Source organism: Vigna unguiculata, chromosome 5 (genome assembly GCF_037176805.1).
Source record: "Vigna unguiculata cultivar grain cowpea cultivar isolate G323 ecotype 2 chromosome 5, ASM3717680v1, whole genome shotgun sequence".
Taxonomy (NCBI): Eukaryota; Viridiplantae; Streptophyta; class Magnoliopsida; order Fabales; family Fabaceae; genus Vigna; species Vigna unguiculata.
In genome coordinates this window covers 40,616,703-40,683,510 of record NC_140796.1, presented here as the reverse complement: position 1 = coordinate 40,683,510, position 66,808 = coordinate 40,616,703, and the positions used below count along the sequence as shown (strand labels likewise).

General features: G+C 32.9%; 3 protein-coding genes, 2 long non-coding RNA genes and 1 pseudogene across 10 annotated transcripts; all 6 read right to left on the bottom strand.

Annotated features, from left to right (window-relative positions):
- Positions 1-25,490: 25,490 nt before the first annotated feature.
- LOC146886434 (uncharacterized) lies at positions 25,491-27,440 on the bottom strand. 6 transcript variants are annotated; one of them, XR_014995174.1, is made up of 5 exons: positions 26,978-27,440; positions 26,865-26,887; positions 26,545-26,728; positions 26,019-26,162; positions 25,491-25,704 (listed from the first exon to the last, which is right to left on the bottom strand). It is a non-coding gene; the product is annotated as an uncharacterized LOC146886434 (long non-coding RNA). The 6 variants fall into 6 exon arrangements; XR_014995175.1 differs by having other exon boundaries at positions 26,099-26,162; XR_014995172.1 differs by having other exon boundaries at positions 26,670-26,728.
- A 1,648-nt stretch (positions 27,441-29,088) lies between these two features.
- On the bottom strand, positions 29,089-29,676 carry LOC146886433 (uncharacterized). The gene is made up of 3 exons (XR_014995176.1): positions 29,476-29,676; positions 29,349-29,401; positions 29,089-29,153 (listed from the first exon to the last, which is right to left on the bottom strand). It is a non-coding gene; the product is annotated as an uncharacterized LOC146886433 (long non-coding RNA).
- Positions 29,677-44,624: 14,948 nt separating this feature from the next.
- On the bottom strand, positions 44,625-45,254 carry LOC146886432 (uncharacterized). The gene has a single exon (XM_085673445.1). The coding sequence runs from the start codon at positions 45,252-45,254 to the stop codon at positions 44,625-44,627; it is 630 nt and encodes a 209-aa protein (XP_085529571.1).
- Positions 45,255-45,330: 76 nt separating this feature from the next.
- Positions 45,331-46,425, bottom strand: LOC114184644 (uncharacterized; annotated as a pseudogene).
- Positions 46,426-47,340: 915 nt separating this feature from the next.
- On the bottom strand, positions 47,341-50,771 carry LOC114184643 (uncharacterized). The gene is made up of 3 exons (XM_028071959.2): positions 50,550-50,771; positions 48,469-50,438; positions 47,341-48,040 (listed from the first exon to the last, which is right to left on the bottom strand). Exons 1-3 carry the CDS (start codon positions 50,769-50,771, stop codon positions 47,341-47,343), a joined length of 2,892 nt encoding a protein of 963 aa, XP_027927760.2.
- A 2,115-nt stretch (positions 50,772-52,886) lies between these two features.
- Positions 52,887-53,842, bottom strand: LOC114184642 (uncharacterized). The gene is made up of 2 exons (XM_028071958.1): positions 53,590-53,842; positions 52,887-53,482 (listed from the first exon to the last, which is right to left on the bottom strand). Exons 1-2 carry the CDS (start codon positions 53,840-53,842, stop codon positions 52,887-52,889), a joined length of 849 nt encoding a protein of 282 aa, XP_027927759.1.
- Between the last annotated feature and the right edge of the window lie 12,966 nt (positions 53,843-66,808).

The window sequence follows — 66,808 nt, the reverse complement described above, 5'->3', positions numbered from 1 at the left end:
GTGCTATAATTCCTCATCTATTAAAGGAATGAGTGCACATATTTGCTCATAGAGATAATAATGCTTAAATTATAGCTAATACAATATTTGACATATCTTAACATATTTTACCTTCTAACTGTTGGATTCATTTCATTTTGTGTTTCATGTGTTTTCTTTTGTATTTATTATATTTTACTTTTAAAAAGTTAAATTACTGTGTTAATTCATTTGCATATGTTTTTTTTTGGTTTTTATTGTAGTGAACTAGAATACATGTGTTAGCATCTTTGTTCACTTTTACTTTATAGTAATAAATAAAAATTAATTTTTCTAATTATTATTAAAACAAAAAATAGTATTAAACTTGTTGGAAAAAACATATAATCAATCATAAATTAAAAACATTGTAATCTTTACTTCCACGAATCATTCTATTAACACGGGAATAAATAAAAACAAGGAATAGAAAAATATAACCGCAGAAAAATCACGATTGTTATATAAAGACAACTAGAAAATAACAATGGGCAAGAAACACCATGGACTTAGAACTCATTATATAGTCACCAACACTCATTCCTTAGATTATTCTAGGCGATGTGGGACTTTCAAAGACGTATTATTTTCGTCAACGCAATCATTTCCACCCTGATTAAAATAAACACATCTTCATTGCCTATACCGATAATCATACTCTACCATAAAGAGTATAATCACTTACAATTAAACTATCCCAAGAATTTCCATGCACATTACATCAATGCTAACTAATGCTTGTGTATAATCACCACATACCTTGCATCAATATTAGTCAATGCCCACACATAAGCACCATACACCCTGCATCAATGCTAACCAATGCTCGTGCATAATCCCCACATACCTTGCATCAATATTAGCCAATGTCCATGTATAAAATCACAGCTAGAAAAATTCATTCTAGCACTCACAGTCTGCTCAACCAAGAGCTGTCACGTGTCACATTCCTCCACTTTTAAATCTGACCAATAAGAGATGCCACATGTCACAATTCTCTACTATTAGATTTGTCCAACCAGAAGTTGTCACGTAATCTCCTTGTTGTCACGTAATCTCCTTCTTCCTCAAGTAGATCTACACTACAACCAACCTTCCTCACCGCACAACCACCATCGGTCCTTCACGTAGTCATCGCATCAACTAAACCAACACCCTTCGTTGGAAATCACGTCACTGTCGTACTATGACATAACACGTGTCATCGACAAAACATCGTGCGAGCCACACAAAACGCCACCATTGGAGATCTCAAGCTTCACCCTCACCATGCAAATCCAACGTTACCAAACATTGTAGTCCACCGCACGCAACAACCCAAATCCACGAGCTACACTACACAAACAACCAAAGTAGATATGTACATCACTCATTGGGCCACACGAGCATCAACTATGACCTCCTCCGCATATATAGGAGCATCTCACCACATGTGAACTCTACTACAGATCCAACACAACTTAGCGTCTTCGCACATCCAATAACCTGACTGCAAATTCACCATGTCAACACGTCTTTCAATAACTTCAACAAACAAGGATGATTCTCTAACAAGGAATTAATATTTTTTTATGTGGAAAATCAGACTAAGTTGCAACCACAAAGCATACTAAGAAAAAATCCTACCAAACCATAGCTTTTGATACCACTTGTTAGGGAAAACACATCATCAATTAAGAACATTACCATCTTTACCCCCAAGAATCACCCTATTAGCAAATGAATAAGATAGAAACAAGGAACAAAAGAATATAATGTGAAAATCCCAAAATTGGAGAAAAACCACGACCGTTGAATAAAGACAACTAGAGAGTAACACTATGTGAAAATTTGTACAATATAGACTACCCTCCCATGCCCTTTGACCTCAAGTATATCCACACTCTCCAAAGCAAAAATTTAACTCAAACCTCACAACACCCTACTACAAAAGTATAAGAAAGTCAAATACAAGTTTAGAGTGTGTTTGACTGGGTCAAGAAACTAGAATTCATTATATAATTACCAACATCCACTTCCTAGCTTATCCTAAGCGATATTGGACTTTCTTTCTAAAACATATTATTTTCATAACCCAACAAAATTTATAAAAATTATTTGTTTCAAAAAATAATTATAATTATAAAAAAATAGTTACAAAATTTAAAGAGTAAAATATTAATAAAATAGTTTATATTAAAAGGACAAAATAAATAACAAAATGTAAGCAACAACAAACAATTACTTAGCAGTTATAAAAAACAATTCTCTTTATTAATAATAATAGTTATAGATTCACGTCATATTACGCATACAAATAGTTATCTTTATAATATGTAGGAGTGGTAAAAAGAATTAATTTGATATTTTTATCTTAGTGTCTCAAAAATGTGTTATGAGATAGACTAAATCCAATATAGAAAAGTGAATTGAAAATTTTGGTTCACCCTACTAAATGGTAGACCGTAGACACCTTGCCCATTTGTTTCTTAAATTTTGTTTTTATTTTTAATTTTGTATTTTTAAATTGTTATATATATATATATATATATATATTAAAAACAAATTTGATTATATAAATATTTTTTACGTTTTTAGTTAATTAATTAATATTTTTACTAATATAAATTAGAATATGATTATGTTTATATATTAAAATATTTCATTATAATTAATAGACTAAATAGTTAATTCGGTAGATGAAGTATTCTTTAATTTCATTAATTTTGTTAATGATTGCAGTTATTGAACATTTATTTGTTCTTGTAGTAATTGTGTGTATTTATTAAAAGAAAAATTAAGATTAATATACAATTAACAATGAAGGACTCCTTGTTTTTTGCTTTATAAATTTTGAATCCTTACTGATTCCTGCAAAGTTAATTGTACGCTACCATTAATTTTTCCTTCTAAAAAACACATCTTATAATTACTTAAGAACAAACATATGTTTAGTCACCTCAATTATGAGTTGAAATCATTACATATGTCTAACCCTTTCCCACTTAAAAAAAAATGTGGGACTTATAAGATTGGAATGAATCACGCAACATTCCTTTGCTTGTTGCGGTGCACATTTGGCTTAAAAATGGGCCTATTGCATGTGATGTGAAACTCCGAGTTTCTATGATCTCTTCTTTATCTTCTTTATGTGTTGGATGAACTTGATCCTATTTTCTAGGATTCTTGGGTTGATTTTTCTAGTCTTATCCTATGTATAAACTGCAGAACTAGGGATGCATCTATTGTACAGCACAAGGCTTTCAGAGAACCCTTTCTAAAGAAGAAGCTTTTCAAGAGTGGAGTGAAAAGTTGTATAAAGACTCTAACATGGCTTTCTCCTCCAAGTCATCTAATACATGGAGATGCTACTATAGTTTGGATGATCTAATTTTCTTGTGTCCAACCAATATGTATTTTCCTAATGATGTGACCACCTTCTTTCTACAAGAACAAGAGTCAACTATCTAAAACTTGCTTATTCAAAATCCCAAAGGTTTCCTGGTTTTAAGTTACTAATATGAACAAAACTTCATTAGATGATATTGGACCAGAGCATGGATACAAGATACAAGATGTTGTTGTCAGTGGCAGATGCTAAAGGAACTTTAGGTAAATGTGTTGGTTTGTTGATAATTGACATTATCATGTATTTATTTTAGTTATTTTTATCTTTTATTTTTATTTTATAATTATTTTTTAAATATTTTAGGTTTTATTTAATAAAATTGAAAAATAAAGTATTTGGTTTATAATTTGCAAATTAGGAGAAAATCCCTGAAGATTTGAGATATTTCCAAGATTATTAAATAAAGGGAAATCTTTGAAGATTAAAGACTACTTTCAAGATTATTATTCAAGTGGAGTACTGAATATTCAAAGATTATTAATAACATCAGTTATACTCCAATTACTAGTCAGAATATTTGAAGAACATCTCAAAAATATTGAGTTTTAGAAGATTAAAAGATATATATCCAAGATATTCCAGTACTAGATCAAGTACAAGTTGCAGGCCCAATTGAAAGATCTATAAATATGGGGCTTTGTAGAGGTGAAAAATGACATTCCTTTTGAGAACCCCTTTGGGGGAGAGAGGAAAAAAATAAACACTCTTGGAGATAAAGACACTTGATCCCTCATTCACAGGAGTTGGGCATAATGTATTCTTAATTCTTTGTGAATTTCTCATTTAATATAATTCTTTTCCATAACCTCTTGTGTTTTATTCTTGTTTTAACTATATAGTCTAGACATGTTGCACATGCGGGAGTACCTATTGATCCAAAAAATAGTTTGAGAAACCTGATTATGATCTTTAATTGCATATTCTAGATATGGTGCATATGTGAAAGTACCTACTGATCCAAAAAATAGTTTGGTCTGATTAGGATAGAACAACTAATGGATTTCACATGCCAAACATAGATGTGGACATTGGTCATTCATAACATCAGAATATTGTTCATTAATGTGAACTTAATGATAAAAAATGTTAGACAAAGAATTTTCATTATTCAAGTTTAGGTTTGTGTACGAAAAAAATCAAGGTTTGTTACAAAAGGTGCGAATGTGAGAGAAGGAAGAAGAAATATATTGTTTGACGTCTTTTTCTTTCAATGGAACCATGAAACCCAATCCTAGTGAAGCCTTTACCATATAGTTTTTTAAATCAAATTAATTGTTTCCATTGTGTGAATTTTGTTTATTTCGTAATCTTGAATTTATTTTTATACATCAAAATGTTTTGTTACTTTTACCATTTATCAGTAAACAAACAATTATCTTAAATCAAATTAGTCTCTATGGGAAACGATATCTGGACTTTCCACTATATTATTTGTTTGATTTGGTACACTTGCTAATTTCGTAACACTTGTGATGTTGAAAATGTTAGACAAAAAGTCCAACACCCTATGATTTTGATTAAGTGCTGAATATAATTAAGTGTAAAAACATGATCATGCTTCATTTAATAGATGTTGAATATAACAAAAACTAGATATTGTAAGATGCTAGTGTTTGATGTGACAAATGATACAACATTATGAATTCCTAGTTTATTTCTATTGAACCAAGAAAATTCTTAGATGATAAAAACGCATAAATGTGAGCTAAACTCTAGAAGACTGTCAACTTCGTATGACACTACAAACATAATTTGATTTAAGGAAACACACATTGTGCAAGAACGAGATAAGCACATCCAACTAATGGGACTTTGACAAAATGAAGAAAGAGCATTTTTGTTGTATAAAGTGCATTGAGTGCATGGAACTTTATTTAGCCTATAATACAAAAGGGAAGGATGTTAAAAAGAGCTAAAGATGCTCAACAACCAAATACATTGATGAAGGCATGACCACCTCACCTAGCACCATGGAGTCCATCCCCAAAAGAATCACAAGAAGTATGTCAAAACGGGAGGTTTTTCCATCTCTTTCCTTATTTAGCATTTCCTTAATTTGAATTCCATTAAGTTGGCTTGGTTGACTATTTTAAGTTGAGTTGTTAACCTTGACTTTTGGTTGACTTGTTGACTCAAAGATTAGCTTAACCTAAAGCCAACATGCTAATCTTATTCATCTTTGTCTTGTAGGAATCAATGAGGTGGCGCATAAATAGGACATGTGGCGCATGAAGACAAGCCCATGTGGAGGAGAGAGAGATGGCAAGACTTTCTAGAACCATCTAGAAAGGAGGACCACATGCCTTGGCCACAAAGTTGGTCTAGAAACATCTAGAAGTGCCTTCCTCATGACTTGGCCGAGAAGAATCCTAAATCTCACCATGTGCTCCTATGTGACCTACCTTCTAGAATTTACATCTTTCATGTTTTGTTATGCAACCCTTTTGAATTGTATGTTTTTGCTAAGAGGCCCCTAAACACTTCTATTTAAGGGGATTTCTAACACTTGTACAAGCGTTGAACATTTTGAAAAAATTAAGCACCTTTGTGTATAAACCATTGTGAGAGTCTTCCTCCCTAGGGAGTGAATGCTTTTAAGCCTTATCTTGAATCTTGATTCAAGTGGCAGCACCATCACTTATCTTTAGAGGAGTCCATGGCTTTTCCTCTCTTCTAAAGTGGCGTGCTTCTCACATCTTTCCATTTCTTTTCTTGCCATTTCTATGCTTTCTTTCTCTTCATTTTGGTCTCGGGTTTTCATGTTATTATGCTCTCGGTTTTTCTATATTTATGCGCATTCCACTTTGGTTTTCCTTTGAATCAATCCATTCTTCCCTTCTCTTGAGCTTTATGAAAGGAACCTTCACATCTAGATAACATGTTATCTTAATGTTCAATGGAGATTTCATTTATAGCTTTCTTAATCAACTTACACCATATTCATGAATCTTAAAAAGGAACAAGATAATCCTACATCATTTAGTATATAGAGCTTAGGTTGTCTTTGAATATGGTGTTTTCTTGTGCTAACAATTGGTTTCTTTGTCTTGGCTCAATGAGAGGCTCTCCATTTTGATGTTCCTAATTGGTGGGCACATTTTATTTCCATTCCATTAAGAGGTTCAAGTATCTAAAAGGTCTCTCTTTAAATTCTTATTTGGATAAAGTGAAAACGTGCCTTATGATGTTTGGAAATATGTTGGCTGAGAGTTCTTTTTCCTTGTTACCATGCCAAAATTTTCTTAAGTTTTCCTTCTGGATCTTAAACTTTGCTTGAGTCTTATGTCATATGCTATTTGAAGTTTTGTTGCCTTTGTGATCAAGTACTTGAATATTACATTAGTATATGTCTTGTTGATGTATGCTCTTTGAAATTGATTTTTGGCCTACAAATTTGTGGAACTAAGTGTCCAAGCCACCTAAAATTTGTTTTCACTAATTTATGAAGCTAGTGGCCAAAGAAGAAAATGTTTACACCTATTTTTGCTTAGAAGCCTAGAGCAATCTTGCTCTTTAGTGAACTCAAAGTGTGTTTTTAACTAGGTGATATGCTACTAGTTTTCATATTATGTTTCCTACCACATGCAAAACCTGCATATAATTAAATAGAACAACCAAACAACAAATATTTTCATTTAATATAATGTTTACATGAAATATAATACAATCCTAACCAGATGAATATACATATAAGATTTACATGAAAACTCATAAAATACTTAACATCATCTTCTATAAACACTAAAAAGAAACAAAGACCACTGAAAAAATTTGCACAATGAATAGATTGAGTCAACAATCTTTTAGTGATAAATACTTAAGACGTGAGTTATAAATTGTACATATTACTATGTCTCATGAGTCAACAATGTTTATGTATATGATTTTATACATGTGTCTCATGGTATAATATCCATACTCATAGCTCCCTAGTTGATGTGAGCACTACAAGTTGAATTTATATAATATCATAAATTTGATAGTTGTATTGCAATAATGTTAAGATTAACTACTTACAGTTGCTGCAATGAACTACAACTTCTTCCTAGAAACGATCTATTGTCTGTGCAGCCTTGAATGAGCCTCAACTGCTCTGTAAAAGTTAATGTACATTGAAATTGTGCCTAGTATGGAAATTAGTAAAATTAAATTATATAACACAATAAATAAATTAATAAAAAAACTTACGCTTGTAGTGTACTTTTAATTGTCAAAGTGTTTGGTTTCTTGTGTAATGGACACAAAAGAACCAAAAGAGACTTCTAAGGAAGAATTACTAGCAACTACCAATGACCCCTTGATAATATTAATTTTTACCAATATCTTAGTTATCTTTTATTAACAAAATCAACTTTTCTCTAGCTTTTAAACCTTGTTATCTTTAATTTTAGCTTGCTTTTGCAAATAATTACATTTTGGGTTACAATAATATAATTTTACCATTAATCCTCATTTGTTTGTGTAAATTTTGTGTTAGGAAGCTTGTGTCTCAAACCGCAATCCTTGGAAGCAATCAAGAACCTGAATTAAAAGAAGTGTAGGGTGTTGTTCACCACAAATGCTAAGTCCAACGGTACAAAGTCAGAAACCAATTCTATTGCAGAGGTTTTGCAGAGGTGGCTAGCGTCGGGTTCTAACTGCACAAGGCCAGGCGCTAGCAAATCAGAGAGCCCAGGCCACTTCAAGGTTGGCCAACATCTAGCGTCACTTATGTTGATATGGAAATTTTGCCCTATTTCTACTTGGTTGCTTGAAGGAAAGCTATCTTTGGTGGTTAAAGATGCAAAAACACTCTTTGGGAGAGCTTGGAGATCTGTTAGGGTTTGTGGGAACCATCCATTTTTCCTCTTTGTATCTCCTTCTTCTTCCATTTCTCCATTTGTAAGCTTGGACTTTCCATGACAAAGAAGAGTTAAAATCATTTTGTTAAGGGTAGATGTAACCATTAAAATCTCTTGTATTTTGCAAATGCTTTATATATATATATATATATATATATATATATACATACATATATATATATATATATATATATATATATATATATATATATGTATGTATGTATATATATGCCTCTTCCATTAATTGCTAGTATTCTTGTTTTCTTACTTAATGCTTGCTTGGTTTGATCACCCATAGCATGATACTTGGTTCATTAGGTGTTGAAAAATATCTTTTGAAACTTAGAAATGAAATAAGATACCTAATGGAGCTTGTGTCTAGGAATTTAAATAAGTAAAAGGACACGCTGAGATCACAGAACAATTCCAATTCCAGTTTCTTTCTCTTGGCTTTGCTCTCTCCTTTCTTTTGGCTTGAAGTTGAAGAGCTCGGGTGAGATAGGTTCATGTTCTTTAAGAAATTGCATTCCATTTGGTACATTTTATGCAAATAATGTTTTTCTTTTAATTTCCATCATTTATCTCTACTATTTTCTCTTTTATTTCATTCATGATGTTGTTGTGGTGCTTCTATTATGTTTTCTACTATTTTTGTCTTGATTACACTTTGAATTTGAGTTAGATCCTGATTTCTTCCATAATGGGCTAGGTTTTAGTTATGGATTCATCCCAATAACCTAGTGTGTCCAAAAGACCTCAAATGCCAAGGTTTCGATGTTAAACCTAGTCATTGGGAGTAGATTTAGTGGAAAACTCAAAGTTCAAATTGTTCTTGAGTATTTTCATTTGTGATTTCCAATTTTTGTATATGAATTCTATACGTTTTGAGTAGTGAACAATTTGTGTAGCTAAGATTGATTATTCTTAATGTGTTGCATCGTTTAATTTCGTATTAACTCAAAAAATGGGAAAAATTGGCATTGATGGTTAAGTTTGTTAACTATGTTCTTTAGTATAATTTAGGGTTCGAATTTTAGGATTTTCGTTTCTATTGCATAATTTTCTTTCATTCTTGTTTCTATTTTCTATTCATCTCTTTGGGAATCATTCTTCACCATTATTTCGTTCATTGCATTGCACTACATCTATCACAATTCATATCCTGCATTTTCGAGACTTATGAACTCAAGTTTTGCGATGATTTTTGAGTTACTGGTTTTAATTGTGTTTTTATGTTTCCTTAGGTTTTGATAAGTAATAAACATGCATATTAGTTTCTATTATCCATTAGATTGCATTCCATTTCATTGCATTGTGAACAACTTGTCTCATGATCATATTGCATTTCATCAAACACCTTGAGTGCATAATGAGCCATTGTGAATTTACATCAAACAGTTGGCTGGTTTAGTATTTTTCATGAATATCTAGCATCTTTATGAGTTAGTATTCATAAACTAGTTTCAGTAGACCATTCTAATTATTCATCACAACATTCACATGAGCATATAGAGTAGCCTTTTCATGTTTCTAGTTTTAAGTAAGCATAACTTATAGTTAAGTGTTTTAGTAGTTAAATTTCTCTACCATAACTCTCATATGAATATGCATTTTAATTTAGTCTTGTCCATGAATTGACACTCAAGTTTTCCCTACTATTATATTTTAAAGAAAAGGGAAATTGGTTTTGACTGAACTTAATGTGGTTAAGATTTTTAGTTCATCACACTTATTTATGAAAATGCCACCGATTCACTTTCTATACCAATTTTGGAGATAAGCACTATAGAAAGTCTTCCACTTATTTACAAATCTGCCCTCGCATCACTTATTATGTCGGGTGGAATATAACCACTATAAAAGTCGTCATAAAAAGTGTTTTTGCACTAGTGTTAGCCAAGAGTGACATTTAACAAAAAGTACCCGATTATTGACTAGGAGTAACTATTGTTGAAATACTTTAATGCTAGAAGTGACTTGTGAAATAATGCTTGCTTAAGTCGAAAGTGATTTGTAGAAAGAATACTTGAACAAGGCCAATTAGAAGTGGTTGAGAACCAAAAGAATACTTGTGTTAAGCTACGAATGACTTAGGAAAGTATACTTGTTTAAGGCATGAATGGCTTGATAAAGAATATTTGGTTGAGCTATATGAATGGCCTAGTAAAAGAGTACTCAAGGGGTTAACCAAGAATGACTTGGTAAAATAGTACTTAACAGGTTAGCCAAGAGTGGCTACGAGTCCAAATAATACTCAAGGGGTTAGTCATAAGTGGTTACGAGCCAAAAAATACACGTATTGTATCTTGCAGTATTAGTTTGCTTAGTAAAATTCAATTAGTTGATTGATAATTAGATATAATTTGTTTGATCAGACAAACCAATATAAAAATACCATGTATATGTGTTTCTCTTTATGGCTTTACTTTGCATGTTATTATTTATGCTAACGTAGAACAAGAAACATTGAAAATAAACTCAAAGAAAATTTTTCATATAACAAATAAATTAATTAAAGCTTAAATATTTGTACGATACACTTCATTAAATGCAATTATGAATAATTGGTTGCTTAATATATAAAACTTCATTTGATTATTCTCTATGAGATGATATTTGCAAAAAAATTTTGCTTGTTGTATTTTTCCTTGTTTTTCTTAGTTGGTGTTAAAGCTCAACCTTTAAACGATTTAGTGCTCACAATGCCTAAAGGAAAAGATTCAACATTCAATGATGGCAGCATTCAATGATGGTAGAATAATTAGTTTTATTTAACCGTAAGAAATTTTTACATTATTTTAAATTATATAATTAAATTTTAAATTTTCTGTATTGAAATCTTAATCTATCAAAACTATTGGTTGAGAAATGTGGCTGAGGGTGCTATCTTCGAACTTGTTGGCTAATATGACCATCGAGTACCTCATTGGAGCTCCCCATCTTCTTGACAACAATGAGACTCGCATACAATGGAGCTTCCTATCTTCTCTATTTCTCTAACCCTAAACATGTCAATTACGTTATTAGTTTACTATGTTCGTGTTCATCCTTTTAGCATTAGAGTTTCTAGTTTTAACTGAAATTATTGTCATTGTTGAAGGAAAAGTTACAAAGAACCGATCTGGAATTGGAATTGGACTCGTACCAGGATAAGATCAAGGAGAATCAGGAGAAGATTATGCTCAAGAAGAAGTTGAGGTAGCTAACTATGTTCTTTATTTATTTAATTTGGATCTTGTACCGAGGATTTCTGGAGTTTGAATTCTGCTTGTAGAATCAAATGGAAGTGTTATTGATTTTTTCACATTCTTCTTGGGTTATTATGTTGTAATTCTAGGCAATTTTAGTTACCAGAGACACTAGACTCATAAGGGGTTTGTTCACTTCTATAACGTTTTCTACATCTTATTTTAATGGAATTTATCTGTTATTGTTAGCTCAATTTTTTATTCTGTTTGCAATTAGGTATGCAATACCAGAGGAATTAGCAGAATTTGGGGCATCTGCGCAGAATATAACATATATCATGACATTTATTCATTTGAGAAAGGTCTGACTACATAATTGATGGTAGCAAGAGAATGATATTTCTAATTATAAAACTTCGGTATAATAGCAACTACTGAGACTGTTAATGCACGTTTAAAGGGATGAAAATGATTTATACCAAGATCTCTTTCAATTTATTCAAGGCTCCACTATTAGTCTTCTAAATTTCATGTTATATGGTACCTCAATTCTATTTTTCTTTTTCTGGTTTCAATTTTCCCTTAGCTTGAATTACTAAATTTTATTTCATGTTGTACGATTTCAATTCTAAATTTCTATTTCATCCTTCTAAAGGTAATAACAAGTGGCACAACTGATAGGAATATTCTTCAGAGTAAATGTTAGTCAAGTTAGTTAAACTCCTTTATCATGCTCACATCTACCTATCCTCTATTGTAGTATATAAAATCATTCCATATACTAGTTTAATCAAACAAAATCTCCTTCATCTAAGATTGATGCTCTTATCGCTCATGGCTTTTCAAATAGGAGTGATTCTGACAACTTTCATAGTGGGTTCAATAAATTCAGTTACTGGATATGTTAGCAATTCTTGCATAACCTTTATGATGAACAATTTCACACCATGCACCAACATCATCACATGAAGCACTAATTGTAATGGTTCAAAGCCACCAAGTACGTGTTGTGATTCACTGAGGTCTTTGATGAGCACCAACATCAATTGTGCTTGCTTTCTACTCTATGCTAATGCTCCATTTTTCCAACCAACCCATCACCCTTTGATAGAGGACTATCCCAAGATTCCATATAAGAAGAACTTGAAGATGAACCTTTACAATTTAAAGGACCTATGACAAAGGCAACGAGCAAGAGATTGGAAGATCAAAATTATTCAAGGCCCCTGATGCTACAAGCAATCTGAAATTCAAAGAATATGAAGATTATGACTTGAAGCACATTTGAAGGATAGTTTTTAGGAAAATTAGTTTATGTTTTTATACTTTGGGTTTCCTCTTTGGAATTAGTTATGTTCTATGTTTTTGGTTTTTTTTTTTATAAATTAGTTTATGTTTTTATGTTTTGGGCTTGGGCCTTCTTGTAGGATTCTCAGGTTTTCTTAAACTTATGTACCTATATATAAAGGTACCAAAAACAATGTAGAGACTTTTAGTCATATATTGAATTTGATTTCATTAAATAGAGGATTCTCTTTGTTCTTGGCTTTGGCCTCCGGTTCTTATCAAAGATTAACATCTTTGTGGCGAATCTTCACTTGACTTATCAATTTGCTAGATTGTAGCGTCCTTCATCTCTGTCTTATTCCGCGTTCTTCTCTGATTTATTCGTGTCGTGCCTCTTGAGAATTCAAATTCAGAAACGATCATACTCTTTCCTGGATAGGATCGTATCACCCTTACCCTCTCATTTTCACAAGCATACAACATTAATGGACTTCCTTTGCAATGCAAAAGTTTGCATCTGTTACACTCACAAGCTTTAACATTCCCATTTTCATTTCTGATAATCAAATTAGATTTCTAATAGTGTTTTTTTGGAGGGTACATTGTATCTGTTAGTTCTCAGGTATTTTGCGTTTGGAAAACTAAATGATCAAATGTTTGGGCAAGGGGTTAGGAAAAGATAGTATGCATTATTTCAAGGTCATTTAGGACTTGTTTATGCAACCTCTTTTAGTCCCGTGGGAGATTTTATCCTTTCATCCTCAGCAAACTCAACAAGTACACTACCTAATCTCATTTTTGTGTCACATTCTATTTATTTTTTCTTTCATATTATATTTTTAATTCCAAACCTTATATATCTTAAATTTTTATGCAGTTTAGTTATGGAGCACCACACTTAATGCCAATCTTGTTTGTTATAAGGGTCATAATTACCATGTTTGGGATGTTCAGATAAAGTATTTTATTGTGAACTTTTATGTTCTTATAGTGAATGTATAACAAGATACCAGTTGCATGAATAAAAGTTTAAAATTTAAACATTAAAAAATGTCACTTCTTTAATTGCTTAAACAAATATAGAATATGCAAGTTAGACCACAATCGTCTCTATATATGCTCCAAATGTCTAGTAAATGTTATCCATTTTATTTAGTATAATAAATTCAACAAGACAAGAATGAAGAGCCCAAAGAGATGGCCTAACAAATAACAAATGACATCCATGTAGGAAAGCTTCCCCTATCCTTTTAGCATAATATTTGTGAGGAAAAGCCTTTATAATTCCACCCTGTTTATTTTCTTGCATTTTTAATGTGGTATAGTACGTAAATGATACAAACTAGTTCTTCCTTTTTTGTCTATGTGATAGGCTGTACGCCACCAAATTAAAACAGATTAAATGCAGTATATAAAAGTTGAACCAAGTCGTCTCCCAACGACCCATATTTTCGTCCAAAGCTTCAATTTCCAGATGAACACAACACTACAACACAAGGAAGGGGGGGTTTGGCAGATTTACGAATGTAACACACAATTGAAACTTAAATGCAGATGTGTAAAAAAGATGTAAAAACAACGTTGATTCCTTGCTTCAAATGAATATCCACCAATTACGGATTACAAATCAAAATGGTTATATTAACTCTCGTGAGACCGAATTAATTACTAAGCGCAAATTAACTCGAACTCAAGTGCAATTAAGCAATGCATACATTCATGAATCTGCTACAGTTCACTAAGCATGAAAACACAATGACTCCACTCTGCAAATTAAGCAAAAATAGGATGGTTTCTTCATTAAACCCAAACACAAATTCAGAATGGAGAGATTAACAAAACTCTACCGAACAAAACACTAATCTCAAGGTTTCAATTCATTATTTGCAAAGAACCAACACTTAAACTTAGCTCCTCATGAAATTCAAATTAGGGTTCAACATAAATTGTAATTCAACCATCCAAATGAGTGCAAATTGATGCAGAAAACCTAAGTTGGTGCATGAATCGAAAATGTGCAAGGAGAGAAAGGGGCAAGAACGAAAATAGCCAACAAAAACGAAAATGCTTCAATATAAATGTTACCCAAGGTGTAGAAAATGTGAATACAAACAATAGGTGTTGTCCATGACTCATAAAACGTGAAAAACGAGTGGAAAACGTGAAAAATCAGCTTGTACCTCCATGGGTCACCTTCCAAGGCTTGAAAAAAAATAAACAATGGAGGTTGGAGAAGAGTGGAGAAGATGATGTGCGGCTAGTGCATGTTGAATGACCTAAATCTCTTGGTTAAATCATATCTGCCACTCAGAATTACAAAAATGTCATTCTGCCACTTAAAATTACAAAAATGCCACTATGGGCTGAAAATGTTGGCCCAATGACGTGGATAGGCTGATTGACTTGGCGTAGACGTGGCAATGATGTGGAAATCATGTGGCAACTCTCTCTTGACCTTAAGATAAATGTCCAAGCTCCAAAATTGTTTCACCCAAATACCAAAAAATAATTAAAAAGCAAAAATTAGGCCAAATAATGTGAAATTAACCCAAATTCGGAATAATGGTCCAATAAAACCCAAATATAAATACACAAACTAAAAATAGTTTCTTAGGTTAGTTTAGTGTAATTGCAATTTTTTACCCATTTTAGTAGAGTTTGTGAGGTTTAAGTAGTGAATTTTAGAAGTCTTGTTAGAAGTTAATTTTTGAGTAAATTTTGTGTCATTCTTAGTCTATTAGAATTTGTGTAGACAATTTACAGTTTAAAAATATTTTAAACATTTGTTTTGTAATTTTTAATTAAAACAATATATTCTGTGGTAGATTTTAACTCTCAAAATATAATATCTTTGGTGGCGGTTTTTAACCACAAAAAATGATATATTTTGTGGCAATTTTTAACCGTAAAAAGGGATATATTTTGTGGCATTTTTTAACTGTAAAAAATAATATATTTTTATGGCGGTTTTTAACCGTAACAAATGATATATTTTGTGGCGATTTTTAACCGTAAAAAATGATATATTTTTATGGCGGTTTTTAAGTGTAAAAAATGATATATTTTTGTGGCGGTTTTTAAGCGTAAAAAATTATATATTTTGTGGAAGTTTTTAACAGTCAAAATATAATAAAATATCATAAATTAAAAGTAAATTTTGTAGTGGTTTTGAACCACTAGTAATTTTTTTTTCTTTTTTGACAGTAATGCCAGTAGTTAAAATTTTTCTATCACAAATTGTTTTTTACATGTGTAATTCTAACGGTTTTTAAAATCGTTCGAAATTTCATTTGTGATGGTTTTTAATCGTTAAAATTTGTAATTTTAACCATCACAAATATCATTTTTTTTGTAGTGATACAAATTCTATTTATATAATTTTTCAAGTTTCAAAAATAATTTCCTTACAATTTTGAGTGTAATTGTTTTAGTAGTACATTTGTTTCCATTAAAGTATACTTTTATTAAAAAAAAGTTGAATTACAAAAAGGAAGCTAACATATTCAAATAAAAATAAAGAAACCTTGTTAACATTGAAATAGAAACATTGTTAACATAGAAATAGAAACATGTAAAGAAAAAGAATCTAAAACACATGTGTGGATGTTGGATCGGGCCTAACGAATCACCCATTAATTTTTAGTCTCATGCACGAGATATATATACCTTGGAGTGAGGGGGGTGTGTTGGAAGTCTCACATCGACTAGAGATAAGGCAATTTCATAGTATATAAGTGAGATACAAACCTCACCTTACAAGCTGATTTTGTGGGGTTGAGTTAGGCTTAAAACTCACTTCTAACCGTGGACATCAAAACTCGACCATGTATATTGGTATACATTTGAGAAAAATACTTGCAACATCTATATTCAGAAAAATAACATTGTCTATTTTACCATTGTAGTGTTACTCGGACAACGAAATTAATAGGCTTTGCAGGTTGACTATTTACATAAGAGAACTAAAACATAAATTAACTAGCATTGTGACTACACCAAATTCTTGCCTTGAGAAGAGTTCGGCAAACACTGTAGGTTTGCATTGGTGCATTCAATTTTTTAATATTAGAAACAATTATATTAAAAAAAAAATTATATTAATGGTACAATTACATGGTCAAAATAACTGCATTGTAAATACAATTACATTAGAAATTGATAAATATTTTCTCCGCTTCATCACTTTTGTACAAATAGTATAAATAATTTTGTTGGAACCTACTTTGTTAGCTTCATGACTTTTTTTTTTCTTTCAATTGATTATTGATTTTGTTTACTAAATTGAACAATATATAGTTAGAATGTAGAAATTAAAATAGTGATGTAAATAAAACCTTCATGAAAAGGGTTTGTAGTAATTGAAAGAGTAGAGTTATAATTAGTATAATACTAAATAAAAAATCGCGTAAATTGATATCTTGGAACATAATAATTATTACAACGTCAGAAAACCCTTCGTTATATTGTAAAAAAATAAAACACAGTAGTTAAAAAATAGTAAATATGTAAAAAAATAATTTATTAATCCTTTAGTTATTCAAAATTCCGTTGATACATAATTATATGAATAATTTTTTTGCATTATAAGAGATATATAATAATTATATTGATGTTTGAGATCAACAATGTTCTAAATATAATAATTGAGCAGGTTTTTTATTTCATTATTACATCTTGAATTCTCTTAGAAATTTAGTTATTATAAATAAAATTACGTATAGTTTGTCTTGGAATATAAAGTATTATGAATGTTTTGGGATTTAGATTGAGTACTAAATGAAACTTACTGAAATAATAATCATATATATACAATTGATATTAAAAAGTTATTCTAAGTTTTGTTGTGATTGTTTGGACTCTTTAAAGAAATAATAACAGCTTTTCAATCAAACTATCCAGTTTTATATTTTGGATATAGTAGTTATACAAACTAAATATTTTGTAATTGAAGTGAATTCATTTATTCATATTAAAGGGTAGTGCATAAAAATTGGAGGGGTGAACTTATAAAAGTCCATGCGGTTGTATTGGATAGTAGGGGTGCACATTAATTGTTTAACTTAAATGCTTCTTGGTTTCTATACATTCACTCGTTTGAGACCCGTGCTTATGTTTATTTTTATTTTTTTTCTTAATTTTATTATAATATTTAATATAATAATTCTTATATTAGTTTGAAATATTTTTTTATATAGTAATATTTTGATTAAAATTTGAAATAAAATATTATAAGGAATTGATAATATCAAAATAAAGTTATGCACCAAGTAATGGGTGGAATGGGTGGAATATGAAGTTTTGTTTGATATATTAGGGGTGTTAAGAGTAATAACTGGGGTGCATACAGAAAAACCCATACATTTATAATTTTGGTTGTATGTAGTTAAAATTTATTGCAGAGAATCAAAATACCATTGTCTGGCAGTTATGGATGCTGGTAAAGGAAAGGATGCATGAAGAGAAGTTGCTACTGCATGGTATATTGAACACGAAAAGAGGTTAATTCTTGTTTTGAATGTTCTATCTCTCTGTTCCAGTTTAGCTATATGATAATTTTGTGGTGGAATTTGTTGGTATGGAGTCGTTGACTATATCAATATGTTAATTGTCGAAGTTGATCTACAACTGTATGTTAACCCATTCAACGTAGTAATAGAAGTAAATTAATAGAAGTAAGATATGTTTGATATAGTTTGCTGGAATTGAAAAATACATAACATTGGTTGGTACAGATTAACATATCTATTTGCATACTTGTAACAGATTCTGGAAAACTTCTTTGAACACCCCATTGGTTGTAGAAATCAAAGGTTTCATTTCACTATCATGAATTAGAATCTTTAATCCACCTTTGCTTTGAACTCTAGATATCGCAACATATAGCTGCCCGTGGTTGAAAACTGGTGTTGGCAGGTATAAACTTACTGATGCTAGGGATTGTCCTTGAGATTTGTTTATTGTCATTGCATAGGATAGCATAATTGGGAATTGCCTTCTAATAAGCTTAAAACGCCATGGTGTTTGTGAAGGTGACATAGACATTCGAGGAATGTATACTTCCTGGCCTTTTCTTGCCCCAATAATTATCTTTGCCCCAATAACATGATTTCTTAGTCTACTTATAACTAATCTACTCCCATTACATAGTCCCTCAATCTGGTCCAAGTTCCTTAAAAGCATAATTGGGGCACCAATCTTCAGTTTAATGTTATGATTTGGAAGTCCTGACATAGTGAGTGTGTTAAGAAATTCGAGGGTGATTTGATGATATGCATCAACAACCATATCTTCTGTGTCAGCAATGATATTAGAGCTGAGATATTCTTTGTGTTCACTTATAATAGTGGATTTAGTAGGTTTTATATAACATTGTTGAATGATTTAAACATAGTTGTTATTAAATATAGTAAAGAAGGATGTTTTTAACATCATGATGTACCTAGTGTTAAAGATAAAACATATTCATTAATCACATTGACAATGTCGATTTTGCTAGCCAATATAACTCTACTTTGCAAGTAGTTGTGATTGAAGCAGTTTGTTGTTAAATCTAGATATGTGCTATTGACAATAGCTTGAATAGGATCTTCAAATTCCATTATCAGAAATTCGGGTGGAATGTCAATTTCCATTAACCCATCATTTGGTTCAGCCAGTGTACCATCCCCAATCTTGATTATCGAATCAACAAATTGTTTAATTTATGCTATCTTTGTCGGGTTTAATCCAACTTGTGATAGACACATATTTTTTTGTCAAAGTTAAGATATGACAGTGATCCCAAAGATAAGATGAGTTGATAGTGGCATGAACAATATCTGATCTTGTTCCTCCTAGAATAACTGGTAGTATTTGCTTATAATCTCCACCAAAAGCAATAACTTTTCCACTAAAAACTGTCCCATTTTCATTTTCTGTGTTCATTATATCATTCAATGTTCTATCAAGAGTTTCAAAGCAATATTTGTGAGCCATAGGTGCTTCATCCCAAATAATTAGATCATATTGTTTTAATAATTGACATAACTCAGATCCCTGAAAATGTTACAAACTGCGTTATCTAGAGTAGGGACTAGGATTTTAAATTTTGAATGTGCTGTCCTTCCTTCTGGTAGTAACAAAGAAGCTATTCCACTTGAAGCAACATTCAAGACAATTTTTCTTTTGGATAGGGCAGATGTAAATGTTTTCCACATGAATGTTTTTCCTCTGCCTCCATATCCATATAAAAAGAACATTCCTCCTTTATTGTAGTTTACAATCTCTAATACTTTTTCCAAGATTTCCTTTTGTTCATCTGTAAAATTAAACAAATATAAGTGCTTAAAATATAGTTTGTATTGTTTTTTATATTAAATAACTTACTAGTCAAGGATTTGAAAATTGATTCAAAATTTATATGTTTTTAAGCTGTGTCGTAATCCAATTATGCATAAATCAGACTATTTCCAGTTTGAGAAGGTATGAAGTTGTCAGGATAAGGAATTCTTGGAAAGTCCCTCAAACTTCTTGTATATGATTGGAGTAACTTTTCTATCTCAACTAATGTGTCCAATTTTGTAATTGAGCATCATGTAGATGAAGATCTAGAAAAAAATCTTAGTGAATTAATTATCTAAGGTAACATGAAACCTACATACAAAATTTGTTTTGTAGTAGTACCTGGATTTCTTGCTGTTCTTCTTTCATTGTACAAAATACCATCACAAAGCCATTTCCAAGTATTGTTCCAAATATTTTGAAGGTTGTTGACACTGTTGTTGATCAGAATTGTTACAAAGAGTTTTCTTAAGTAGTGTCCAGAACCCCAGTCGTTGGCCTCCTTAATAACTTGTATGAATTCAGAATCATCAGCTAGAAATCCTGATGCAAAGCAGGTTTCCCTGAAAGTTGGATATACTATGTTCTGAACAATTCTGATATCTACTTAGCATAATGACCCTTTTACTATTGTTAACATTCTTCTTAAGTAGACAAGTTCTCTTATAGTGGGTGATATCCACAAAAGTCTTCCAATAGTGTTTCCTTTCTTCCTTGGTTTCCAACATCTATGTTTTTTGACATAAACAAACTTAGATACAAATTGATTGTAGGTTAGTTGCCTTGCCTATGGATATTTCTTGTTACACTCCATCCAACTTGTGAAAATAGACTCAGTAATGCAAGGTTTCACAATGAGTTGGTCAATGATATCTCTATCTCTGATATATATTTGATGCTCCCCTACTAAGTGAAAAAATTGTCTTTCAACAGCTAGATTTCTTCCATGGATTGGAAATGCAAATATTCTCGAACATTCCTCACATGGTGAGATATATCTACAATCCACATAATGCTTTATCTCATCTATTGTTTCACTTGTTGATGGATTTGTATAGTTAGATACTATTGCAATTGTTATCCTATCATATCCTTTGTTGATATACTTGAATAAGTACTTAATAGAAGTACTTCGATTACACCATTCCACATTGATATGAGCCTGATATTTTATTAACAAATTGGGATTGTATGGCACTACAAAATGATTGTCCAATTCAATACCATTTCTGACGATATTTGCTCCATTATTCCTTCTTCTGTAATGTGGATAACCGTCTTCACTTATAGCTGTTTTTTCTTGGAATTTTTTTGGATAAAATCGTGAGCATTTTTCGTCTTTCATGCATGGTGATGATCTATTTGCTAGTCCACATGGTCCATGAATCATGTGATCCATGACAGTTTTATACAACAGTAGATTTTGTGGATCTAGAACCCCAGCTGAAATCACATTGTCTATGTCCTTTACATTTGGATATTCGCTAGTTGGTTGTAGGAAGATTGCAAGATGAGCATGAGGGATTCCTCATTTTTGAAATTCTATAGTGTATATATTTGCAACAGAAATTTTGTAGTTTGATTATAGAAATAAGAAATTAGTTTTAAAGCTATAATTATTAGTACCATAAAGACTTACATGCTACAACTTTGCCCAAGATGTGCTACTTAGTTACTTCTTCTAGGAGTTCATCAAATTTAATCTTGAATACTCTAGAAAGTATATTTGGACGGTCAGTTGGTGTTAAGTTCAACTAAGCTAATAATTGTTTTATTTTAGGCCACTTTGGGTTACATGTCAAAGTTATAAACAAATCTGGAAAACCAACATGTCCACAAATTGCCATACCATCAAAGTATAATTGATCCATAAACCTACGACTACCAACAAAAGTTGACGGCAAGACAATTATCTTACCTTTGTTGGACCTTTATTTTATTCATTTCTACTATTTTGAGAAAGATTTTTGTACTTTTCAACTCTTAGTTTGGATTGGTTGTTCCTGATGAAGGATAATCTTTCAGATTCTACCATGGTATATCCATCCACAACAATTTGTTGAAATAGTCTTCTCGATCTTAACAGAGTACTCACTTCAGATTCTCTTGTTTGTATACGATAACTAAACCATTCTCTTATTGTCAACCGATTCCTTTTTCTTGTTGTTGATGACAATGAGTGTCGGTGATTCACGTCATGCCTATATCCATCCTCACCATAAGTAAATAATAATGGGTACTGAAATCCTAAGTAACTTGTGTGTAACTTATTTATTCTCTATAGTTTTCCACCTCTATTTTCCATGATGATATCTCTAGGAGAAACAGTATCAACATCACCTACAGTTAATGCTGCAACTTCCAAAATAGTAGGAATATTATAAATTCTATCATCCTTACTCCTGTCTGCTATGAGTCTTAGCTTCAAGTCATCATATGGTTTGTACCTGTATATGTCTCTTGCCATTCTAAATGACTTGGCATGGAATTATGCATATCAAGCATGTTTGTTAGTTGTTGCACAATCTCAACTTCTATACGATTTGAGTTCCTACACCAATAATGAATAAATTAGTGTAAGTAGCTGTATTTATTGAAATCTATTTTGTTAGCAACTTTAAACTCTACATTGAAAATGTTAACCTTGATGATTGGATCCTTTTATGTGTCTCATTCTCATTATCAGTATCATAGATATAGAGTTGTACAAACTTGGGGACCTCTCCAACTGGTGGAAGGAGGCTACCAATTCTGTGACATGATTGGCCTTGTATTTTAAGATTTGGTGGTCCTTTTCCATTGTTGATACTTCTATCAATTTTTGCCCTAAGTAAAAGCAAACATCATGTTATATGTTCTTATATTTTGCTGATAATTCTTGGATTGTTGACAGTCAATATTAGTAAGAAAATGATGCAGTAGAGGAGGAGGTTCCTTTAGCAGTGGCAATTGAACTTTACCATTTCCACAACATAGTTGGAACTTTGGAATTAAGGCATGTACTTTTTTCCTTATCCTTTCTTGATACCACATATAAGCTTTGCAATGTATACATTGATATATAGGTTGCCCAATATCTCCATATTCCTTACACATGAGAAAATCATTTAGTAAGAAATAGGAATTGATAGTAAGAAATAGGAATTGATATGAGATATTACATTTGGTTCAACTGATAAGTCAATGAAATTGTTTTCATATTCTTTTTCATCTTCAGAACTTGAACTTGAATGCATTGCAAAATCTTCTTCATTTGTTGATAATAATGTTAATAAAAAACAATTTGAATACAATTTAATAGATTAGTAGTTGGAAATCATAATCTGATTGATACCTTCCATTTGTGTATTGAGGGTTTTATCTTTGTACTCATCAAGTATACCTTTCAAAGGAGTTGTTCCCTCTGTAACAGCATCAAACCTATTAATTAGGTTGGTACGATGCACAATATTATGTGGGATTGTAATTGCTATATCATTACTAACTGACGGGGATATTTGTGGTGGTTGTAGTGTTTCCCACTAAGGAGTTAAGGAAGGGGGTTCATTGAGTGCACTTAAAGTAACATTTGACAGTGGCCTATTGTATATCCTTGGTTGTGTATTTTGATCTGGTGTACAATGATTCCATGTAGATCTACATCTTTTTTCAATAATCAAGTTTCTCCTTTTCAATCTTGTCAAAGCATAATAATCTATTTTCTTGGATTTCTGTTTATGAAGAACATTGTTTCGTAATGTTTCTTCATCTTCAGAACTTGAATTTGAGTGCATTGAATAGTCTATTTAAACATGATTATGGAATGTTAATACATAACTTAGTTGAACATGATTTAATTGAAATTGTAAGTGTAAATCAGTTGTTAACTGCTACCTTCCATTTGGGACAAGCTCATTTGGGAGAGGCTCTAATAAAATCTATTTTCATTGGATCTTGAAAGACTTTTCAATTGACATTAAATTTGAGAAGGTGAGGATGCCACTACAGTAGTGTAATACCCACTTCTCTTATCAATGAGAATTTCTTTTCCTTTCAATCTTGCCAAAGCACAATTGTGCTTATTCATCTGATTATGATTATCCATAAATGACTATACAAAGTAGAAAAGCCTGAAATATTTAATAAGTTGTAAGAATAAAGAAAATATTTTGTGTAGTACTGATCTAGTAATATACATGAAATATATAGAACATTAGATGAATTGCAAAATGAACACAAATTATTCAATGAATAATTTTATAAAGATTTGATGAACGTTGTTCTGTATCTATAAAAGCCAAGAGTTTTAAGTTTGGAAGAATTTGTATACGTTGATTCTATAGCAGTTTGGAAATGTATACCTTTTTAGAAAAGAAAGCACGTATTGAGTTGAATAGAGGTAACCTGAAGTCTTCTGCATTTTTCAATCAACTATTTTCATACATTGTTTTGGATGTAGCCAGAATACAATCCTTACTTCCATGTTTGAAACAATTCTTAGCTTTTCATTTTGTTCTTCAGTTTACATCTTGCAGTTTAATTTTCCATAAAGCATTTTTCCTAAAATCTATTAATTGTTAATGGCGGGAGTGAAATTTTTTTTGCAATTTATTTAACTTTTAACTTTTAATTATTGTATATATATATATATATATATATATATATATATATATATATATATATTTCAGATTTAAGATTATTTTTATGACACTACTAGAATTTTCTCTATTTCATGAAAAATTTCTTGCAGATTTTTTACAAAAATTTGCAGGAAAAGTGTTTCCTGCCAATTTTCTTATAAATTTTGATCGGTAGGTAATACCTTCGTGGGTAATTAGTTATTGGGGAATTTCAAAATTCGCAGGAAATTTCTTGCAAATTTTTTTGTGAAAAATATTCACAATAATTTTTCCTGCAAAAAAATCAATCTAAAAAATCGCAAGTACTTTTTCTTGCAAATTTACATTTCGCAAGTAATTTTTTTGCGTATTTTAAATTCGCAGGTAATTTATTACTAAAAAAAATTGCAGGTAATTTTTTTGCGAAAATGAATTTGTATGAATATTTTTCTACCAATAATTTTGTAAGAAAATTCGCAAGAAATTTTTTATAAATTTTAAAAAATATATAATTTTTGCTTTCATATTATTTTAATTGACAAAATAATTTGTAAAAAAATTATTTATTTTATTATTATCAATACCATATATTAATTAAATAAAAAAACAAAATACTTTCTACGTCTATTTAGCTTTTTGACCAAATAAATGATCCTGAATAACATAATTCATGAAAAGTTAATAAATTTTTACATAAGCTATTTCAAATCTTTAAAATATTCTTCAAAATATATCAAACAAATTACAATAATTTCAAAAATGACATTATAACTTTATTCCTGCAAAATTACCTACGAGCATCATGAATATATAAAAGATTAAGCTCAAATGATCAACAATGTAGACAAAATAATGCAGAAAACAATTTTATTAATTTGAGCTTTAGAAATTAAAAACATAAAATAAAAGTAAGGCTCTCAAAAGGTCATAATATCTTTGTTTAAAGGAACTTTTCCAAGAAGCAACATATAATACTTTAATCTTTTCCAAGAAGCAACAAATTGGTCCTTGCCATCTGCATCAGACTGTGCAAATCTTGGAGAGAAGAATCCATGCCTATCATTCTGACAAATTAGTTTCATTCACAACAATAGTTAGACAAGAGTATAATTAAATTAAATCAAAAGCTAAATTGTAAGGTTCTCTAAATGGTCTACAAAGCCCAAGCATGTCTAAAGAAAAAAAAAATAGCTAAATGCACCTTCTAGATACAAAAAATAATAATCAAAAGAACAGTTTCCTTCTCTCAATCATTGTGTCTAATACACGCCCAGAAACACAAAAAATAGTCAAAAGAACAGATCATACTTGTAATAATCAAAATCAAATAAATCAAGACTAGTAATCAAGACCAGTAATCAAGGAAAGCATTTCATACAGGAAACATAGTTTTTTAAGGTTGCCTAATTCTTCTGGAATGAGACCAGTAATTTTGTTCGAGTAAAGATCCAAGCTCACCAAGTTTGTCAAACTCCCAAGCTCAATTGGGATTTTCCCAGTTATATTATTACTATAAAGTTCCCTGTCAAAAGAAAGATATTCAGATTTGGGCAGAGAAAGATCCGGTGAATAACTGTAGATAATACAACAACATTTGATTGATGTATAACTTTCTAACTAATAGCACAACTACAAAGAATAAAGATATCCAAGAAAGAGATCTTTAATCAAGATGAATACCATAATCTAAATCAGTGCACACCAACCTTCTTAGCTCTATCTTTAATCTTATATATCTTTACTCCATGCAACAGAAGCTAAATTAGGTTTAGTACATTCCATAACATACTTAAGGTTGTCGACTACTCTAGTATAAGGAATATGATTCACACTTCTTCACTCCCATCCTTTGTAGGAAAGGTCTGAAGCTAATAATGTGCAAGAAAAAGTGTAGAAATATTTACTCTCAAGAAAATTTTCAGCATATTGCTTTTTTGATAAGAATACTCTTCATGCTTGACTGACTCTGTGAGTCTTCAAACCAAGAATTTTCAAAGTTGAAATGAATATCCAAGTAAATTGAAACTACCATTTGAGTAACCTGCAATAATATCAATACTCCAAATTTGCCTCCAATATTTCAATAACCTGCAATAGTCATAAACAAATTCAAATGTCATAAAATTTAATAATTTGCATAATAATAATAATAATAATTAAATGAACACATCCATCAAATGACTTTTAAAACTTTCTTGTACTACCAATTGCATCAAATTTGTACCTATAATCAAAACCTTGTATTCTCTGCAAATTCAAATGAAATATAATAAGTAATACAATAAATAACAAAATTAACTTAATATACTAAGTACAAAATAAAATAATAATTATCACCATCTTCTGTATGGTCACTATCGTTGTCATCCTCATCCTCATTGGTATGTGGAGATGATAAAGATTGATGAGAAGAGGATGCCACATATCCTAAATGTTGCATTAAAGCTATTACTTGATTTTTTGTCTCAGTCAACTCTTTTCTCATTTCTATTTTATCTTTTCTTTGTTTTTGCAACTCTCTTTTCATTTCTACCTTTTCTTCTTCTTGTCTTTGTAATGATTCATTTAATGCTTGAATCTGACTTCTTAAAGTATCAACTTCCTCAAAATGTAACTGTTGACTTGAGGTTGAAATAAACATTCTACCCACAGATCCAAGACCAAATACCCTTCCCTTTTTCTTACCAACTGAGTCAATCCATATATCCCAATCAGATGGATTTTCGTGAATGGATTGTTCACCATCACTAGCATTCTCCATATTGCCTTGAGATGTTAACTCACGTTTTCTTTGTTCAAATTTGTCCTGCAAATGAAAAGTACTTAATGAAAACAAAGACATTAATAACTCAATAAAAACAAAGTAAACAAAGACAAAATAATAATAATGATCTCATGGTGCAGATCATTATACATGGTGCAAATCCCCTGTTTAACATAATTTATTTGAATAACTACAAGTTGATAAGATTATTGGTATCATCTAGTTTATGCCATAATTTCTCGATAGTTGTTAACAATCTAAGCAAACCTTATTGCCAAAGTTGAAAACAAAACTGTTTCTTTCAATTCTCATAATGAAATTTAAAACTTGCGAGTGAGCTTAGTAGGTGTATAATATATATTTTAAAATCTACAACGTACATAATTAGTTTCATTCACAACAATAGTTAGACAAGAGTATAATTAAATTAAATCAAAAGCTAAATTGTAAGGTTCTCTAAATGGTCTACAGAGCCCAAGCATGACTAAAGAAAAAAAACAGCTAAATACACCTTCTAGATACGAAACAATAAATGTACAAGTAAAAGTCAGATGCGTATCCAAAGTAGTTATGTACAAATATTCTAAAATCAGCTCCAAGTGCTATTTCAAGTCTATTTTTCTAAAGAAGAGGATCACAAGCTTAAGTCTAGTCTAGCTTCCAAGTCTAGTTTTCTAAAGTAGGCATTGCCGCAGGAACCACTAAAAGTTTAAGTAGAGAAACTAATTATAGAACCACAATAACAACTGACATTGCCTAGCAGAAAAGCAAAATCAAATTCCACTCGAAGCATTTTTGATTTTGTATGGATTCAATGGTTAAATGCTAGATGAATAAAATCCATTAACATTATTAATCACCACCCTATCTAAGCCTCAACCCTTAACATATAAAAAACAAGGAAACATGTGTTTCAGGTATTCCACCGCCAATAATAATTGACCGAACCATTTGCATAGTTTATGAGAAATTTTGACAACTTTCAATGTAAACCATAGTTACTATAAACTAGACATGCAATTCAGAGAAACACATACCCTCTGTCTAGTGCTCAAGTTGGAAAACAAAAGTTTGGATTAGTGGAGACAAAACCAGGGGACTGTTGCATGTAAGCAATTTTAGCCAATTCTTCATTAAGAAAATTTAAGAGGAAGACTAGAAGCAGCAAGTAGAGAAAAACCAGTATCAATGATGTGACAGTGTTTTCTCTCAACAAATGAGTGTGAGAGCATATTAGGCAATGCAAAATACCATTATTAGTAAGAAATGGAGATGAATGAAGAAGATAAAACCAAATAAACTTAAAAATAACATCAATAAAAGCAATGTAATAACATGCTCCACTAGTAGAATGAACAGGGGAAGGCCTCCATACATCAACAAACAAAAGCTATAAAGGGTGAGTATACACAATAGTAGAATAAAAAAAGGTAGCTGGTGAATTTTAATAAAGAAAAACTCGTATAACTAAAGAAAAACACTTTGTTGTTATTTGCATCAACAAACTGCTTAATTAGCATCACTACTTAAATCATTAGAACCATTATTTTAATTTATGTAATAGTGAATTGGAACATTTAAGTGTCTACGGTGCAGTAGAGTGAGACATGGTAGGACATGGTAGACTTACAATAATATTCGAAGACAACAACCAGCCTATAAGAATCCCAAGAGGTTTCCAGCAGAGTAGTAACTACCAATGTTTATATATATGCTACCATTGCTTGAGCCCAAATCCTACTATAAACCCTGAAAATCAACATATACAAGCAAAAGTCACAATGTCAAATTGAAATTTTATTAAGTTCTTATTCTATAAGTTTTAAATTATATTAAATTGATAATATGTAGATTAGTCAACTAAAACAAAAATTAAATTAAAAATGAAAGAATGGAAACCGTGCACAAGGATAATTTCTAGGTCCAAAGCCAAATAAACATTACATGAATAATTTCTAGGGTTTGTGTGTAACACACTATGATCTGAAAGCAATTTTCTGCAAAAGAAGAAATAGAGGTGATGAGATTGCGAGAATGAAATAATATGCGATTGAACAATTGAGAATCTTACTATTAATGAGAGTAAGAGAGTCCACGAGAGTACGAAAGCAACGTGATTTTGCGAGAACAACGTCTAGAGCAAAAAGCACGAAAGCACAAGAACGGATCACGAGAATAGAGAACGAAAGAGGAACACAAAAGTGGAGCGCGAGAGAGAAATCGAAAGTGGAGTGCGAGAGAGTGGTGTGCAAAAGCAAAAGAAAGATGTTGAGAGGAGTTTCCTGTGTAAATGTTAAGTTCCTGTTATACTCTGAGTATTTACACAAAAGCAAAAGCAGAATTTACGCCACGTTTCCTCTTAGTATAAAAGAATTGGACAAAAGTTTCCTACGACAACATTTTAAATGATAAGTTTGCTGCTGATTTAAATTTTGTATGAAAAAATTTATAAAATAAATTTTTAATAAGTTTTGTATTAGGTTCCTACGAAAAAAAATTAAATAAATATTTGCAAGAAGTTTGTATTTTTTTATAACAGTTTCCTGCCAAAGTTTAAAGTATATATAACTTCATGCCAAAACAATTGGTAAAAATATTGACAATTTTTTTTTTACAAATTATGATTCACAAATAAATTTACAAATAATCAATAAAATTGTGGTAAATTTAGCAACAATTTTATGCTTAAAAAAATTGGTAAAAAAGTTGACAAAAATTTATTACAAATAAATTTGCAAGTAATTTTTTTTTAAATCTTAAAAAAAGTGGCAGGAAGTATTTTTAAAAAAAAAATCCTAAAAAAAGTGGCAGGAAATACAAAGTTTTCTAACAATAATGTTGCTGCAAAATTTTTTTGGTAAGAAAAATTATATCATAAGCATACACGTAAGTAAATTGGCAAGTAATTACTTGCGGATAATTTTTATAAGAAAATTTGCATCTATTTTATGTGAAAAAAGTTTGTGTCACAAAATCTGCAAATATTTTTCTGCAAATTATATTTTGTATGAAAAGTCAAATGAATTTCCTGCCAAAAAATTTTCTAAACAAAATACACATCAATTTCTTACCAAAAAAAAATTTATAAAAGAATATGCAGGTATAGAGCATTTTTCTAGTAGTGTGAGGACTCAAATTTCATTTTAAGATTTGTTATGATGAATTTTATTATGAATGGCTTAAATGATTTAATTTAAATAATTTAATTTAGCTTATAATTAATGTCGTTCAGTATATGTCAAAAGAGTTATATCATGTTATCTAGTTTAGATTTTCTTGTATTTTTTTCAAACGTCAAATTGTCCTTTTCTATGATAATTTTTATTATAAAAAATTTAGTTATGTTTGGTATGTTCAATTCTATAAATTGGGGAGACTTCTTCCAACATCACGAGTTCAAGTGGTTTGGAGACTTCCTGTTAGTGGCATCCTGGTCTGAAGTGATCTAGAAACTTCCACTCACCAACACCATGAAGAGTCCATCTGGGCTTGTTTTTCGCAACTGGTTTCAGCAGTCTATAAGCAGTTTTATGTTAGTTTTGAAATGGTTGAAAAGCCAAGAAGGGGGGGGGGTTGAATTGGCTAGTTAAAAATTTAGGCTATCTTTGCAAGCTTAAAACCACCTTTAATTGAATCAATTAGATCACAAGTTAAGATGCAAAAGGTGCTGGACAATATACTTTCAGTCGATCAAAAATAAAGTTAACAAATTGATTTTACTAAACAAATTCTGTTTTGGTATAATCAATCGATTGAAATAGGAAAACAGTCGACTGAAATACTGAAAAAAATGCAAAAATGAAAATTCAAGTTTTAAACCAGGAACAATGCACAAGAATGATCAAGACCAGTTCTAAATGATCATACAAACATGCTCAATGCTGCAGATGCCATGAAAACATGCAAGAACATGAAAAAAATGATTAAAACACAAGTTTCTTAAACTTTAAAATGAAAATGCAAGAGAGAAAGGTTAGAGAAGAGAGGAGACCACGAGATTTTTATACTGGTTCACTCAAACCTAAGCTACATCCAGTTTGCCAAGGCAACCTGAGCTTGACTTTGCACTATTTCGTAAGATTTACAAAGTATCCACCCTTACACTTTCAAAATATGCAAAAACACCACAAAAGACTCTTGAATCACACAAGAGACACACCAGCACAGCAAGAACCCTCTTGCAGACTTGGAAAACCACCAGACACACACAAAAAGCTTGAGAAAAATCAAACCTTAGTGGTAGCACAATCCAGCCTACCACAAACCACTTTCTCCAAGCTTCAAACCAAGCCAAAAGCTCGAAGAATTGATCCAAGATCAATCTTCAACTGTTGCAAACTGTATGATCACGAAGGAGAGAGTTTCCAGAGCAATTTCACATTTAAAACTGATCAATTGACCTCTCTTTCGAAAATCATAGCTTTTATAGTCAAACTGTTACGAAATTCAACAGGTTGATTTTTAAATCAATCGGTTGATTTCACTTGACTTAAGTGAAATCAGTCGATTAAAAAATAAATCAACTGACTAAATTTGTTACAGTTTAAGACTACTACAGCCAACATTTTAATCTGTTGAAAAACCATTCAACAGATTAAAAGACATATTTTAACTTGTTGAAAAACCATTCAACAAATTAAAAAACAGAACAAAGACCAAATACATCTAATTAATGCAACAAGGTCTATAATATGAATTACAAACTTCAAATACACTTTCTTAATGATGTAACTATATAGAAAGCACACGTTCTGTAAGACCCGCGGAATTTAATTAATTAAATAAATAAATAATTAATAAATACGGGTAGGTTGTGCATTTATGATATTAAATTGTGTAATTTATGATGTGGAAAAGTACTAGCTCAAGTGGTTGAGAGTACTTGGTTTGTGTGAGAGGACTTGGGTTTGAGTCCTATGCATGCCAATTGTGTGTATTTTTGTTATTATTATTTTAATGGTATGTTGGGCCACATTTTTGTATGAGATAATGCTTGAATTGTGTGTGTTAGCAAGAAACATAAGTTGGCCTAGTGGTTTAGCTTTGATTTTTGGCATGGGGAAGGTCATGGGTTCAAACCTTGGTAAGTCAAATTTAACTCTTTTTGGCTTAAACTTTAGTTGTGGGCTGAATATGAATAGGTGGAGAAACCTAGCAGAAAGTGGGCAGCTAAAGGGCTGAGAAACAATCAAGCCATGGCCCTTGAAAAACAATAAAACCCAAATTTAATCATATTCCCTTTTTTTTCATTAACCAATTAGTAAGACCTATAAAAGGCAAAATTTGAGAGGAGAATAGGGTTTTGGAAGGCTATTTTCTGAGAGCTTTAGAGGGAGGACGAAATTTGGGAGTGAAAAGAGAGTTGGGAGTGAAGTAGAGAGGGTAATTGAAGTGGTGATAAGGCAAGTCTTGGTGATCAAAGGAAATTCCCCAATTTCAGAAGTTAAGCAAGGGATTTTTCAGGTTAGGGGAGCTGAACCCGAATCTTAGCTTTACTGCACTGTTTTTGTTTGATTTTTTGATGAATTGTTGCACTAAAATTCGTGCTATACTTGAGGGAATTCAGGGTTGTGGATTTTGGGGACTATTGCATTGGAATTGGACCTAAAAGTTGCCTATAATGGGATGGTATGTGGTGTATTCTGTGATTATGCAAAGTTGGGTGGTTGGGGGTTATTTTCGCGTCCAAATAATGCGTATATGCCTATCTAAATTGTGCTTAAAGAATTGGTGTGTTTGAGATGTGATTTGGGGTCGCTGGTGCAGTGTGTGCGTGCGTGAATCAGTGTCAAAACCTGCAATTCTCGCTCAGGCGAGTCAGGCTCGCCTAGGCGAGATATGCAGGGATGCGTATCCTCTATCTGCTCGTGGCCATCGCTCGGGCGGAGGGTTTTGGAGTTTGGGCGAGGGCTCATCTCGCTTAGGCGAGTGCGAGAACTCGTATGCAATTGTGTGTTTTGATTGAACAACTCGCGCAGGCGAGGTTGATTGTTGTTTTGAGCGGGAGTACGTCTCGCCAAGGCGAGACCCTCTCGCCTAAGCGAGATTTTGAAGGAAGGTTTGTGTTTTTTTGTGGGACTCGTCGCCTAGACGAGGCATTTCTCTTTTGGGCGAACAAGGGTCTCGCCCAAGCGAGCATGAGCTCGCTTAAGCGAGAATATGTAGGCTGTAGTGGTGCTGGAGGCTTGCACAAGTTGGGGGCCTAGCTTAAAAAAGGTGGGCTGGAGTGGTTAAACAAAGGCTCTTAATTTAAGCAAGCAAGGGTGAAGAGGTACGTTTAAGGAAGATGTACCCGCTGTGTTTATAAGATGAGATGAAACTTGTGAGAGGTGTTCTGCAGGGCTTTTAAAATATCTTCTTGGTGGGCTTGCTGGTGTTCCATGGGTTGTGGCTCAGAACGTATCCTTGAGTTGTGGCTCGGGATAGGGGTTAAACACGTGCCATTCTATGGGTTGTGGTCCGGAATGACTTCCCTTGAGTTGTGGCTCGGGATAGCGGATGAACATGGGGAACCTTGACTTGTGGCTCGGGTTGGCGAGTGTGCCGGTGTGAGTGTGCTGGTTGTGACCAGTACAGATGGGTCCAGATGGATTGCCCTCCTTAGTGGTTGTTGACGAGTTTGGTAGTCCTGGGACGTTACAGACTATGTTCGTATTTGGAAATCCACCTGGCGTTACGGTGTGTGATCCGTAGCATGGTTTCCGCACGTGCTCTATCGGTTGTGGTCGATAGGTGTGGCAGCAAGACACCTTGAGATACTTACTAGGAGATGTAGAACACTGCTAATATGGTTGTGGCCATGTGAAAGAAATGGAACGAGGTTCCCTGATGTACTTAATATATATGGTGGTGGCCATGTGGAGGGAAGGTAACAAGTCTTCCACTAGGTGCATCGGTATACATGGTGGTGGCCATGTGATGGAAATGGAGTAAGGTTCTGTGGGAAAAGTAAGGATATTCTATATGGTTGTGGCCATGCAGTATAAAGAAAGAGTTCGTACTATTGTTGCATTATTTGTGTTGGGTTTACATGTATATGTATGTTTGGTATATTTTTGTGTGTTTTAACTGTTAGCTCACCCTATCTATTTGTGTTTGGCGATGATCGTGTACGCGGTACACGTGAGCAGGTGATGATGCAGGTGGAGCTGGTGAGGCTTAGCTGCGGAGAGGGGATGTTTAGGGGAACTTTTATTTTCACGTTTGTTTATTCTATTTTGAAATATGATGTAAGGGCTTATGGCCTATTTCACTAAAATCACAGTTTTGTATTTATGAACTTACTGGTAATTTAATGAAGTTTTACATTTCCCGTGTTTGGGAAACGAGGCATTTTTATTAAATGAGTTTTTAATAAATGATGCTGACGTGTTATTTCTATTTTATTTTATTAAATTCGTAATATTCGGGCGGGATGTTACACGTTCCAGCCTTGATCAACATGGTTATCATCAAATCTCCTTTCCTTCATCAATGTAGGCTTCATTCCAATGGTAATGGCTTCACGATAGTTGAAAAGAGCTTCATTAATATCTTCAAGAAGTAAACCACCTTTGCTTCTCATGTCAACATTTTACACCTTCTGAAGTAAGTTTATCTTTCCTTATTCTCTATTTGCATTATATATCTTATTTGCATGAGTTCTTTTTGTTGAAATCATATGTTGTGCTTACTAAAATCTGATCATGGAAGATTTTTTTTGCATGTTCACTATTTGGATTCTGGATTGGGCTGATGTTTGTTTAAATTTATAGATTTCTTACTTTAGGGTTATAAATTTCATGTAACTGTGCAAACTCAATTTGTATTTAATATGATCTTCTATATTTGATACTAAACGTTGTAAGTACAGGTGGTTGTGCAATTTCAAAATTTTTTCCTTCATTACTGGGGTGAGAAGTTAGTCAGTGGTTCAAACTTCTTTAGAGATTCCAATGGGAACCTGGTAACTATAGAGTTTGATGGAACACATGCACCCATAAAATCTTTTTTTGTTGCTCCCGTTATCGAGTTTTATGGTCTGCATTCAAGATATTTCATAGTTACCCAATTGTTAGCAACAATATCTTAAACATAATCCATTATTATCAACTAAAGGGAGATCATGTACTTCATGGAAAGTATGTAAAGGGCAATGTGTTTTGTTTCAGGTTGTATGATAAAATGACTGGGATTGAGATAAGTTACAAACCAAGGAGACCTGATAGGAATTCTTGCTTAGATCGTGTTGTGATTTCTTCTTCAAACTTTGAGATGTGTGAATCTATAGATATATCTGACTTGTATGAATCTACTGACATTTCTGATTTTGATCAAAGCACATTGTCCATTGAACTGGACCCTCATGCATTTGATTTCTTCATTGATAAGGAATTGTCTTCTTATGATGTCAAGTGCTCATTATTGGTATTTTTCTAAGCAATCTGTTATTGCCTTATTGTTTAATTTTTTGATTAAATTTTAAGAAAGTTAACCATATTTCAAATTATCAGTATGTGTGTTCAGAGTTTTCCTTAAATGCACTGGACAGGAATTGCGACTACTACTATTTGGTCAATAGTGATGGGTTGGAGTGGAAGTGTAGGTCAAGATGGCCGTTGAGAAGACCAACAGAATGCTACATAACATCTGGCTGGAAAGTCTTCTGCACTAAGAATGGATTGAGGGTTGGAGAAAGAATATGAATTGGTGTTTATACAAATGTTAGAAACCGGATCAACATGGTGAAGATAAATTGAAATAAGTTACATGTCTATATAGGGATGTATCTGATTATATATCTATATGTAGTGATGTCATCTAGTGGTAACACTCCTGCTTTTGTGGTGTTTTAGAATCTTAAATTTGAGATGATATATGGTATCAACCCTGATTTGTGGAGGATTACAAACTCTTATTTGGATGATGTATGTTGGCATCTCATTTTGTCATATTTTGTAACTTAAATTTGGAAACATGTATGGTGGTAAACTGATATATGGATGCTTTATGAGTACTAATATATTTGTGATATTTGTACACACAACCACTTGATATTTTAATATATAAAATGAGTAGATATATATATAAGCATATATTGCAATAATGGAGCTTGTTTTTTATACTCATGTTTGTTCCAATTGTCTTTTTTATATCAATGTAACAATAAATTGGTGTAAGCTAAAAATTAAACTTCAGCAACAAAATTATACTTAGTTAAATAAAGTTTAAATTTGTTTAATTCATTACAATATTCTAATTTTTTTTCGAAAAAAATCTAATTTTAGCCAATCCCTACAGAAAACATGAAGCAATTGTAATATTCCATAAGTGAAAGTAGACATGATTGCTGGATTACATAAGTGAAATTAGAAATCATTGCTGGATTTGTAATATCACATAAGTAAAAGAAGTACTTATCTAAACAAACACTTAAGGAATTGCGAAAGGAACACTAATATAAGATTAATCAATATTTAATAAAAAATAAGTTAAAATGATCAAATCAGAAAATTTAAAATATGTAATCTTGACTTATATTCAAATTGTAGAAGTATAAAAAAATATAACAACTTAAAGGGAAACAGTTGATAACAAATGCTATAATACCAATTCTATTTTTTTGATGTCCATCCTTTTTATGGAGTACTCTCACAACAAATCCCTGCACTTTCAATTTTATTGCTTTTAATTTTGCCTTTACAAAATAATGGCTCTGTATATATTTCTTCTTCAAATGGCCAAAGTATAAAACTATTATATGAAAACAAATAAAAGACAAATGTACGAACATTACAGTAGATCGACATTACTAATAATGACATCCCTATACAAAAAGGTGCATATAAGTAGAAAGTATTCATAATGAATAACATGATTAAAAGCTTAAATACTTCTAAAATTGAAGACTTCCAAAAGTTAAATCTTAAAACGCAAGTACTTATATATATATAAAACAGAAGCTTCCAAAAGGGTAAACATCAAGACTGAAGTCCTTTATAAGTTAAAGTTTCCAAAAGAGTCAACTACTTACATAAAAATCTTATTAACAAATTCATCAATATTCATTTCTCCTTCTTTCTTGATCACTTTGGTCATCTTAGTTGTTGATCATTGTCCTGATTGCTCTTCCTGTGAAATCTCATTATCATTGGTAGATTGAGCGGACAATCTTTTTGCAGGAGTTATATATCCTTGTGAATCAGGATCATGGTCTATTGTACCTGAGTGATTATACTACATAAGCACAAATTCACAACATATAAATATGAATATTGTGAAAACATTAGAAGTAGTTATATTGGAATTGAAAACCAAATTTTTGATGTTAAATACTTAAAATAAAGCTATCAGTATCTGCACTTAAATCACAAATGCTTTTCGAGCTAAATTCTGCAATCTGTATGAAATAGATACATTCAAAATTAGCAAACCACAAAAATAGAAACCATATCAATACTTACAATTTGGCTATCATTGGAGTTTGGTACATCACAATCAATTTTTTGACTTTCATCTACAACCTGTTCAAGAACCACGTCAGAAGTACTTTTTTGACTTATATCTAGAGTCTGTTACAAACACATACACTACCAATCAACAGGCATACTATAAAAATCAACAGAGCATTATTAACCATTACCTTACACATATTAATTATTACCTCATTTTTTTGGAATTGATCTTTAATTAGTGCAATGATATCAAGATTTGTAGAAGCTTTTACTACTAATGCATTTCTATTTCATGGTTGTATTCTAACTTTAAATGCTAAGGTGCATCCTAATACCACATCTAAGTCATTAGGAAAACATCTTGGATCATCTTCACCTGCCTATTGTCAATTTAATGATTTACACTAACTTATAATTCATTATATATACATACACAACGTATATATTAAAAAATTAGGAACTAAATCACAATTTAATATGCCAATGTATGACTTGTATCATAACACTCCTCAAATTTGCAGTTGTTTTTTCAGTAATGTCAGTACATTCTTGATCCCACATAACAAAATTAGCAAAAGAACCTTGATAGCAAACTTGTATTTCTAACTTGTACCTAAAATTGTGCAAAGTTATTATTATCCCAAATAAAAATAACATTTTTATTCTTAATAGAATAACTTACAACAAAGAAAGTTAGCATACTAACTTGACTGCAACAATCAGATTATATCCATCACATGTAGTGCATTTGAAAGCACTGACTTGTTAAGTTCTTCTATTACAATAATTGCAGGCTAGATAGCTCCATCCATCTTGACCAAAACAAACTTCATTGTTTTTGCAATAGTGACACAAAATGCTTCCTATAATAAATAAACACATATACAAATTGATATTAACAATTCATACATCATTTAAGGTTAAAAAGGACATTGAATATTACCTGCTTCATTGCAACAATTTCAGAAATCATCTTAACATCAACCTTACACATAAACTTATCTTGTTCACTACTCTAGGAGCATCTAGTTAGATAACTTCTAATTTGTGAGTGAGAGATATCCATTGGAGCTAATCTACAATTGTCCAAATCATTAAAATAAGTTCAGATATAAGAAAAAAGCATTAAAATTCAAAATTCACTTACCCAATCAACTTTTGCTTCATTTCTTTAATCTCATGAATGGTATCGTCCATTAAGAACTTTGAACCATGCCATGAGTTTGATATGAAAACTGGCCACTGCCCTAAAGGACAAATAATTTATTAAATTCCTACATAATAAAACAATATATAGAAGAATATATTTACTACTTGAAGCAGGCTTAATCTTTGTTTGAGTCAAAATAATCACAAAGTTGCCTTCATTTTTCATATCCTTCACAGCTTCCCAAAACTTTGTGGCATATCCATCGCACAAAGTACAATTTGATTCTTACATTTTGAACCACCCCAATAATATTTGATTCCAATGTGATAGTAATTAGTTCCAAACATTTAAATATATACCAAATAACCATAAATGTAATATATACATACGAATCACGATTGATGGACAACAATCTCCATCTACGATTTCCTTCGTACTTTTGAACTTGTATAATTTTAAAGGTATATTTGGCATAGGATGAGGTTTGACAATAGTTGCACCAATAAATAACAACTTATATTCATGTTCACATACACGATATTGATCATGACTTTTTAAAACTTTAAAGTTATGCATTTGTCACAATCGAAATCGTGACGGGATGACGAACCAAAAAATAAAAGTTGTAAAAAAAAAAAGTTTTGGAGTCGCCACCATAGTTATTATAGGAAACTATGGAAAACCATAAAATGGAGCAATGTCTACGAAAAAAGAGATTGGGGGTATGGGAGTTAATTACGCGTAGGGAAGGTGTTAGCACCCTACAACGCCCATCCTAAGACGACACCTTTAATTAAAATACAAATTGATGTGGTCTCCTTTAAATGTTTATTTAAAAAAAATAAAAAAAATAAAAGATAAATATAAATAAATAAATAAATAAATAAATTAATTAATAAAAATAAATAAAAAAAATAAAAAAAAATGACAAAGAAAAACAAACGTAACAAAAAAGATTTTTTTTTTTGTTTTTTGGGCCCGACAAGGATTACTCCTTGCTCCTACGTATCTCCATTCATAATAGAGAATCAGGGTCACCTAGTTCTTTATGAAAAAGACTTTTTGAAAATAATTTGTTCGAAGATGTTGATATCACTCTTTTTTAATATTTGAAAATTTTGTATATTTTTTAGTAATCTTATAGAAAAGCAAAGGTATTAAGTAATAAGTCAACGCGAGCGGTCACACGAGCACTTATACATTTTAAAAGTTAAAAGGGTATTTAAATTATTTATTTGTTATTACTTCCTTTAAAAAACAAACTTCCGAAATAAGACATTGATACCCAACAAAATGTGACTATTATATATCCACAATATATGAAAACATTAGGAAAATAAATAAATAAAAGATTACAAAATAACGTTTAGGATTAAACATATTATTTTAATATGAAAAAGTTTTACAATCCTTAACATGAAAAAAATATGGCACAACATATTCATAAAATGTCAAAACATGATATATCTCACTTATTCACGCAACAACGTTCACAACCCAAAGCAATCAACAAAACATTAATTATAAAACTAATGAACCCCAAAAAGCATGACAATAATGTTTTTTCCAATCAAAAAGAAATAGTGAAAACATCAAATTCAACCAAGATGAAAAACACATCTCGAGAAATACTGCACAACAGAATAAAAACTTAATTTTGGGAACCTGAACGGGAGATCATACTTACAATAGTTGCGTTGGAACACTAAGAAGCACGTGGGGGTGGCGATCGAAGGTGTGCCTTAATTACAACGAGTTTTAAAAGGCAAGAACTAGTCTTAATATTATTACAATATGGGAATTAAATCATAGAAAAAAACAGAGCGCAAAATCAAACGTGATCAACAAAATTGATTCTAATTAGTAAAAGAGATATTGTTTTGAATTATATTACTACTTTCTCTATCTGGAAAAAAGAGGTGTCATAAAATCAGAGCACAAAATCAAACGTGATCAGGACAGATTAATTATAATTACAAAAAAGATATTCTTGAGAAACATATTAATATTTTCCTCATCTGGAAAAGGAGGTGTCATAAAATCAGAGCACAAAATTAGAGTAAATAATTCTAAATATTAGAACATATTCTATTTCTAATTATTAGACTAACTTCTTAATCTGGAGCAAAAACGACAAAGCATAGAGTGAGGGTGCGAAAATTAAATGTTGGGCTGCCGTTAGTTGCAAGAAAAATGGTGTGGGTATATAGAGTATTTTGGGCTAAAATAGAAACAAAGCCTCAAAAGAAAATACATACAAAATTAATTTTTTTTTCTTTTTATTTATTTATTATTATTATTATTATTTAGACACAGATAAAAAACCAAAGAGAAAACTTATTTATTTTTTTTATATTTTATATTTTATATTTTTTACCCTTTTTTTTGAAAAAATAAATTATTATTATTTATTTAGCGGGACGAAATTGGGTGTTGACAGCTGCCCCTCTTTACTTAGATTTTTCTTGATAATATGAGAATGTTACATTTTCATATTCTCAAAGAAATATAAGTAAAGATAAAGACATTAATTTCGTCCGATTTCAAAAGAAACAAAGGCGAAACATGAAATCAAAAGTCACAAACCAACAACCTCATTTCCAAAGGATTCAATGACCATTACAAGTAGAAGGTCTTGATCCAGAAAGACATAAACATTTTGCAAACTAAAACTTTTTGAGAAAGATTAGACCAATCCTGAGGAGAGGGTCTACATCTAAAGGATTCGGCGACCATTACCACGTAGAGGGCCCCGATACCAAAACATATACTTTTTGCCAATATAATTTCCTTTTGAAAAAGATTAGACCAATCCCGAGGAGAGGGTCTACATCTAAAGGATTCAGTGACCATTACCACGTAGACGGCCTCGATCCAAAAAGGTATACTCTTTGCAAATATGATTTCTTTTTGAAAAAGATTAGACCAATCCCAAGGAGAGGGTCTACCTCTAAAGGATTCGGAGACCATTACCACGTAGAGGGCCTCGATCCAAAAACATAAACTTTTTGCAAACTAAAACTTTTTGAGAAAGATTAGACCAATTCCGAGGAGAGTGATAAGTGCATATTTTTGCCCTCATTTAATGTTTAATTCTGGGTATTTAATTGAATTTGTGTGCTTAAAGATTGATTTAATTGGGATTTCCTATAATTGGGTTTATTGAGCATGAGATACAAAAACATGTTAAAAATAACTTTTCAGTTGCATAAATGTTCTTTGGATATTATGAGGTGTGTTAGTGCAGCTGCAGCTAAGTTGAGCTCATGGAGGTGTGGAAATAAATTGAATAAAGCTTCATGACACCTTAAAGATAAATCCAAGAGTAAGAAAACAAAAATCCAAGCCAAGCATTGAATGAAGACGGCAAGAAAAGCTTGAAAAAGTGGAGAAGTTTGGCTAAACAAAGAAGAGAGGAACAAAAAAATTGGACCTTGTGGTTTTCTTTATCTTTATGATAGAAGATAATTTGGGAAAAATATATCTTTAGATATTTTATTTGATATGTTTAAATAATTATCTTATTTAATTATATCATAAAATATTAAAAGATAATAACTACCAAATCTTTTTAAATATGACAAGATCTTCTTGAATCTTTTTAGTTCCACAACAAACAAATATATCTTGAAGATATTGGATTATTTAGAAGATAATTTAAGGAGATTGCAAAGGGTTGATTTGGAAAATTTATACAAATACTAATTGGTGATAATTTATCATATATCTTTAATTAATTAATTAATTTAATTATATTAGATATTGATATTATCAACCAATTATATTTGTCAAATAGTCTATATCTCTCCAAATATTTTTTAAATATTTATCTTTATCTTTATTTTAAAAGATATTTGAGGGATTTTAGCAACAAAAAAGCCTAGTCCAATTCCTATATAAAGACACCAAGGGAGAAGCAGAAAGGACAAGCTCGACACGTCGGAATTGAGGAACCCTTAGGGGGACCTAATTTCTTTCTCTCTCTTTTCTTCTCTCTATTCTTCTCTCTTTATTTTGCATTCATGGAGTTCTAAACTTCTTGGGTTGATTCCATTGTAGTTTCTTAATTGGATTCTGAGGTTAGATCAATTAATTTCTTTGTTCTTTTTATTATTGTTGAGGTTTTCATTCATCTATGTCTTTTATCTTTGAATCACGTAAGAAGTAATGATTTTAAATCTATATGCATGTTGGTCATATGAGTCCAAGGGTTTTTAAATTGAATTGAGACTTTACTTTGATTTTATTTAGAAACTTTCATATGATTAAATGAGTTTTTACCAATAATTGAGACTTTACTTTAGTTAAAGGTATTTACTCTAACTACAATTAATTGAGACTTTACTTTGATTAATTAAGCTTTTTATTTGGTGACGAGATAAAAGAATAGACATGATTAGGCATAGTGAAATTTGATTGAGACTGTACTTTGATTGAATTTACTGTGGATAATCTAAAAGTTCTCACTTTTAATTGAGACTATACTTTGGTTAAAAGTGAGAACGCCAACAAATTAATTGAGACTTTACATTGATTAATTTGTAAATCTACAACAATAATTAATTGAGCAATAATCTTTAGATAATCGATGATGAATCTATTTTGAAAAAGCAATGGAATCAATCTATTTTCTTTACTATTGTTTTTATCTTTTCTATCTTATTTTATCTTTTTATCTTTATCCCTCATATTTTTATTATTTTATTTGACTAACTCTTTTGTATAGATTTTATAAGAACTAATTTGTTAAAAATCAATTATGTGTTTGTTGGGAGACGACTTAGAGTTACTTTACCCTTTCTATTTTTTTTGACTACTATCTTAGCAATACTGAAGTTGCTATAGTTTAGTAGTATTAATTTGATCGCGTCAACGACAGCGTTATCAGACAGGGTCAACATCTAAAGGATTCAGAGACCATTACCACGTAGAGGGCCTCGATCCAAAAACATAAAATTTTTGCAAACTAAAACTTTTTGAGAAAGATTAGACCAATCCTGAGGAGAGGGTCTACATCTAAAGGATTTGGAGACCATTACCACGTAGAGGGCCTCGATCCAAAAACATACACTTTTTGCAAACTAAAACTTTTTGAGAAAGATTAGACCAATCCCGAGGAGAGGGTCTACATCTAAAGGATTCAGCGACCATTACCACGTAGTAGGCCCCGATCCCAAAAACATATACTTTTTGCAAATATAATTTCTTTTTGAAAAGATTAAACCAATCCCGAGGAGAGGGTTTACATCTAAAGGAGGACCTGAAAATTGATTTAAGCATAAACAAACACAACGTGAATGCCATGTGAAAACCTTCCCCTATGGGCTTTTAAAGTCTTGATGGTATGATGTGATGAGGGTGCATGAATGCATGCATAAAACTCTTATTTTTCCTTCTTTTCCTTTTCTTTTCCATTTTCGTGGCATTTAGTGAATTCATCATAAATGTACCCTTTTACCAATATTTTTATTATTTTTAATTATCAGCTCAATGTGACACTTTTGCAACACATTTATGAAATGATATATATATATATATATATATATATATATATATATATATTGATCAAATAAAACGAAATACAAAAACTTGACAATAATGTCGATATCCTTAGTTGCATCCTTTATTATGGAATCATCATGCATATAATTTTTTAACCGCATCAGAGTTGACTGGCAATGGTAACTCCTCCCCATCCATCCTTATGAGAATTAGTGCCCCACTAGAGAATGCTTTCTTCACCACATACGGGCCTTCATAATTTGGAGTCCATTTGCCTCTATGGTCCCTTTGTATAGGTAAGATTTTTTTCAAAACTAGATCGCCTTCATGGAACTCTCTGGGACGCACCTTTTTGTGAAACGCTTTTTTCATTCTTCTTTGGTACAATTGTCCATGACACACCGCATTTAACCTTTTTTCCTCAATGAGGTTAAGCTGGTCAAGTCTGGCTTGAACCCGTTCCGCTTCTTCTAATTGGGTTTCCATCAATACTTGCAAGGATGGGATCTCTACTTCAAAAGGGAGTACTGCTTCCATTCGATATACCAGAGAGAAAGGTGTTGCCCTGGTTGAAGTACATACTGACGTGCGATATCTATGCAAAGCAAAAGGAAGCATCTCATGCCAATCCTTATACGTGACTACCATCTTTTGTATAATCTTCTTTATATTTTTATTAACAGCCTCAACTGCCCCATTCATCTTCGGACGGTAAAGAGAAGAATTATGGTGTTGAATCTTAAATTCTGTACACAATTCCGTCATCATTTGATTATTTAGGTTGGTAGCATTATCAGTGATGATCTTATTAGGCAAACCATATATCAAATCAACTCTCTTCTTATGAATTTGGCACTACTTTTCTGGTCACACTGGCATAAGAGGCCGCCTCTACCCATTTGGTGTAGTAATCAATTGCAACTAAAATGAAGCGATGTCCATTTGATGCTTTTGGTTCTATGGCTCCAAAAACATATATTCCCCACATTGAAAAAGGCCATGGTGATGTCAAAACATTTAGGGTTGTGGGTGCCGTGTTAATATTGTCAGCATATACTTGGCATTTCTCACACTTCCTCACATGCCTACAACAATCATTTTCCATGGTTAACCAAAAATAACCAGCCCTCAAAATCTTTCTGACCATTGAATGCCCATTCATATGTGTGCCAAAAGTGCCCTCATGAACATCTTTCAATATCACTTCGGCTTCTATTGCATCCACACATATGAGGAGAACCATATCGTGATTTCTTTTGTACAAGACATCCCGATTTAAAATAAAACTAGCAGCCAGTCTTCTTAAAGCTCTTTTATCATTGTCGGTTGCCCTTTCAGGATACTCTCGAGTTTCAAGATAATGTTTGATATCAAAATACCAAGGTTTACCATCTGACTCCTCCTCGATGAAATGACAATACACTAAGTCCTCACAACTCTCCATTTTGATCATTGGTAGTTCTCTGTCTAGAACAAGCTCAAACATTGATGATAGGGTAGCTAAAGCATCGGCTAATTGGTTATCTTCACGAGGAATGAGCTGAAATGTTATAAAATCAAAATACTCTATCAACCCCTTGATGTAAGCTTGATAAGGGATTAATTTCTGATCTCGGGTCTCCCATTCTCCTTTCAACTGATGGATAACCAAAGCTGAATCGCCATACACCTTCAAAAATTTTGCTTTTGATTCAATTGCTGCTCGAATGCCCATGGCACATGCCTCATATTCTGCAATATTATTTGTGCAATTAAAACATAGTCTTGCTGTCATTGGTATGTATTGACTTTCCGGAGAAATAAGCATTGCCCCTATTCCATGCCCTAATGCATTAGATGCACCATCGAACAACCATATCCATGCCTTTTCATCCTGGCGTCCCTCATTCTCTTCAAACAAAGCCATGATATCTTCATCTGGAAAATCAGGCTACATTGGTTGATAATCATCAATGGGCTATTGAGCTAGATACTCAACAAAACGCTACCCTTGATGGATTTCTGAGTGACATATACAATATCATATTCTGACAAAAGCATATGCCACCTTGCTATCCTCCCAGAGAGAGCAGGCTTTTCAAAAATGTATTTTATTGGGTCCATCTTGGATATCAACCATGTAGTATGACTCAACATGTATTGTCTCAAACGATGAATTGCCCATGCTAGTGCGCAACAAGTTCATTCTAGCATAGAATATATTTTCTCGCAATTTATGAACTTCTTACTCAAATAGTATATTGCATGCTCAATCTTCCCGGTTTTGTTGTGTTGGCCCAACACACAACCCATGGATTCCTCTAATACAGTTAAGTACAAAATAAGGGGTCTTCCGGATTCCAGTGGTCGCAGTACTGGCGGGTCTTGTAAGTACTGCTTGATCTTATCAAAAGCAGTCTGACAATCCTCGTTCCATTCTAGAGCTTGATTTTTACGCAACAATTTGAAAATTGGTTCACAGGTAGCGATTAACTAGGAGATAAATCTAGCAATGTAATTCAGCCTGCCTAGGAAACCTCGCACCTCCTTCTCCGTGTTGGGAATTGGCATTTCTATTATTGCCCTCACCTTGTCAGGATCGACCTCTATCCCCTTTTGGCTAATAATGAAACCCAATAACTTTCCCGATTTCACACCGAATGTGCATTTAGCCGGATTTAAACGGAGTTTAAACTTTTGTAACCTTTCAAACAATCTTCTTAAGTTGACGAGGTGTTCTTCTTCAGATTTAGATTTAGCGATCATATCATCCACGTAAACTTCAATCTCTTTGTGCATCATGTCGTGAAAAAGAGCTACCATCGCCCTCTGATAAGTTGCCCGAGCATTCTTGCGACCAAAAGGCATCACCTTATAGCAAAAAGTTCCCCCACAATGTAATAAAAGTAGTTTTTTCCATATCCTCAGCCACCATCTTGATCTGATTATAACCCGAGAAACCATCCATAAATGAAAACAACGAGAATCTGGCTGTATTGTCCACCAACGTATCGATATGCGGTAATGGAAAATTATCCTTTGGACTGGCCCGATTCAAGTCTCGGTAGTCAACGCACATTCGAACCTTCCCATCCTTGTTAGGCACAGGTACAATGTTTTCTACCCATTGGGGATATCTCGCCACAGCCAAAAAACCAGCATCAAATTGCTTTTTTACTTCTTCTTTAATTTTCAAGGACATTTCTGGTTTCAATCTCCTCAACTTTTGCAAGACGGAAGGACACTCTGGCTTGAGAGGGAGTTTATGTTGCAATACGTTAGTATCTAGTCCTGGCATGTCATTATATGACCATGCGAAAACGTCCCTTAACTCCTTTAGTGGAGCACACAATTGCTCCCGTATTTCTTCTTTCTTTACACTAGTGCCAATTTTCACTTCTTTTATCTCTCCTACATCTCCTAAATTGAGCACTTCAACATTCTCTTGATGGGGTTTTATCTCTTTAGTTTCTTGTTCCACTTCATCCTCATAATCACCTTCCATATTATCAACGAGGTGCTCAAAATTAGGAAAATCGACATTAACATTTTCAAAACATCCATCATCATATCTGCATTTTTGAGTTTATAAAATGGATAATAAAATGAAACAAACAAAAACGCCAATTAAAAATGATTTTATTGTCACATTGAGCATAAAAAGATTTAAAGATTAAAAATGGTCATCTCAAAAAGTCTTACATCCTAAAACCGTGAGTAAAGCAAAAGGATAAACTAAAACTATTACATTTTTTTCAAATTAAACATCATTGGTAAATTTATTATCTCCCAATTGTTCAGCTGCATATCTGGAGGACAAGATCGCACGAAGTTCAAGCTTTCAGATCCACTTCCTTCCTTTATAGCTGATATCTGACAAGTGTTAACCCATCCAGCACTGCGGAAGCTTTTCTTGATATCACATATGTGAATCTTCCCTATCTTTCATTCTCGACCTTCTATGCGAGCCAAGATTCGCTCCTTCTTCTCTTCTAACAACCTCCTCTTGTCTTCTTTAGTAGGCTTGTACCCCAAACCGTATCTACCCTTGTTTTCAAAGACCTCTAAGGGGAAAGTTAGCCCTTGGTTATTTTTACCAAGCCCTTTTCCATATTGGTAACCCTCTTTCAACATAACCTTGGCCATCATGAGGGAAGCACAAGACATGTGTGGGACCATCGAAAATGGTTCAACATATGCATTCCCCACAATTTCCAGTGATTGAAAAGCTGTCTCAAAGGCTTCCTCTGCTGCTTCAATGTAACGAGATGATGAGGGCCCACTCACAAAGAGGTCCTCCTCACTTGACACTATTACCAGTTTATCACCCATTATGTATTTCAGTTTCTGGTGTAATGTTGAAGGCACCACTCCCGCAGAGTGGATCCAAGGGCGGCCCAACAAGCAACTGTAAGCTGGAATAATATCCATGACTTGAAATGTTATTTGAAAGATACAAGGACCGATCTGAACTGGCAACTCTATTTCTCCCATTACTTCCCTCTTGCTTCCATCGAAGGCCCTTACACTCATGGCACTCGGCTTCATGTGCATACCATCACATGGCAATTTTTCTAGCGTCGATCTTGGCATCACATTTAATGAGGAACCATTATCAATTAAAACTCTTGCCATGACATGGTCCAAACATTTCACAGATACATGCAACGCCTTATTGTGTCCTTTACCTTCAGTAGGTATCTCATCATCAGTAAAGGTGAGGTAATTATTAGTCGTGATATTGCCAACAATTCCCTCAAACTTGTCTAGGGAAATATTCTGATCCACTTGAGCTTTGCTGAGTATCTTCATTAACATCTTTCTATGGGAAATTGAATGCATAAGTAATTCCAAAAGGGAAATCCGAGCAGGCATGCGTTTCAATTGTTCTACTACTTTGTACTCACTTTTTTGTATAAACTTTAAAAACTCACAAGCCTCTGCATCAGATATTTCTTGCTTTTCCTTTTTTTTAGGTCCTTCCTGTGTTTGCACGTCCTTTTCTTTCAAGAGTTCTTTAATTTCTCCTATTGTTATTCCCTCGTTGCCAACTACGTCCTTCCTTAAAATGGGTGGGGTGAAGATACAACCACTTCTTGTCATTCCTCCAGTGCCTGATATATTTTCTACAATTGGCTCCCCATCGGCTGATTGATTTTTTGTTTGTTGTCCCTCTCCTAACACATGTATACCGTATTTCCAAGGGACCGCCTTCTCACTTTTGTATGGGAAGGGTGAAAGTGATAGGATGACAACAGATTGTCTTTTCGGAAATGTTGGTGCAAGAGTGGATATAGCGAAACGAATTATCAATGGCTTTGGTGGCGACATGACAGATTTCTCATTGGTTTGTGCAAAAACTTCTTCCTCCTTACCCCCACGACATACTTGTACGATATTCTTATTGATCAGATTTTGCAAAAAGCTCTCAAACCTATTGCACAACTTGATGGAGTGTTTAGCACCTGGATGGAACCCACATGCCTCATTCAAGTTATATTCTCCTTCCAACAGTCCTGCTATTAGTAGCGCCTCAAAAATATCCCTTTGTGAACTCTGAATTTCGCTCACATTCTTAACCAACTTGGGTTCATTGAGATCAATAGCATTTATCGAAGCATTACCATGCCTAGAGAGGGGATTGGCCTCGATGTTGGGTTTATCCTCTTGAAATTTTAACCACCCTGAGTCTATTAGAGCTTGCACCTTGTCTTTGAAAGATAAGCATCTCTCGGTAGAGTGTCCAATGGCTCCTCCGTGATAATCACATTTGGCATTTATATCAAAATTCTTAGGATATGGCGGTTGCAAGGGCTTCATCGGGCAAATGGCTACTAAAGCATTACGGAGTAAATCTGGCAACAACTCTGTGTAAGTCACAGGAATATGAGTGAAATGAACAAAATTCCTTTCTTGATTGCTTTTGGGACTAGCGATTTGCCCCAAAGGCTGGTTGAGATTTGTGCTAGCCTAAGTTTTCCAAGTGTTATTTGAGGTGTGTAGTGGCTGATTAAATCCCTATTATGGAGATTGTGGTTGGTGGGTAGCTGTTGTATGAGTCACATAAGGATGTCGATTCACCTGTCGTTGATAATTTTGAGTGTGGGCTTGGTTTTCCCACCTTGGTACTGTGGACGTTGCGTGCACTTCTACTTCCTTTTTCTTCCCTGGATTGAAACCGAGCTTTCTAAGAGTTGTAGCTGCGAGCGAGCTATATGCAATCTTTCCATTCTTCAACCCAATCTCTATCCTTTCACCTATGATGATAATATCGGCGAAAACTGAAGATACATTCCCTACCATGTGTTCATAGAATGGTGGTTATAATGTGCTCACAAACATTGCCACCATTTCCTTGTCATGAAGAGGAGGCTCCACTTGAGCAGCAAGCTCTCTCCATCGTTAGGCATACTCTTTAAATGATTTTGCATCCCTATTGGCCATGTTCTGCAATTGCAAATGATCTGGCGCAATATCCATGTTATACTTGTACTGTTTCAGAAAAGCATCTACCAAATCCATCCAAGAGCGAATGCAAGACGCCTCCAAGTGGGTGTACCAACTCAACGCTACCCCAGCCAAACTGTCTTGGAAGAAGTGGATCAACAATTTGTCATCGTAAGCATAGGCAGCCATCTTTCGACAATACATGGTTAGATGGCTTCTAGGACATGTGGTACCCTTGTACTTTTCAAACTCCGGAACCTTAAACTTGTGAGGTATTGTTACATCACAAACTAAGCTTAAACCTGCAACATCGCCAAACCCATAGTTTCCACCTCCCTCAATAGCTCGTAGTCATTCTTCCAAAATTTCTAATTTAGTTTTCGTTCCCTAAACTCAGCGGATACGGCCTGCATAGTAGGACGTGATGTAATCTTGTCCAAAGAGTTAACACTGATAGTGGTGTTTAAAGGCTTGGGCATTACAGTCTCTCGGGGTCCTGCGAAGATAGTCGCTTCATTCTCTTGAGGATTGATTGGGAATGAGAAGGAAGCACGCTCAGTCTCTGAATATTCTCCAACAGGTGGGGTGTAACCAGATGGCAATCCGTATGCTGAGAAAGTAACAGGACCGCCGTGAGTGCTTTCCTCACCCTTTGCCGATGAAGCTTCTCTTGATGCCTTTAGGGACTTCAAGGCCTCCAGTATTTGACCTACTTGGTCCTTTAGTTGACTGATATCTGCTTTCACTGCCTCTTGTGCTATTTCCCAATCTTCCATATTCTTTCTATTTGCTCGCGTCCTGTAGGGATGCCTTGGTTTTGTGGTATTTGTTTTTTATTATTTTTGCTCTATTATTATTTAAGAAAAAGAAATAATAAGAAAAAGAAAACGAAGGAAAACAATGCAAAACGTTTAATTTATTAAACAAAATTATAAAGCTGTAAGTAAATTAACATGGAAAAGAGTCAATACAAATCCCACCCTCTAAAAAGCTTATAAATGAAATGCAAAAGAAAGAAAATCTTAATCTCTAGCCCTAGATATCATGCTCTTCATCTCTTCTATTAATTTCTTGCAGTGGTCCAAAAAGGTCTCAATCTTCTTCGGAGGATTAAAAATCGGCTGTGCAGACTCAACTTCAGATAGTAATCGTGGAATGTCTTCGATGGCTCTATTGGCCAAGGCCGCCAATTGCGAAAAACTTTTCTTCCAGTGTCTTATATTCCATTCTTGCCCCAATGTGTAGTCATTCATCTGGGCAATCATCTCTTGATATCTTTTCTCGGATTCTGCTTGATTCTGACGTTCTTTATTCATCTTCATATCATAGGTCATCATTATCTCCTTCATCTGTTGTTCCATCTTATTGATCTTAATCTGGGCCTCGTGCAATCTTTTTAATGCTTCCTTTTTATCTCTCTTAACCTCTTCATACATTTTATTCCTGTAGTACTCAGATGAAGTTGTTGCATCTCTTTCATGAGCCCTTAATGTTAATTCGACATTGGCTGTAGCAAGATCTTGTTTAACTCTGAATGAATGATTCCTCTCTTCCCTCAGTGTCCTAAATAGCTCTTGGTACATCCTTGTCCTTTCTTCATTATCATGCCTAAGGCCTGCACATTCTTGTTGGAGCCTCTGGAGATCATTACTTAACTCGTCATTTTTCATCTTTACTACCTCTATTTCTCCTTTCAAGATTGTCGCTTCCTCAGATTCTGCTGGTTGTGATTGTTCTGAAGGAGAGAAGTCTGACTTGAACGGTAGCTTTATCACTTTAACTCTCTCCATAATCCATCGATTGTAAGACATTCTGTCCTCAAATATCCAAGACCTTGGATCTTCCTCCACACACATAATCTCATCCCTTAATTTGTCGAATTAAATCGGGGGAAACTCCTTCCTCATAATGTGTCCATATGGGCAGCAAAGTTCTTGGATTTGGAGCGCCCCGAATGGGATACCCATATTGTCATTGAGCTAACACAGGATTATAATTTATATAGCTCCTTCTGCCTATGAGAGGTACATTAGGAAAATTTCCACATGAAATGATACGTGACCTAGATTGCCAAGGAAGGCACCATCTGATCTTTCCCCCATTCAAGCTTGCACAAAACTGAGCCCAATCCTTTGCCCCTTTAATTTCTGGCTTGTTCAATAAAACTTCTTCAACTGGACCCTCAACATTTGAAATACCCTTATTAATTCTTGAGATGAACCACACGTACAACACAGGTAAACAACATAACATCTTCTTCTTCTTGAAGTCATGGCAAAGGTTTAGACTTTCGTACATATCATCCAAAACTGCATTAACTGGGCTTTCTGAATGATTTTTGTAAACCACAAATACATTAATGGCGGTGTGGTCAATGATATTCTCCATGTTAGGGAAAAACATGGCTTCGTAAAGTGTGATAGCTAAGACGTCCATGAATGTTTCTCCAAATCCTTCTTCAGTCAATTGTTGCAAATGCCACTCCAAATACCCCTGAGAGATGCCTTTCGAATTGCCCTTGGTAATCATTTTACCTTCTAGCTCAACAGGATGCACTTTCAAGATCCCTGCTAACATAACAATTGAGATAAGTTGGTCTAAGTATCTATAGGGGACCTTGCCCTTCATTGACAAACCTAGGATATGCTCAAATTCTTCTATTGTGGGTACTAACTGAAATCTTGGAAGGTGAAACATCTTAATGGTGGATCGTAGTATTGGGCCAAAGTTGTGAGTGATGCAACTTGAACTTCCACTTTCAACAAACCTAATAAATTCTCATATTTCCTCTTGAAAGTATTCCTTGATATGGTTTTCATTCTTCCAGCTAACTCTCTCAAATTACTCAAATTACCTTCTACAACCTTAATGGATAACTTTTTCTTCAAAGAAACAAAATCTAATTGCCCCCCGACTCCAGATTCCATGTTAATTTGCCTTTTCTTTTTAAACTTAATCACAGCTTTATAATTTCGGACCTAAAATTAAATAAACATGATGAGATGATATGGGAAAACATAACTATATGGATGCAATAATATATTATGCATGATTTTATTACTAAAACAAAAATCAAGAGGAAAAGAAAATAAATAAATAAATAATAAATAAAATAAAATAAAATAAACCGAGGAATAAAAAACGTGTATATCTCCCTTTGTGCCTTAACAAAGGTTTGGCGCCTAATGGATCTAAGGTAAAATACATGCGCTTACCAGGATGGTTTCCTAATACCTAAATATCAAGGTCACTAGAGCTATGACCCACTTCATAGCATTTCCCACGACAGTTGGTAAACAACAAGAGGTGGGAATACCAATGAAGGAAACAAACTCTAGCTGGGGTTCTCACAATGACCACTTGGGAAGTACATCCACTATGACACTGCTACACAATCCCCTCTACTTCTAAAGTTACTCATGCCCGGGTATAGGGCCCCACTCATGTCATGCACATAGTGTGTGTGTGTGAAGGGAGAATAATGCATACCCAAACCCCTTCCTGCAAACAAATAGAGACAAAAAACAGACTAATATATATAATAAAGTCATCTATCCTAAGATTCAAAATTCAAGCATAAGAATAAAATAATATGTACAATAAATAAATAAATAAAATAAAATAAAAAATCATCCAAAATTAATAAAAATATACACAATAGTAATAAATAATGAGAAATAAAAATAAAATAAAATAAAACAAATAAATATAAGACGAAAAAAAAGAATGAAAAAGAAAAGAGAGAAAAAAATAACAGTAACAAAAAAAACAAAAAAAATTGAAACAACCACATCAATTTTATATATTTAATTAAATGGCATAACTCTCTAAAGTCCCCAATGGAATTGCCATTTGTCGCAACCGAAATCACAACGGGATGACGAACCAAAAAATAAAATTTGTAAAAAAAAAAAGTTTTGGAACCATAGTTATTATAAGAAACTATGGAAAACCATAAAAATGAGCAAAGTCTACGAAAACAGAGATTGGGGGTACGGGAGTTAATTACGCGTAGGGAAGGTGTTAGCACCCCATAACGCCCATCCTAAGACGACACCTTTAATTAAAATACAAATTGATGTGGTCTCCTTTAAATGTTTATTTACAAAAAATAAAAAAAATAAAAAATAAATATAAATAAATAAAATAAAATAAATTAATTAATAAATTAATAAATTAATAAAAATAAATAAAAAAAATGACAAAGAAAAACAAACGAAACAAAAAAGATTTTTGTTTTGTTTTTTGGGCCCGACAAGGATTACTCCTTGCTCTTACGTATCTCCATTCATAATGGAGAATCAGGGTCACGTAGTTCTTTATGAAAAAGACTTTTTGAAAACAATTTGTTCGAAGATGTTGATATCACTCTTTTTTAATATTTGAAAATTTTGTATTTTGTTAGTAATCTTATAGAAAAGCAAAGGTATTAAGTACTAAGTCGACGCGAGCGGTCACACGAGCACTTATACATTTTAAAAGTTAAAAGGGTATTTAAATTATTTATTTGTTATTACTTCCTTTAAAAAACAAACTTCCGAAATAAGACATTGATACCCAACAAAATGTGACTATTATATATCCACAATTTATGAATACATTAGAAAAATAAATAAATAAAATATTAGGAAATAACGTTTAGGATTAAACATATTATTTTAATATGAAAAAGTTTTACAATCCTTAACATGAAAAAAAATATGGCACAACATATTCATAAAATGTCAAAACATGATATCTCTCACTTATTCACGCAACAACGTTCACAACCCAAAGCAATCAACAAAACATTAATTATAAAACTAATGAACCCCAAAAAGCATGACAATAATGTTTTTTCCATATCAAAAAGAAATAGTGAAAACATCAAATTCAACCAAGATGAAAAACACATCTCGAGAAATACTGCACAACACAATAAAAACTTAATTTTGGGAACCTAAACGGGAGATCATACTTACAATAGTTGCGTTGGAACACTAAGAAGCACGTGGGGGTGGCGATCGAAGGTGAGTAGGTTTTTTATGTGCGAGGGTTAAAAGAGAATGTGTGCTTAGGGTGAGAGAGGTCTCCAGAAAATTTTGAGAAAGAAAAAATTAATTTTTTTCTTCTTTTTCTGATGGGTTTATATACACAGCAGTATAAATCTAATGTAATCTCGTAATAAAGGTCTGCCTTAATTACAACGAGTTTTAAAAGGCAAGAACTGGTCTCAATATTATTACAATATGGGAATTAAATCATAGAAAAAAACAGAGCGCAAAATCAAGCGTGATCCGCAAAATTGATTCTAATTAGTAAAAGAGATATTGTTTTAAATTATATTACTACTTTCTCTATCTGGAAAAAAAGAGGTGTCATAAAATTAGAGCACAAAATCAAACGTGATCAGGACAAATCAATTATAATTACAAAAAAGATATTCTTGAGAAACATATTAATATTTTCCTCATCTGGAAAAGGAGGTGTCATAAAATCAGAGCACAAAATCAGAGTAAATAATTCTAAATATTAGAACATATTTTATTTCTAATTATTAGACTAACTTCTTAATCTGGAGCAGAAACGACAAAGCATAGAGTGAGGGTGCGAAAATTAAATGTTGGGCTGCCGTTAGTTGCAAGAAAAATGGTGTGGGTATATAGAGTATTTTGGGCTAAAATAGAAACAAAGCCTCAAAAGAAAATACCTACAAGATTAAAACAAAATTTTTTATTTTAATTTATTTATTTATTTATTATTATTATCCTGTTATTATTATTATTATTTAGACAAAGAAAAAAAACCAAAGAGAAAATGATTTTTTTTTATATTTTATATTTTATATTTTTTACCCTTTTCTTTTGAAAAAACAAATTATTATTATTTATTCTATTATTTATTTAGCCGAACGAAATTGGGTGTTGACAACATTATATATGATTCACCCTTTACCAACTTTTCTACCCAAATAGCCAAGTCTTCCTTCTTCACCATACCTGGAATCATGTCCCCCTATAACATATATATAAGCATGTTTATCTCAAAGTCAAACATAAAAAGAAGTATGTAGTTAGAAATTGTAGTCATATTACTTTGTCATCCACCAAAACCATTTCAATATGTTTACCTCCATCCCTATTTTCGACCTCCTAAAGATCATTGATTCTAACTCCAAGTTTTAGGGTCTCCCTATTTCCATTAATATCCTTAATGATATAAAAAATTTTGGTCATACTTTAACAACAATCTTGGTACCCAAGTATACCTACAAACACAAATAATCTAACATATTCGAGTTATAAAACAACTAAAAAATATAGTCCCAAATTTATAATGAAATTTCTAACACAAACACGAAAACTTGTAACAAAACACCAGAAGCAAACAAACACAACTATGAACACTATAAACAAACAACTGCAAAACAAAAATCAAGGAACAACAAAAGTACAATCAACAACGAAAAACCCTCAACCCAAACACAAAATAGAAAATAAAACAAAAAACAGAAGCACAAAAACCACTACTAATATACGAACGGTAGTCCATATTAGAAAAATGATAAGAACCTTAAACAAACCAAACATGAAACAAAACCCTAGAAAATAAATTAAACATTAACCCAACGAAAATATATTCCACATAAGAACTGAAACAAAACCACTGACCAAGAAAACAACTTTAAAAACAGACAAAATCCAACAACCAAAACCAATCACCTTAACAAAAAATGTAGTACACATGAAAATATATTCCACAGAAGAACTGAAAGACAACAACTGTCCAAGAAAACAACTTTAAAAAACATACACAATCCAAAAACCAAAACCAATCACCTTGGAAAACAAATGTATTACAGGGAAGAAGAAGAAGAAGTAGAAGAATAAAAGGAAAACTAAAACGAAGCAAGTGATGAAGGAGAAAGGAAAGCACATAAATGATTTCAAATGTCAATGTGCACAAAAGATATTAAAGAAAGCATCACACCGAGCTATAGTGTTGGCGCCATCTACATCTTCATTGTATCATCACTACATCAAACCAAATAAGAGCATTGTCACATGTTGGTCACTGAGCCATGGGAAAACATTGAAAATTTGGACACTTGTAAACTATTTAAGTGGTGTTAGTAATGTAATTTTCCTTATACATTCTATTACTATATTAAAATAGATTAGGTTAGTCATTGTTCGTGAAAACATGTGCATTCCATAACACAATTTGGCATACTCTATGAAGAAGAATTGTGGCAGGTAATTTTCATTTTTACTCCAATAATTGATATGTTTAATTTGTTTCAAAACTGTTGTTTTGGTTTTTTTTTAGTAAATCTAATAATTGGTCATTCTATTTTTTTTATTCTTTTTTGTTGTTGAGTAGATCTGTAGATGTGTATAACCATTTTCTAAATGATATTAGTAAACTTGTTATATTACATATTAATTACTATTTTTTTGAGCAAAGATAGTTCTTCAACTCGTGCAAATGTAGTGGTTAGGATAAGTAGTTATGATATATAAGACATTATAAACTTCATTAATTTTAATCAAAAATTTATATTTAATAGATTTTGAAAGGTGGTGATTAGTGTTTGAAGTGATCCTAAACGTGTACAAAAAGATTTAATGTGTTGTTGGTTTAAGATGAAGCTAAGATGGATTTTGGTGGCAATTGTGTTTTGAAACAAAAGAATATATATACATACATACATATATATATATATATATATATATATATATATATATATATATATATATATATATATATATTAATCATACTGAGAGAAAAGATGCAAATGAGGACGTGTGGAAATGTAAAACTGATGTAATTGGTGATTGCAGATATGTAGTAAGTACAAAATATTAATAACATTAACAAAATAAGGTTTCTAATGACATATTACAGTTTATAAGTAGTTAAGAACTTAGTTATTACAAGTTCTAAAAAACCTCTTTAAAAACTACATTGACTATAGAATTGAGAGGTCTTTTCTCTTTGTCGTGAATTAGTATTTTCAACCCAGATCTGCTATGAAATCTAGACATAACCACATATAGTTGATCATGGCTTAAAATTGGTGACGGTAGGTACAGTTCTACTAATGCTAGAGATTGAACTTGAGATTTGTTTCTTATCATGGCATAGGATAATATTATTGGAAATTGTTTTCTAATAAGCTTGAAAGGCCATGGTGATTGTGATGGGGACATGAACATTCGAGGAATATATACTTCATTACTTGATTTACTTCCTGTGATAATTTTTGCTCCAATAACATGATTAACTAGTCAAGTTACAACAATATAGTTCAATTACATAAACCCTCCGATTGATCCCAATTCCTCAAAAGCATGATGGGTGCCTCATCTTCAATTTAATACTATGGTTTGGCAAACCTGATGTATTCAATGAGTTCATAAATTCTGGTGTAATATGTTAATATGCGTCAAATTCTATTTGGTCAGATTTGTCAATGTTGTTGAAGTTAAGATATTCCTTTTCTTCACCTATAAGGGTTCATACAATTTATGTCATATAATAAAAGTACTGATATATTTATATAAAGTATATCCAATAATTAATTAAGGTATATATCAAGCCTGGAATCAAAGACAAAACATAATCATTAATTTCATTAACAGTCTCAATTCTACTGGTAAGATAGCTCTTGATTGTAGAAACTTATCACGTGAGTAGTTTTGTGCTAACAATGGGTGTGTGCTTTTCACTATAGCTTCAATAGGGTCATTGAACTATAATATAAAGAATTCTAATGGTATATGTATCTGTACTACACCATCAATTGGTTCAAATAAATTGTGATCTCCTAGTTTTATTATCCATTCCAAAAACTCTTTAATTATAGTAACATTCTGGGTTTGTGATTCCCCTTGTGCTAAACACATGTTTTTTGTCAATCTGACAAAGATCCCATAAGTAAGAAGAATTAATTGTCATGAACAATATTGGATATGCTCCCTCCTGGAATCACTAGGAGAATCTGCCTGAAGTCTCCTCCAAAAACAATTATTTTTCCACCAAAGAACATGTTAGATTTATTTTTTTTTCCTCATTATGTCGCACATAGTTTTGCCCAATGCTTCAAAACAATATTTGTGCACTATTGGTGCTTCATCCCAAATTATCAACTCAACTTTATTTAACAATTGTGAGAGATTTTATCCTTGTAAAAAATTACAAACTAAGTTCTTTAGTGTAGGATTGGAATTTAAAATTTGAATGTGTTGTTCTTCCTCCCGGAAGCAACAATCACTACAAAAAAATTATTATTTAATAGAGTTTTTTTTTTCAATTTGTGGAGGTTTTCACCCTCTGCAAATTAATTTGTGGGGGTTTTTTAAACCTCCGCAGTTAGAGTCATCACAAACTATTTGTGGAGGTTTTGGCAATCCCTAGTATCCGAGTTATATTGCGAATGTTGTTTTGTGGAGGGTTTTAACATCTTCTATGGTGACTTATTGATATTATTATTTTGTAGGGGATTGTAACCTCCTTTATTTGTAACTCCCCACTTGCATTTATAATTTACTAATTTAATGAAATTATTTTTATAATAATAAATAAATAAAAAATATATATTTTTAATGTACACAAAAATTAACCAAAATTAATTTTATTGATTATATGATAAATTATTAACAATTACAATGTAAATATAAAAAAAAATACACAATCTTGAAAAAAAATACATAATTATAAAGTCCATCACCTATAAAAAAAATGGCATAATTATAATGCATCATATTTTGAACAAGTACATAAATTGAGGATAAATTAAATCCTACATTAACAAAGGTATGGAGAGAAGTAATTGCACTCAATTTTCATCAACTCCTGAATGTAAAATTTGTATATAATTTAGAGATAAACACATTCATTTCAAAATTTATTATCCAAATATTTGATATATTACAAATACTTTAGGAAAAATGAGGAAAAAAATACAGGATTTAGTTTGCCTTTTTGCAATTAGAAATTGAAGACAAAAGATAGAAACATCAAACATGTTTATTTCACTGACATCATCATTACAATGTCTATTTCTTCAAATAAAATCATCAATGATGATTTGAGGTATTTTAAAGTTTCAATAGGAAAGTTCTAATTTCCATGGGGCCAAGCTCAACAACCAAATTAGGATAGCTGACAGGGCCACCCCTAAGTCTTTGAGGTTCTTGTCCATTGTTTCCTTCAACCTTCCATCTCATTCTCTTTATTTCTGACTTCTTTTGGTTATCGTTTTCAACCCCTTTATTTGCATAATAAAACACCATTACCCGTTACAACCAGAAAGATATAGTTTTATAGCACAAAAGCAATCCAAATTATATGCTAATCCAAAAAACTATGTGCATCACAACGACAAGAAAAATAGGAAACCCCTTTTTCTTAAACGTGAAAAGAATGTCTACGTACTATTTTCTTGGCAAACAACTTCTTCAGTTCTACTTTGGTTAGAGTTGAATACTTAACATCTTCACTTGCTAATCACATCGAAAACATGAGAAAATATGATATTAAAAATGAGAGATATTACAATATTCCATAATGAAACTGAATTACGCTAAAACATGTATTTATGCAATTTGGCTCTATTCATCAAAAGTTATATGTGATAAATATCTTGTATGCATAACTCCACCATCCAACTCCTGCAAAACAAATTTGTTACATTCCATCCAACTTGTGAACATTGATTCTATAATACTTGGTTGACTCACTATTTCTTCAATATCATCATCATCTTTGAAGTATGGACTGTTCTCTAGGTAGATGGACAAATAATCTTTCTACAATTGGGTTTCTTCCATGAATATGGAATGAAAATATTCTCCAACATTAGGAGATGCATCTACAGTCAAGATATTGAGGAAGGATTATCTTGTTTTCTTTTAGAGTTATGAATATGGTGAGGTTGTTTGAGAAAGCTTTTTGAAAATTCCCACTGGACATTAAGATAGCATGCTATCTAGATGTGAAGGTTCATTTCTCAAGCTCATGAAAAGAAGAAGAGAGTTGGTTTCAAGTAACACACACGGATTCAGCAACACTTAAAAGAGCAAATGAAAGAAGAAACATAGAAAATGGAAAGCATAGAAGATGAAGCATGGGAGAAGCACGCCACTCATAGGGGGGATCTAAGCCAACCAAGCCCTAGGGATGAGTGATCGTGCCGCCACTTGCAAGCAAGATAAGGCAAAGTTGAGTTCACTTCTAAGAAGGAGAGCTCACGGAGAACAATGGTTGAAATACAATAGTTTAGCAACAAAATGATCAACCCTTTTACAAGACAAGGAGCACCCTTAAACAGGAGTTCATAGGGGTCCTTAAGCAAATACACAAACATGAAATGGACTAACAAGCAAACCTTAGAAACCTAAAGCTAATGGAGTTCTTGGCCAAATGATTGAACATGATTGGTGGATGCATTTCCATGAGGATTCTAGGCCAAAAGAGGAAGGAGACCAAGTAGCCTTCAAAGGAAAAAGGCAAAAGGAGACAAGGTACATGTCTACTTTTGCTTTTCCTTTATGCTTTTTGTTTTCCTCTCTCTTCCACATCATCCAAGTGCTCCAATCATCATGTGCCACCTAGCCATGCTCTACTTTTTCTTAAATACCTACAAAAACAAGATAAACAAGGAATAGCATGTTGGTTTAAGTTAATCTAATCTTGGTCAAAAGGTCAACTTGGGTCAAAGTCAACACGTTAACCCAAATAAGTCAACTCTAAACCAACTTAGGGAATTCAAACTAAAGAAATGCAAAATAAAGATAAAGATGATGGAATATAAGACTTCCCTCTAGACATGCTTCTAGTGATCCTTCTTGAGGGAGCTTCTAAGGAGGTGGTGGTGGTGGTCACGCCTTTATCATCCTCTCCTTCTTGGAAAGAATTCGACCATGAATTCTTAAACCCTACATTAAAAGGAGAAAGGTCACAAACATTAAATGAGTTATTTATGTTGTAGCTTGGGGGTAGGTCTAACTCATAAGCATTGTTGTTAATTCTCTTAATGACTTGAAAGGGGTCATCCCCTCTAGGGAGGAGCTTAGACTTCCTTTGAGTAGCGAATCTCTCTTTTCTCAAGTGAAGCCAAACCCAATCTCCCTCTTGGAAGATGACTTCCTTTCTTCCCTTATTACCATCCTCTTGTTGTTTCTTAACTCTCCTCTCAATGGTTTCCTTGACTTGTGAATGCAAGTCTTGGATGTACTTGGCTTTGGCCTCACCATCTTGGCAAGTCCATGCCTCATGAGTGGGTAGGGGAAGAAGGTCTAAGGGAGTTAGGGGATTGAACCCATACACAACCTCAAAAAGGGAATGAGAAGTAGTTGAATGCACAACCCTATTGTAGGAAAACTCTATGTGGGGAAGAAGTTCCTCCCACTCTCTAATGTTTTGCATTATCATACATCTTAGCATTTGCCCTAGGGTTCTATTAACCACCTCGGTTTGGCCATCACTTTAGGGATGGCAAATGGTGGAGAAAAGAACTTGGTGCCAAGTTTACCCCACAAGGTTCTCCAAAAATGGCTTAGGAACTTAGAGTCCCTATCACTTACAATGGACCTAGGTAGGCCATGTAGTCTTACCACTTCCTTGAAGAAAAGATTTGCAATATAAGTTGCATCATCAATCTTATGGCAAGGAATGAAATGGGCCATCTTAGAGAACCTATCCACCACTACAAAAATGGAATCCCTACCTTTCTTGGTCCTTGGAAGGCCTAAGAGAAAATCCATAGAAATGTCAACCTAAGGCTTGGAAGGGATAGGAAAGGGAGTGTAAAGACCATGGGGTTGGACTCTAGACTTGGCTTTCATGCATGCTATACAACTTTTGCAATGCCTATCTACATACCTCCTCATGTGAGGCCAATAGAAGTGTTCTTTTATGACTTCCAAAGTCTTGTTTTGCTCAAAATGCCCCATTAATCCTCCCTCATGTGCCTCTCTAATGAGTGAGGCTCTTAAGGAACCTTGGGGAATGCAAAGTCTCTTACCTTTGAAAAGATATTGATTGAGGAGGTAAAAGTCTTTGTAAGCCCCTTGGTGGCGACATCCTTTGGATACAACTCCTTAATATGATCAAAACTAAGAAATTTAGTTTCAAGAATGGAAAGGAGGGAATGCCTTCTTGAAAGTGCATTCGCCACAATGTTAGCCTTTCCTTGCTTATGTTTGATCACATATGGGAATTGTTCTAAGAACTCTACCCACCTAGCATGCCTCTTGTTTAACTTGCTTTGACTTTTCAAAAATTTGAGTGACTCATGGTCACTATGTATCACAAACTCCTTTGAAAGAAGATAGTGTTGCCAAGTTTGCAAAGTTCTCACAAGAGCATAAAGCTCTTTGTCATAGGTGAAGTAGTTGATGTGACTCCCCTTGAGTTTCTCACTAAAATAAGCTATGGGGTGCCCTTCTTGGAGAAGCACGACCCCAATGCCTACATTTGATGCATCACACTCAATTTCAAAAGTTTTAGAGAAATTAGGGAGGGCTAACAGTGGTGCATTGATAAATTTTTGTTTTAAAGTTTCAAAAGACTTTTCTTGATCTTTGCCCCACTTATAGACCACACCTTTCTTGACCAATTCATTGAGAGGGGCGACTATGGTGCTAAAGTTTGGCACAAACCTCCTATAAAAACTAGCCAACCCATGGAAAGACCTAAGCTCACTTACATTCTTTGGGGGAGGCCAATCCTTGATGGCCATCACTTTTTCTTGGTCCACATGGACCCCATGTTGATTTATTTTGAAACATAAGAAGATCACATGATCCATCCCAAACACACATTTCTCAATGTTAGCATACAAGGATGCCTTCCTTAAGGTTTCTAACACATTCCTTAAATGATGCAAGTGGTCATCTTGAGACATACTATAAATGAGAATTGCATCAAAGTACACCACAACAAACTTCCCTAAGAACTCTCTAAGAACATGGTGCATGAGTCTCATGAATGTACTAGGTGCATTGGTCAAGCCAAAAGGCATGACCAACCACTCATATAATCCAAACTTAGTCTTGAAAGAGGTTTTCCATTCATCACCTTCTTTGATTCTAATTTGATTGTACCCACTCTTCAAGTCTATTTTGGAAAATATGGTTGCACCATGTAACTCATCAATCAAATCATCTAACCTAGGAATGGGATGCCTATATTTGATGGTTATGTTGTTGATAGCCCTACAATCTATGCACATTCTCCATGTTCCATCCTTTTTGGGGACTAGAATCACGGGCATTGCACAAGGACTCATGCTATGTTTCACCCACCCCTTTTCTAACAACTCATTCACTTGTTTTTTGAATTTCTTTAGCCTCCTCGAGACTAGTCCTATAGGTTGGCCTATTAGGCAAAGATGAGCCTTGTATGAAATCAATTTGGTATTCTATACCTCTTAGGGGTGGGAGACCCTTTAGAGGTTCTTGAAAAACATCTTTGAACTCATCTAAGACTAATGACAAGTCTAAGGGATATCTAGAGTGAGGGTTTTGGAAGGAGGGGGAAGATTCACTAGGATAAGCTAGGAAGATGGGTTTTTGGGCAAGCATTACCTTCTTCACCCCCTTGAGGGTGATCATGCTCTTCTTGGACTCATGCCCTTGCACCTTCTTTTGTGCCTTCTCTTCTTTTCTTTTCTTAATCATTTGTAATTGGTCCTCATTGACTTCTCTTGGTGAAAAAGGTAGTAATGTGATCTTTTTGCCTTGGAAGCTAAAGGTAAACTTGTTAGCATGGCCATCATGAAAAGCTTTTCTATCAAGTTGCCATGGTCTTCCTAATAAAATGTGAGTTGCTTCCATGGGCACTAAGTCACATAATATCTCATCCTTGTAGTTTCCAATGGAGAAGTTAATAAGGACTTGTTTGTCCACTTTGATTTCACCTTCCTCACTAAGCCAAGAAAGCTTATAGGGCTTGGCATGAGGGATGGTTTTCAAGCCAAGCCTTTCCATAACCCTTGTGCTAGCCACATTAACACAACTTCCACTATCAATTATGAGGGAGCAAGTTTTGTTGTTGATTTGGCACCTTGAGTGTGTATGACTTTCAACTACATCTTGAACTTCTCTTCTAAGACCACTCACAAATCTAACTACCTTTTCTTCTTCACTTTCAAATTGGAGTCCTACTTTGAGAAGCATGGACTCCATCATTTTAAAATATTCATTCACACACATAGACCCTTGTTGAAGCCTTTGGAGCTTCAAAAGAGTCTCCCTCCTATAGTAGGAAGGAACAAATCTAGCGCGCATCAAAGTCTTAATGTCCATCCAAGAGGCCACAGATGGCTCTTGGTTAATATTGTCCATACACAATTGATGCCACCATGTCATGGCATAATCTTCAAATTCTAAAACTACTAACTCTACTTGTTCTTGATCACCAACTAAATGAATGTTCAAGATTTGGTCCACTTTTTGCTCCCACTTTATGGAGATGTTTGGATCATTCTCCCCCTTGAACTTGGGAATCTTGATTGGTGGAGGTTGTCTTTGTGGGAGTTGATTGTGCCTTCCACCACCATCATAGTCGTGCCTTCTTCTTCTTCCACCATGGCTAGAGTCCTCGGAAAGAGGACCTCCTCCTCCTCTCATCTTCCCTAAGCACAAGTCTTTGGATGTGCTCTTGTAGGAAGATCTCACTTTGCCTCCTATCTGCCCTCAATTGGTCAAAAGTTTCTCTCCTACTCACTTCCATCTCACGTAAGATGTTGGCAAGGGTCATTTGTTCAATTTCTTGGGCCATAGGAGTCACCATGGGAGGGGAATAAGGTTAGGCCGACTCCTCCTCTTCTTCTACCTCCAAGATTGGATCCATATTCATGTTCCTACACCAAATACTCACCAAAAACCGAGACAAGGAAGAGGTTA

What these genes read in the sequence shown, in the direction of transcription:
- LOC114184642 (XM_028071958.1), bottom strand. Translation starts at nt 53,842, where the DNA reads ATGGAATCTGGAGTCGGGGGGCAATTAGATTTTGTTTCTTTGAAGAAA. An exon ending in TTTCACCTTCCAAGATTTCA is followed by an intron (nt 53,483 to 53,589) that starts GTTAGTACCCAC and finishes TTATGTTAGCAG; the next exon opens with GGATCTTGAAAGTGCATCCT.
- LOC146886432 (XM_085673445.1), bottom strand. Translation starts at nt 45,254, where the DNA reads ATGACGGAATTGTGTACAGAATTTAAGATTCAACACCATAATTCTTCT.
- LOC114184643 (XM_028071959.2), bottom strand. Translation starts at nt 50,771, where the DNA reads ATGGTAGGGAATGTATCTTCAGTTTTCGCCGATATTATCATCATAGGT. An exon ending in CTCAAAATTATCAACGACAG is followed by an intron (nt 50,439 to 50,549) that starts GTGAATCGACAT and finishes TGGAAAACTTAG; the next exon opens with GCTAGCACAAATCTCAACCA. An exon ending in ACTAAAGAAGACAAGAGGAG is followed by an intron (nt 48,041 to 48,468) that starts GTTGTTAGAAGA and finishes TCAAAAATGCAG; the next exon opens with ATATGATGATGGATGTTTTG.